The sequence below is a fragment of the Gallinula chloropus genome (genome assembly GCF_964237585.1).
Source record: "Gallinula chloropus genome assembly, chromosome: 5".
Classification (NCBI taxonomy): domain Eukaryota; kingdom Metazoa; phylum Chordata; class Aves; order Gruiformes; family Rallidae; genus Gallinula; species Gallinula chloropus.
In genome coordinates, this window is record NC_140090.1 from 33,112,406 (window position 1) to 33,184,019 (window position 71,614).

A 71,614-nucleotide genomic window follows, 5' to 3' on the forward strand; every position below is an offset into this window, starting at 1 on the left:
TAGGTGTGTTTACCCCCACTCATCTGCTGGTCTCTGAGCCAGAAGACTGGAAAACACACCACCACCACCACTGAGAAGCCATTAGCCCCTCCATCACCCACCACCAGGCCCCTTCCCACCTCCCTGACCAACAACAGGACAACAAGGAGGAGCTGGGAGGTGTTTCATCTTCATCACAAGGGTTACTGCAGCAGCATCCAAAATAGAGACATGTTTGAATCAGTGAGACCATTCCCCCTGTCCCCCCCTCCAAAAAAAAAAGCTCTATCAAAAGAAAATAAAGGCAGAAACGTTCCACAGCTGGGGAACCCTGACAGCTTTAGAGTCAGCTTCTCTCTCACACAACCAGCTCCAGCGCAGCGCAGGGTGCAGGCAGGGAGGGGTGGAGTGCAGGGAGCCGTGGATCTGGCAGGGGTGGGCAGGGGCACGAGTGTACACACATTGTGTGTGTGTCACACCGCTTTTGCAATCCGCTTGCAGTCACAACTCTCCACTGTCAGCGTAACACTGACTCAACCGTCCCCAGTTATAAACAAAGCTAGCAAGAGACTCCTTCCCAGGAAAGGAAAATGCTTGGGGAGGGGGGGGGGTTGGTTCCCTGAGCCTACATGGGCTCCAAAAGCATGTCAGGCAGTAATTAATCACTGCAGGGTATTTACTGGTATGTAATTATGTGCAGTGAAAGGTCTGGAGATACAGTTTGCTATCAATCACCACTGTATATCAGTCACATAGACCGGGTCATCTCATAACCTGGCTGCCAGTTATTTTAAATGTTGATGTTTCAGGTAAAATCTGAACCCTCAGAGATTTAATTCCCAGTGTTTCAAGTGTTTCATGTCACATTCCTGTCCCAAACACTTCCAGCAAGATCCTTCCCTGACCACCTGTGCAGGAGACAGATTCACGAAGTTTCAGAACCTTACTCAGTGAAATGAGATGTCTTTATGGGTGGGTGCAGGGAGGGGGGTGGTGGTGTTTTCTCTCTGGGCTGCATGGATGTTTTTGGGCACATGTTCCCTCAGGCACAAGGATTTTACATGGCTTTGCAGCATCCATCCCACATATGCCATGCAGCAGCCAGGATGTGGCCTGCTTACCTTCCCTTCAGAGCAGTGCCAGACCATCCACATGACTTATTGCCACTCATGGCAATTTTATCAGGAGCTCAGGGGTATTCAGTGGTTTTTCAAAAGCTCCACATCCTTGGGGTAACTTTGCACACCATGGAGCTCCACCTCCCTTCTCCAGTCAGAAGGAAAGGAGAACTCGCAGCTCCACTGCAGATGAAAAGCAGCCAGTATGCAGAACTCAACTACAACCACCTTAAAGAGTAACTTGTGAGTTTTATGCTGGTTTCAGGGGTTTGCAACAACTCAGGATTCCCCCCCACTCCTTAAATCCCAGGGTTTAAAGGAGCCCCATCTTCCTGCACATTCTTGGTGCGGTCACAGCCCTGTTTTCCAGAAAAATGAACTTCCCAGCTCTCCTGGGCACACCCCCCCATCTGCACCCACGTACTGAGCAGAGGTGCAAGTCCCTTCTGGTCCCTGGCACAACGAATGTGTCCTTGGAGTTGTCCTTTTAGACCACAGGGGAGATTTTAACTCTCTCTGGGAAACTTTAACTTGTTTAACTGCTGGAAGTGGGTTTTGTCCCATTTGATGGTCATTTATGCAGAAGTTACACACAAAGCCTTCCTGACGTCGCACATGAGTAAGGCAAGGGAGGTCATCTGGGGAAAACAGAGGATGGCTGTGGTGAGCGAGCCCCAGGAGCCTGAGATTTTCCACCCACGAATCAAACAGCAAGTCACTGGCAGAGATAAAACCCAGCTCTCCAAAAAGGTTTGATCTTGTCCCTTTCCTGAAGCACCCTGCTCCAGAGAGAGGCAAGCCTGTGACGGTAATAAGTAATTATAACCACTGTCCTGAGCGTGGGATGGACAGCCAGGAAAATCCCAAAGTGCCACGTTAATACTTCAAAGGTCACACACATCACATGCTCTCCTTCTCCTTTCTGAAGGAAAAAAGGAGTCCAAGCCCTCAGATGGATTTAAAAACCACTGAGTGTGGGAGGCTGGTTGGAAGCCCATGTTCAAAAGAGGATCTGGTAAGATCTCAGGCAACCTATGGACACTGACTGATCATTCACAGCATCTGGGACATCACACACAGAGGCTGGAGGCAAAGCATTCTTCCTTCTTCTCGAGCTCTCTGGTTTTAACTGGTCCCTGAAGCTCTCTCCTGAGTACTTGGATTTCTGTTTTCTTGGATTTGTTTTGTGGTACTTTCACTGCTGCTATTCTGGGGAGGGGGGAGGAGTGTAATGAAAGTGAAGAAGAAGGAAAGGTTTCATTTTACCTTCTTTCCCACCTTTGCGGTGGGGTGTTAGGGAGTGGTGTGGGCTCTGCCACCCCACCATGCCTCCACCAGCAGACCTTAATTAGACCTCCAACAACCACATCACTCTCTCATCTGGGAGAATTAGCTCCCAGCGAAGTACAACTCCCAGAGACAACACAGAGATGAGCTTCATCCCCTAGCCCATCAGTCACCGCCTCTGGGATTGTCGGAGGGAAGGGGAAGCGGGGATGGGGTAACTGATTCATCCTTGGCTCAGCTTCAGCCTGAGCCCTTGCTGATCCCTCCTTGGAACGTGCCTCAGTTCACGGAGCTGGACAGCAAGACGCTGGGGGGGGGTGTGGGATAATCCCTGCTCCACATGGGATGCGGGAATCAATGCTGCAGGGGATGCACAGCAGCTCCGTGCATCCCCAGGGGAAGAGAGGAGGCAACCAGCTGGAAGTGGCCTCAACCCCAAGGGAGCTGGGTTTGGTCCACCTCCGAAGTGTCTTTTTCCTACTGGAGAGGAGATGGGGGTGTGAGCTGTGGGTGAAGGGCACATGTCAGAAGGGTGGCTCGTTCACCCTGCCCTGTTGGGTAGGGTGGGAGAAGGATCCCACCCAGGTTAGAGCAGCCAACATGTGTTGACAAGCAGGACCGCTCTCAGGAGTTTGGGATATTCTCCAAGCCCCTGTTGTGTGAGCAGCCCTAGCTGTGCTTGATACGGCGTCATGTCCACGCTCAGCATTGCTGTGCCTGCTTAGATCCTGCACAGGGGCTGGAAAGGGAAAGCAAACACCTGACGGGACTGATAACACATAGATTCCTGTCCTGGTGCTGGGGCTTGGCCTCTCCCTAACCCCATCACACAAGCCAGCCCCAGGGAAGGAGGGAGTCAGGTTTTCAGGGAAAGCTGGGCAGAGCTGGACAGGAGGAGCAGCATGTCCCCAGGGCAGGGACAGACCTGCTGTTGCTTTCTCTGCCCTGTGGAGGACTACCTCAGAGGCAGACCATCCTGCCCAGAGACCCACATCCTCCCTGAGCCAGCCAGGACAAGTGCTCAGGGCAGGGACAGTGTAGGGCTGGGTGCCAGCATGGATAGGTATGGCCGAGGTACCCCACTGGTCGCATCCTCATTTGGAGGGGCCCAGGGCAGGAGAAAGCCCTTCCCAGTGACCGGTGCCCCCACAAAGGAATGCGAGCTATGCAGGGACCAGAGGTCACTGCAATCAGGCGCAGAGAAGGGCGGCTGCAGAAGGAAAAGATAAACCCAATAAATCAAGCTGTGTGAAGAGGAGGAGGGCACAAGTGCGCAGAGCTGCCGGAGGATGGTACAAGGCAGCTCCCCCCCTACCCCCAGGCAGAGGGGATGGAGGGGAGGTCTAACCTGGGCCACAGACTGGCCTGGAGCTGGGGGTTGCAGAGCACTGGAAGAGGCATCCCAGGGGCAGTATCCACAGAGGGACACATGCTAGGGGCACCTGGGAGCCTGGCCAGGGTGAAGGGAGCGAAAAATCCCCATGGTGAGGAAAGTCACCTGGTTTTGTATAAAAAATATTAAACAAAAAATCGGGGGGAGCGGGGAGGGGAGAGGCAGCACCAGGGCAAATATCAGATGGGAAATAGCAGAATGCTGGTTTGCTCTCAGTTTTGTTCTATTTTATATTACTCCCATAATGGAGACAGCAGTCTGCAGAAGGCACAAAAGTCTTCTTGGAGAAAGTTACAAATGGCTGTGAAGCACTTTCAAACCCATCATGGGGTTTTTTCTGGTTTTCCTGCTTAGACAGGACATCTCCCTCAGGCTCGAGCCCTGCTGTGCAAACATTCATACCTGCCACTCCAGCTCTGTAAGCTACACTACCCAACAGTGGCTCAGGGGAGATGGATGGTCATCTTGATGACTTAGCTGGTGACCTGGTCCCCATTCTCAGGCTCTCCAGGTCAACACAGGTATAGAGATGTGTGTTTCAGACACAGAACTAGCCAGGTAGCTAGACTTGCTTGCTCAGAGCGCAGAATAATCTCCTGGTGAAAAGAAATCTGAGCTGGTCCACATCCATTCTGTGCAAGCAGAAGAGCTATATTAAACCCAGGTCATATGCTCTGGATGGTCAGAGCTGGTGCACCCTTGAAGAGAGGATATCAATATCAACTGAGAGCCCAGGTCTGGTGCAAACACAGAAACAAAACGTTAGTCTGCTCATCCGTGGAGAAGCAGATGGGAAATGTGACCCTTGGTGCCTCCAAAAATAAAGGGGGAGCTGTGTAGTCTCCTGGCTTTTAGCTTGGTTTCTTTAAGATGCAAGGCTTGCGCAATGAGGACCTCACAGCTCCCCAGCCAGTCCACCATCCTGGTCCTGAGACAGTTTTTGAACCCTTTGGCCAGTCTCCCCCAGATCTGGCAGAGGAGCTGAAGTCTCGCTGGCACGAAGCGCCTACGAGCCTTGCGAAAATAGGTGACTCGCTCGAGGAGAAAGAAAGACACTATAAATATCCCGAGTGAAGGAAGAATTCATCACTCACTCAGCTCTTACACATCAGAGAAAGCTGTTATAAAAACCCCTGCCACAAAGGACGGCCCAAGCATGAATCACTGCTTACAAGATATAAAAGAATCCAACCACAGTGGCAGGATCCAGAAGGACCCAGACATCCTTAGTGCCTCTGCTCCAGACCACGTACTGGTGCTCCCTGCCTGGCCTGTGGCCATGGGGTGGGCATCTTGTTCTTTTGGGAAAGATCTCCTGGGGGCAGAGGGCCATCTGTTTGAAAAGAGATAACATGTCCCTTTGAAGATGCTGCCTGCAAAGGGCTTCTGCTTCTAAAAAAATGCTTTGCTCTGGTTTTGTGATAATTCAGCAGGCTAAAGGAAACCCTCACACCACTTTTCAGTGAATACAGTGGAATCAAGAGAGATGGTTTGGGGCAGAAGCAGCAATTTGATGGAAAGGAGAAAAGGGGCAGCTAAAAGTTAAAGTTTCAAGGCTGTGGGGATGAAACTATCTGCCAGGGTCATGGTGAGGGATGGATACTGAATACCAACATACCATAGATGCCCAGAATAACCTAAGTTGTCTAGATAACCCCCAGTCTGGAGTATAGCACACCCATCCATCACTGAACTGGAGCCATGAAGCCTGCTATAACCCACCTCAAATCTTCACATACCATAGCAGCAACTCTGTATTACAAATCCTGGTTGCCCAATGCATGGTGAAGGTCTCTGGGTCTGCCAGAGGGCAATGTACAGGAGTGTGATGTGGTCAGAGACTGTTGACTCTGATTTGTGCTGGCAGGTTCTGCTGAAGCAACCAAGTCCAACCTGAAGGCAGTGGCAGCAAGCTTTTGGTGGGTAGAGTTGAAACAGATTCAGACCAGCGTCACACAGGCAGGGGTGCCAAGGATTGACAGTGACCAAGTTGTTAGTGGGTCACCAGGGCTGTGCAAGGCCACGAAGAATCATCTACAGCATTGCAAAGTCTCCAGTTCCTATGGTCATGAGAGAGACGCCCACTGAGCCTGTGGGACACTGCTCTCTGAAAGGTATGAGGTCAGGCACAGGCTGTGAAGGGGGGGATGGGGGTGGGTCTTGATGCATTTGTTCCACTTGATGAGCTCACATCTTGGCAGGACAAACCTGCAGACGACAGGAAGCTTAGTGGTTTCTTTTTCAATCTCTCCTCATCCATGTGTGAAGCAACGGCTGGTCTTTTGTTTGAGGTAGAAGCTTAGCAAGGGCTTTTCTGAGCCTGGTTTTCAGCTCCTCATTTTCTTATCTGTCCTCTGGCTTCCCCGAAGTCCTGTGAGTGCGGTAGCCACGTCATCTCTAAAGTATGAGCCCTCATTCACCAACAGGTCAAACCATTCCCCAGCATAATCTTGGTAGCTAACGGTTAAAGCCAAAACCAAAGCCCCACATCTCCCCTCCCCAGGAATTCCCGAGGGTGAGCAGCCCTGGAAGAGGAGGGCAGTTCAGCTAACATGACAGGGGAGATGGATGGAAAGGGCGAAGTGGATCAGAAGCCTATCTGCTTATTGTGGGCTCTTTGCTGTCTCTCAGAGGCATTTATTGAAGCAAGCAGATCACACCATACAGCAGGCACCCACAGGAGGCTACAGAAACCAGCAAGCTCCTTCTCAGTCATCACTCCTCCCAAAAGCAATGCTTTCCAGCGCTGGAAGACTAAATTGGACTTCCCTCTTAAGTCACCTTGAAGACATGCTAAGCATAAGCCGTTCCCAGGTTGGCATTTTAGAGGCATTTTCCAGTTTCATCCTGCACCATTCTTCAGATGGAGTACTTGAATCCCTGAGAGCCTCTGTCTCTGAAACCCCTGGGAGATCCCAGCAGTCCTACCCCACCAGGAACGATCAGCAGTACTGGGGTGTCGTGCCCTGCACGATACGCACATTGGCTTGATGCTTTGAGAGACACTTGCCTTGCTAACAGCAGGCCACAGCATCTAGCCACAGCATCTAGTCACAGCATCTAGCTTCCTCTCCTAGATTAGTCGTTCTTCCTAAATTTCCTTCTTTTGTGTAGGGATTCCTTCTGCTTCCTGCTACAGGCTTAATTTTCTCTACACTACAAGCATTTGGAAGTATTTGTACTTTCAGAGAGACCAGCTCATCTGTTCGGCTATTTTTATTCCTCCTGCTGTAGCATCTTGAGAATTGTTTCTCCAGAATAATCTCTTGAGGTCAGGAAGGGAAAGAAATCATCTCAGATACAGTCGAATGGATTGAAGGCAATTTCCTGCACAACAGGACCCCATAATCATGCTGGAGTCTTTCATATTGATACTTCAGTTAGAAGGAAAGGCAAATCAGAGGCATGCTGCTTAAGCAGTGCCTTCAGCATCACATCAGATGTTCACATCAGGTCTGGGTACCGAAGGTGCTGGTCCACTGGGGGAGTTGTCAGAGGGCTCAGTCTGTTGTGCTACCAAGGACTCAAGGGTCTTGGTTTCTTTCCAAGACTACTGAGCCTCAACTGAACACCCCCCAGAAATTGCTCTCGCTGTCAGCACGCGCAGGTCTGGCACCTGGAAATGTGGAGAGATCGAGCCTCTGCAAACATGGATTTGTTTGGAAAAGGATAATAAAAATATTTCCGGGCTCAGCTCATTTTTCATGACTGCATCAGCATCTGGGGAGTCAGGTTCCCTCTTGCTGCTTCCTTGAAGACAGCGTGGCCGTGCTGTAGCTAACCCAGCCTTGCCCACCAGCACGGTATGTGTGGAGCGTCCTTTGTGCACGGCTGCTCTGCGTGCAGGCACATGCAGAGGCTGGCTGGGAAAACATGGCTGTGCCATTTAGGAAATACTGCTCCAAGTCAGCAACTGGCTGCTTCTGACAAAGCTGTGCAAGGCAGACCAAGCTTTGCCAGCTACTTTATTCTACCCTGGCTCCTACCGCTGGTCCCAGCAAGCCCGACGTCTCAGCTGTGTCAGCCATCCTCCAGCTTAGGCTTCCCGTGGGTGCCACAAAGATCAGCCTACACCTGGTGGATAATTGCAGAGGGTGCAAGTCTGAACTAGAGCATCCTTCTGAATTCCTGCTGTGGATACTTGTAACTCCAAGCTGTGTTGTGCAAAATTCAAAAAACAAAAAAAAAACCCAACACATTCTCTTCATTAGATCAAACCTAAAGCACCCCACATTTATTCCTGAGGGAGAACATTCCCTTTCATCTTGAATAGCACATCTGGAGCAGCTGCTCTGCAGATGAGACACAGATGAAACATGCAGAAAAGATGTGGAGTTTCTCTGGACCAGAACAGCATTTTCAGAGTGTCATTGAAGATCATTTGTGGGATGCATCTAAAGGTCTGAGTGTGCCTTAAACACCTCAAGCTTTCAAAATGTTGTATTTTCTCCCATAGATGGTGGTTCTGGGGCCTCTGGGAGATGGCATATTCTAAGCTTCTTTAAACACCATGAGGTTTAAAAGGCAGTCTTTTGTCCGCAGATGCGTGAACTCTCTGATGCTGCTGGTTCAGGTGAATACTTCCACCACTGAACACTCAGCCACCATGTAGCCTATTCTCCTCAATTTGTCAGTGCTGCTGTTGTTGCCAGAGGTGGTGGCATGTTGCTCTCCTCCTGCAGCTTCTTCTTGGACCACGTCCTCAGTTCCCAGTGAGTAACTGCTCCCCTGTCAACTCTGAGGGCATCATTGCCTCTTCTGACTCTCCCTCTTTGTACACATGGCATACCACAGTCAGGTCAGAACTTGTACCAGCCTCAGTTTTGCTTCTGGCAGTGAAGCGAGCAGCTGTCATCTCCCTTTGCTTCACAACACGGTGGTGCAAAACTCCATGGGATGGCTGCACTGTAAGAAGAACTGGGAGCCACCTTGGCCCCAGGCATGGCCAGGGACAGTAGATGGTTGTAGGTGCTTCCTTTCAGCCCTGGTAAAGCTGTGTTCTTACAATCTTTAAGTCTTAGGCCCTCAAAACCCAATGGTTTGGCTACTCCTGGCTCTGTGCTGGACTCCCTGGACTGGAGCTGAAGGATATCACCCCCAGGGACAACCCTGCTTAAATGCCCAAGTAAATGTCAGCATGGGCATGAGGCTGTTTCCGATGATGTAGTAAAGGCTTTTGACCACAGCCATCTGGACCTTTGTTGTCTTTTAATAGCATGTCACCAACGGTTGTCTAAAACGTCTTGGTGCCCACCATCTAGAGACCCAACCAGCTTCCCTAGGGCCCTTTCCCTCACGTTGTCACCGTGAGTGGCTCACAATGAATATCTTCCTCCCATCAGGTTCATTACCTCCCTTTGGGCTCGCCCCCAAACCTTCTGGAGCCACAGCGAGGTTCAGCTCCAGGCTCTCACACGTGCACCACCGTGTATTTCGTTAGCATGGTAAACCTGACGAACGGTCTGGCTGTGGATATCTGTTAATCCTCCTCTGGCCTCTTCCCTATCAAGGCATCATCTAAACTATCACACAGCCCTGCTGTTGACTTTGCTAGCCTTTGATCATTTATTCACAGGCTGGACGGGCTCTCTCCATTATGAATTACAGGCCTCTAATTGGATTGAGAGCCGAGCCTGCACCCTCCCCTGTAATTTAGCTTTAATTAATGCCCATTTATTATTAACTGTTATCAGCTGGGCTTAGGCTTAATGTCAGCTGGTTATTATCCAGAGACCAGCACAGATTGTTTTCATCTCCTTTATTACCCATTTCAATAATTTCCCCCCCCTCCCCTGTTGACAGATGCACACAAACCCACACGTCAGCATAAAGGGTCGCTGTCAAGGAACAATGGGTCTTTGAAAGGAAAGTCTCCCCACATCTCTAGGTCAGTACCCAAGCCAGCATGGACAAAGCTCAATGTCCCTACAGGAGACAGAGTTTACCTTTTTTGTTTTGGTGTGGGATTTTTGTTTTTTTTTTTTTTATTTTTAATAATTTATTTCCTTTTTCTGAGGCACAAAATCTGTAATTAAGAGTGGCAATCGGCCAGGCAGCTATTTTGAAAGAATTGGGGCATTTTCATGTTCTTTTATATTTTCAATTTTTCTCATTTCTGGATTTAAGAAAAAAAAGAAGAGAAAATGAAACCTTTCCTTCCTCTTCACTTTCATCACACCCTTCCCCCCTCCCCAGAATAGCAGCAGTGAAAGTACCAAAAACAAACCCAAGAAAACAGAAATCCAAGTACTCAGGAGAGAGCTTCAGGGACCAGTTAAAACCAGAGAGCTCGAGAAGAAGGAAGAATGCTTTGCCTCAGGCCTGTGTTCATTTTCCATTCTGCAAAACCACTCCACCACGTGTACTGAGAGTCCTCCAGCAAAGCCAGAGGCTTTGAAGCCAGTGCAACCGTGCATCAAACTATTTCTCCTGCCCTTCTTTGACCTCCCCTGCAAATGGAGCATGTTGAAAGTTTTCCTTTCAGATCCACAGGAATGATGATGGCTCTGAAAGGACCCTGAGATGATGCCAAAGTGTCCATGGCTGCCACTGCACGAACTGCTTTCACCTCCCCTCAAGCCTGACTCCTGGCTGCGCCCATCAGATACTTGGAGGCTCACCAAGAGCCTCCCCCCCTTCTGGTTTTGTGCTTGGCTTGGTCTTTATGCACTAAAGAGAAACACACTGTCCTTCAACTCCATTGCTACAGCCAGGCTGCAGACAGGACATGTCCTTGGTCCCGACTCCCAGAGGTGGATTATATGCAACAGAATTGGAGATAATACATTTGCTACTACACCCTCAGGAGGACAGAAGATCTGGGCTGAAGCATCTGGAAAGCAGTTCAACAGGATCAGCTCCTCCCTGCTGGGGATCTGACCCACTGCTGCCACCAGCTATTCTCTACAGACAATGTTTTTGATAAAAGAAGTCAATCCCAGGCTTTACAAGAAGGCAGTGTTTAAAGGAGAAGCAAGAGCCCACTTTGATGGCCAGTGCTTAGCAGGCAGTGAGCTTTCATCTTCTACATGCTGTCCTTCCCCAAGGCACTGCTCTGGCCAACTTGGCCAAGAATATGAAGTGTGCAGGGGACTGATAAGTCGCAGTGCATCAGGGCTCCTGGTGGCTGAGGTGCTGGTCTATGGCTCCAAAACACAAGCAAATCCCTCTACTATGTACAATGACACTTTGAGAGGAAAAGAGATGGTGGCAAAGGTGAGAAGAAGGAGGGAGACATGGGAAGGCCCATTTCTCTCTTGCCTGGGTTGAAAACCTCTTTGAGAAAGGTCAGGAACTGGTCAGAGGAACAGAAACATCCCCAGGGAGAGATGCAACATCTGACTTCCACGTCAAAGAACAGTGACAACTCCTTTGGTCTGACTATTTTCCCCATCCTCAGGGAATATTTCAGTTTAGTATTTCTCGATAATTGGTGTGAAATTGGCAATTCTGACCCCATCTAGTACTTTCTCCTCATTGCTTTGATCTGGGTCAGCTTGCAGATCTGTCTTGCCGTGAAGCTCTCAGACTGCAAAGTTGGTTTCTGGTTTTGATGAGTAAAGAAATCAACACTTCAAAACTGTAGGACTTCATCTTTCAGCCACTTCCCATTTAAATCCACTGCAACAGTCAGCAAATTCCCACAATTTCTGATGCTGAAGTGATCTTCCTTCTGAATGTCCTGCAAGCTCCCATCTTGAGGCCAGAGGAGTTTGTTCACGCACTGCAGACACTGGCAAGGGGTGAACAGCTGGTTGGGGCTGGGGGAAAGCTAGTTACTGCCTCAAGATGCCATGTCCCTTCTGCAAGCCTGCTCTCTGCCTGTCTGCAGACCCCTAAGAAGCTGCACACAGGAGACACAGACCTCTTTTGAAGGAGCATGGTTGCACCACTGCAGCATAACCTGCACAGACTAGTATTTCTTTGTTGTCTTCCCCAGACCCTTGGAATGTGAGCCCAAAAACTCTTCCTGAGTCCAGAGATGTGCAATCAGCAGGCTTGCTGAGGGATTGTTGGATCCAAGCCCATGGGGTCTGAGATGATGGGTTTTGTCAACCAAGACCATGGGTCAGGTATTTTTCAGGAACACAGGGGATATGGCAGCAAGAATTATTCAAGCCTTGACTCTGGATCAAGATTTCAGTCCATGCAGACAGGTGCCAGGGAGTCCTAGAATCTTTAAGGTTGGAAAAGATGTCTAAGATCATCAAGTCCAGCCATCAAAAGAAGTGCAGCCACTGGCTGTGGTCACTGGACTGTAAGGTATCCTGCACAGGGACCCTCAGAAACCTTATCCTCTATTCAATGTGCAGCTTCACAGTTAAATTGCATTAAACCTCTGTGTGGTTAATCCTTAGGAAGGATTAACATAGCTGTGATTCAAAGGGGGGTAAGCTGCATCAAATTGGCACCAGTAATTCTGAGCAAGACCAGGCAGGCACAGGTAGAAGTCACAAGGCAGAGCTTACATAGGAAGCATGTCATGATGACAGGGGACATCCTGGGCATGCGCTGCTACCTCCTGGCAAAAGGAAAGGAGGAAGAAGTTTTAGGTGAGAGTGGTAAATAATCTCATCCCCGCTGCAGCGTAAGAGATGCCCTGAGTGTATCATCCATCCATCCATCCATCCATCCATCCATCCATCCATCCATCCATCCATCCATCCGCTCTTCCCTGCAAAGACTTCATTTGGTTTAATTAATCTGCAAGTCAGTTCAGATTTGCTTTCCTGAAGATGTCTGCTTACAGCAGCCCTCAAGGAACTTAAAACCAACTGAAACTGGTTTCGGTTGCATTATCAGCTCCCTCAGGCTCGGCAGAAAAAGGGGAAGTGTGTCAACAAAGCACTTTAAAAGATGGTTCCCTAACTTGCTCTTTACCCAGGCTTTCAGCACCATCAACTTAAATATGAAAATAATAATCCTACCCCAGGAAGAAACAGGTAGTAGAGGAGGAGCCTGGTCCATTTGTCAGGAGAGTGATGGGTTGAGGAGAGTGTCCCTGGATGTGCACATCCCCAGCCAGCAGGTCCCTGCAGCTCCTCAACATGGAGCTGGCGAACAAGCAAGGTGGAGCCATGTCCCAGGCTGCTGCTGTCCCTGGGAGGAGAGATGAGACAGAGATTTATCTGTGCACTGAAGCTGAGCTAGTAAAGAGTTACAAGGTGTACACCTGCACAGCGGTTTCTCTCCGGCAAGGTCCCCGGCAGGAGATGCCCAGGTGACCTTGCTGTTCAATGTGCTGTGACCAGCACGCTGTTACAGCAGGATTTAATAGCAGGCTCCTGCAGAGCCCTGCAAAGAAGCATCTCTCTGCATCCCTCTGAGTCAGCCACTTCCCCCACGGATAGGCAATCTATGCAGAGAGCGCATCACAGGCAAAGAAGCAACCAGGAGGAGCGGCACGGGAGCATCACTTGGTGTTGGTCTGGTCAATGGGTCACTGTGGCATCGAAGAAGGGATCACATTCACCCTCTGCGTGAGCAACAGGCAGCGACTGCACGGTGCCATGCTGATTTTCCAAACCAGTGCCTTGCTCCAGCCTCTGCATGGGATCACACGGTGGAAAACAGCAATATTGGATGCTGCTAGTCCTGATACAGCCAATAACGTGGCCTGGCTGATGGTCCACCATGGTTTCATCCACTGCAGCCACACAGACAGCTTGGGCTACCAAAGCCAGAGCTGACTGTGGCTGCGCTGGTTTATTTTGGGAGGTTTGGAAGGCTTTGGCTTTGCTTCTTAGTGGGCAGCGTGGGGGAGCAGGGTTTGGAAAGGGACAGTGCCCTGGCAAGGAAGGCTTTCCCAAGTATTTTCTAGTGCACTCTAATAAAAAAACCTGGTTGTTGTTCCTGTGAAATGTCCTTACAGCTGGAAAGAAAAATCAAGAGCAAAATAGAGTCTCTCCTCTGCTGCATCCCCCAAATTCCTCTAGGGTAGGAGCAGTGCCTGCTGCGATTTCTTGCTCTCCCAGGCATGAATTCACTAGTTTTCCAGTTACTTCTAAGCCAGACTCTGACAATAAGCTCTGTGTGGCCTCATGCGTGACCCAGAAACAAACAGCAGAGCAAGGTTCAGATCACAGCTTTTAAATCCTGGCTTCCCTCCTGCCACCAGCCCTTGTCACCAGCTGATAACCAGAACCAAAGGGCTTGACACGGTGCTGTCTTCCAGCGCCACGGACTGATAGCCTGTCCCGCAGGAAACAGATGGCCAAGGTGGATCTGGGCATCACCTCAGTTCCTTTAAAGCACACCTGGCTCCCGCATCCTGGCATGAACAGACACGTCCTGACAGTTCTCCTGCAAAGTGGGAACTTGGCAGCAGCTTTCTCCAGCCCTTCTTTCCCAGTTAGGTGATGGAAAAGAGGGAGCTGTGCTTTGCATTTGCTGCTCCCGTGTGCAATGAGCTGGTGCTGCTGGTGCAAGTGCAGGGCTGGAGCCCTGGGGACTCAGCATGGGTGGGAAAACGATTGTGGAGAGCTGGAAATGTGCCTCAGGGTGCTGCCTTGCTGTCTGCAAAACCTCCCGCAGTCCTCGGGAAACAGCATGCCTCAGGCATGATTTCTCACACTGCTGGGGAGGGAAAAAGCATGTACCTACGGCAGTTCGGGTCAGAGGAGGGTCTGTTGGAGTGCCACAGTGCCTGGCTTAAGGGAAGCTCCTTGCTGGGCGAGCTCCCAGCCCCTGCCAGGAGCAGCAGGCAGTGAGACGGCTCGGCGCATGGCACGGTGCCCATCTCAGAGCAGAGAAACTGTCCAGCGTGGCGCCTCCTCCAACAAGCTCTAGCCAAAATTAACATCGAAGGCTGGAGCCTGCCCTGGTAAGCCAGGGCATGCCTGTAACACTGATAGGTGCCAGCCAGCCACAGGAACAGGTACCAATGCTGTACAGCCCACAGCGTGGCATCTCCTGGTGCCACAGTGTGGCCGGGGGCTGGTGGGTGGCTGGGATAAACCCAATGCCAAGTCCTTCAGGCTGGGGAAGGGAAGGGTTGGGGGCATCCCCCTGTGAGGCTGTAACTCATGCTAGACTGTTGTCCTCACTTCATTTGCTAGTTAATTGCTTCTGGCCACCAGCGGTAGGAGCGGAAAGCATCGATCAGCACGGGGCCGTGCGGCTGGGAGAGCTCCCAGCCCTCTGCCAACAGCGGTTTTTCTCTTTCTCATCACTCCCAGCCCTTCCCAGAGCCTTCCTCCCCACACTTTCCAAGGGGGTCACACAGCAGAGGTGGGTGAAAACCCAAGAAAAGCAACACATGAAAACCAAACCCCAGCTGTTCTGATATGCCAAGCCAGCTCAAAGATCCAACCTCAAAACCTTTCGGCTCACTCTTCTGGCAAGGCAGGTGTTGCTTTATATTCTGCTCCCTCCACCTCCCTGCTCATGCCCTAGCGTGGGGAGAGCTCCTGAAATAGCTGCTTCCAGCCACTTTATTTTGGACGCAAATCATTGGTATTCTGCAAGAAGAGCTCTCACTTGGAGACCTATCCCGCCGGACCCGTTCCAGCTGATTTCCTCACAGACCTGAAGCCCTTCCTATAAAAAAATTCAGCTGCAAACCCGAGCGATCAGCCAGGGTTTGCCTCCTTTCTTCTTTATCATTCCAAACCCATCCCCCTCCTCATTTCAGTTCCTTTTATTTCCCTTCCTTCACATCTGCATTACTGCAGAGTGCTGTTAATAAGATTTATGGCTAAATATTACCTGGCATACAGGTAATTTAGTATGCACTTGCTGGTCCGGTTTGAAAAGCAAACAGCTTCTCTCCCCACTCTGCTTTTAGCTCAGCTGCCTTAATTGCCTGTGACATACCATGTGCAGGGTAAATATTTGGTCCCGGCTCTGAAACTTGAAGGCTCCCCTCCTGCTCTCTGCGTGCGGATCGGGATCTCAGGAGTGATGGGGGATGCCCTTTTCCATGCCAGGGTGAGCTGGGTCACTCCTGAGGACCAACAGAGAAGGGGAGGAAGGAGAAAGGGGAGCAATGGGACACTGCGGGGACAGGAATCACAGAACCGGACTAATTTGGTTTAGGAAGCCACTGGTCCAAGCCTTTGTTTCAGGGTAGGTCCAGCCAAAGCCAGTCACTCATGGCTGAGTCCAACTGTGGTTTGACGATCTCCAAGGATGAACTGAATTTGGGGGAAGATGCTGCTTCTCAAGCAGGATTTTCTTGGGTTTATTTAACTCCACAAAAGCAGGAGAGATTGAGAGCTCGTCCAGGAGAGAAGGCAGTCTATTAAAACTGAGACATGCTACGCCTCCAGCCAAGAAGGCGGAAGATGGGGGGGCTGGGGGGGTGGAAGACTTCTCCAAGAGTAATTATGCAGCTCAGTGATTGAGTGGGGGAGTCAGCCGAGGTTAAATCCACGCCATGAACCCTGCGGCAGCAGTGCTACCTCTACAGGCTCTCATCCTGAACAACGAGTGAGGGAAACTTGAGTTTTATCTACCCTAATGACCCGGCCAAAATACCCATCTTCAGTCAGCAGCGGGGTGGGGGTGGGGGAAATGCCATATTGCAATGGGCACAGGAAATGTGGCACCTGCCTTGCAAAGAAAGAGCCACTGGATGATGCCTGCAGATGCCTGCAGTCCTTCCCTCCAGCGCACACAGACCTTCCCATGGCAGCCCGCTGGGAAGCGGGAAGGTGCAAATGATACGCCAGGAGTGTTTCAAGGAGCTGAATGCCACCAGTTAGTCCGTGCCAGGAACATGCTCTAACAGCACTGGAGGTGCTTTCATGATCTGATCACCCACCGTTGCCCGCCTGGTGTGAGGAGCAAGCTTTAATCACTGCTATGTGTGTGCTTAATAAGTGAGAGAGCAGGACGCCACTGTGTAGCCGCTGTGTCCATGCTTTTCTGCCCGTGGGCCATGCCAAAGTGATCTCGCTTCAACAAGCTGCAGGTTACCCAGCTCCCCAAATGGGTGCTGATAACTCAGGGTGCATGGTGGAAGGAGAGGAGCCTTTCCTCTCCCCATGGCAACTTCTCTGTGAAACAAGGGAAGGACAAACCATGCCAAAGTGTTCGCTGAGAAACAGCCTGAATCTCTGATCGCTGGGCACAGCCCCGGTCTGCCCTGGGACAGGAGATTTATATCATCTGTCAACAAGACCTCCACACAACAAAAGCAAATTCAAGGGAACTCCACTTTGCATCTTGCGCCTTCCTCTTTTGCAGGCTGCTGTGTTTCCTGGAGGGTGAATCATAGAATCACCTGGGTTAGAAGAGACCCTTTAGATCATCGAGTCCAACCACAGCCTAACCCTGCCTAGTCCACCTCTAGATCATGTCCTTAAGGATTTCACCTACACGCCTTTTAAATACCTCCAGGGATGGTGATTCTACCACCTCCCTGGGCAGCCCTTCCAGTAAAGAAATACTTCCTGATATCTAAAGTCTTGTTGTGAAGTCTTGTTCCCACCACCACTGGCCAATCAGAGCCCTTTGCGTTCCTCTCTCACCCTTCCTATCAGTTGCAGACCTTGTGATTTTTATAGAGCACCTCAAACAGCAATGTCTTGGTCTTCTTCAGGCCCTTGGGTGAGAACGTACTGTGAGTTTTCTGCTCTGTACCAAATGGACCCCTTTGCATGGTGCTTGGGCCCTGAGCAGGTTTCCACAGAGCTAAATGGCAGCAAGCAGAGGATTATCCACCCCAAGAGCTCTCTGAAAGGCCCACAGATGAGGACCAGAGGAAGATGAAGGCCACATACAAGGGACAGCACTCCAGACAGCCCATCTGCAATGCAGTGTAATCAAGGAGTGACTCTGTGGCAGCCTGAACTCCTGATGAGCAGAGCAGTTTTCCCTTTAATGGAGGGCACTCCCTTGGAACAGCCACTTGGCACCAGATGAGTGAGGAATGAGATGGCTCTAATCCTGTAATTTAATTAGAGCTGCGTGGAGCTGTCTCACGAAAAGACCGTTTCCTGAGCAGGTTTCAGCGCCGGGCGTCTGGCTGCTCTCTGTGGGCTGGCAGCCTGGCCCCTCTCACTCCTGCTCTGCCCTGAAAAGGCAGTCCAGTGCTTTTCCAACCCTTCTCTGCCTTACTGCTCCTTCTCAGAGGTTTTAGCCAAAGGAGCATGGGCTGGGACCACCCTCCCCGCCCCGGAGCTGTACCCCCTCCTATTTGTGAACAAAGGGCTATCCAGTGCTGTCTGGTGGGGAGAGGGAGGGAAGAAGCTCTCCTGCAGAGACCTCATCCTGCAGAGACAGGAGGTGGCAGTGAGAACCTGAGCCCCAGGTAGCCCTCCATGCAAGAGAGGTTCCAGGTTTCCTTCCATTTTTCAGCTGAGCAAAACAGTTGACCAAGACAAGGATCGGCTGAAGAAGCAGGCTGTGGGTGACAAAGGGGTCCTGGCACTCTGATCTCACACCATCCCACAAGCAGGGGTGTCACTCCAGGTTTTCAGGATCTTCCCAGCTGCGTGGGGAAAACCCAACAGCCCCCTTGATTCTGAAATGAAGTAACTCCCATATACATTCCCATATAGGCCACAGGACAAGCTGGGGCAGTGAGGGGTGGGCATCACTTGAGAGAACAGCTCCTCTCCCACCTGGCCCCTGTGCTCAGCTTCCCCACTTTGTGGCTCGTGCATGTCCGTGATGGAGCAAGAGGAGCTGCGGATGAGGGACCAGTGGCCCAAGGGACCAGCCTGTAAGGGCAGGGATGCATAACTAATCCCTTCCTACCAAAAAGGAGAGCAGCCTGGGCTGGTGCCTCATCTCTGTCTCAGGGAACACATGCAGGCTAAGCCTGGCCTGAAATCCAAGTGGGATCTGCTCAGCATGAGGCTTTAGTCTGAGCCCTTCTGGCTTGACCTTGGACTATGACTCCCAGCAGCCTCAAAGCTCCCCTGGTGCAAACAAATTCCTGCACAGCAGCAAAAGCCCAGGCTAGCCAACAGCAACAGGCCTAATTAACAATAATTGGCTCCCCGCCACGTATCTCCCAGGCCCAAGCTTGCACCCGCCCCAGTAATTGCTGCCCCATTATGTTTTCCGGATGCTCCAAGGTGAAAGGGAGCTTTGTGCAGGAGCCCCAGGATGCAACAAGTTGGCAAGCAGTTGCTCCTGCACAAAGCCCTGATGCTGGGAGAAAGACAGGGCTGGGGCATCCCATTCTGTTCCTCCCAACCCCAAAGGAGAAAGGGGAGAAAGCAGGTCTGGCATCTCACTAAGTGTCCTGGCCAGTGTCCCTGTCATAAACTGCTGAGTGCTTATCCCAGGTCATACCCCATAGAAACATCCCCAGGAGATGTCCCTAGCCCAGAGGTATCACCAAACCATGGGAAGGAACTGCTGGCTGCATTAAATGCAGGTGCAATGAACCATCCCCTGACCTTGGCATGGAAATAGCCTTCCAGAACATCAGTGGTCCAGACTTTGTGGAGTCCTTGCTGCTGGAGATCCCCTTCCTGCCCCAGCCAGTCATCACCCCGAGTGTGAGGGAGGTCCTCTGCTAGCAGCTTCCTACAGCAGCTTCAGCTGAAGGAAGTTCCCCAGCACTGGGGAGTTTCCTAGCTCTTCTTCTAAGCTGCTGGAAAGCTGCACCAAGACCAAAGAGCTCGAACGATGTTGCTGGCTCCCTAACCTTTTTCTGGGGCTGTTGCAGGCTGAGAGCAGCTGGAGGGAGCATTTCTTTGTGTCTTCTTGGGGGATCCCACACACAGCACTGCCGTGGGTGGTTAAGCAGGGATTTCCCCACTACAGAGCCCACCCCTTCGCTCACAAACAGATCTGCAGCTGGGGGAGGAATCCGAGCAGCTCCAGCCTTCGATGTCTTCAGAGGAGGCAGACAACGGGCAGGAACAGAAGCTGAAGGCTGCAGGGAGTTGGAAAAAGCCTCAGCTTTAAGGACCACTCCTGGTTTGCAAACATAAAGAAGAAAGCTGGCTCATAAATCTGGGGCCACCACCGCTCTCCTGGCTCTCTCTTGACTGGCTCAGGTGTGGTGATGCTCTGGCTATACCTGACCCATCCTGCTTCCCACAACCCAGCCCTGCCCCAGCCTGTCCCCACTGCCCCAGGCAGGAGAAAACCAGTAGCAGACACAGCCAGCCTCTGCTGCTCCAGGACAAAGCCTACGAAGGAGTTACTGTTGTGTCACCTCCTTTATTTCCTCGGTCCTCCTGAAGTTCAGACCGCCGTGGTTTATAGTGCACTTCCTACTGCTTTCCCCAAAGGAATACTCTTCTCCCTTTCCAAAACATTTAATCAAAGGCTGAAGTATAGTGTTTCATAACCCAGAGAGGAGAAAATTGCCCTGATTTAGCTGAGGGTCTCAGCCATGGTGAATGAATTCAGCACCCTGATCTAAGCAGGTCCATCGGCAGGAAATCAGCTCAAGAAGTTTATGCTCCCACAGCTGGTCCCCAAGGGACTTCTGGCTAAGAAGAGACTCTGATGATGACCAGTTGCTCGAGCCAAACCCAGACCTTGCTGAGTTGGTCTGCAAAGCACCAGGCAGGGTTTGTGCCACCAGTTTCTTTTTTTTTTCCCAGAGAACTTGCATGTGCAGTTAAACCCAGCAGAAGCAGATGGGCAGGAAGTTCCCTGCTCCAAAATCCCCACATTTGCCCTGCAAGTAACTTTCGTTCCCACATACATCTTCTCTCTCCAGCATCACACATGTCACAGTGCTTCTGGCTTTCCTAGAAGACCCACTCCACTCTGCAAACCCCTCCACCACCGCTGCTGTGTATCATAGGTGTTGCTGCACAACTGGCTGCCTTCAGCTATAGCCTCTGAAACTGAGATTTATTCCTCTGCTCTGCTTCAGACTTTGCATGAATCACAAGTGGTTCAGGCACTTTGAAACTGAGGGGTATTGGGTCTTGAAACAGCATAAAAGGCTGAGGGTCACCTTTTTGGGCTCTTTGTGGACCTCGATGCTCACTTCAGAGTATTGTCCCCTGATGGTAACAGGGATGTGGATCCAGGGGGTGCCAGGGAGGTTCACCCTGAAGGCCAGCAATTGCTCCAGTAGGCTGCAGAAGGCGTGAGGTGGACCTGAGCTCACAGTCATTCAGCCTCCGTGCCCCAGGAGGGAAACTGCTGCAAGCAAGCCATGCCTCTTGAGCCTGCAGCACCTAATTATAAGGGAAGTTGAGGAGAAAGAGGAAAACAAAACACACACACACACACACAAAACTCAACCCACCGGGAAAACAAAAGACATTTTTGAGCAATGAGTGGTTTACTACAACTGCATTTCCATCAAGCCTCCAAAAAGTTTGGAACATCCCACTCCCATGTCATTTTATATAGTTTCTGGAGCTAAACAACTGCTTTGGGGAGGGATACAGCACTACCTTCCTCCAGCAGGAAACCGAACCACCAAATTTCTTCTTTCCTTTTCTGCAGGAGGGACAGTCTAGTGGTTGCTGGCAGGGACAAGGAGGTATTTACAGGGAGCACACATCTGGAAAGCCCTTCCAGTCCAAGGGAGAAGCCAGACCTGCAGGCTGGCAGGGATGCCTGCCAGGAAGGGAAATCACAAGCTGGTGAGATGCAGCAGGGGAACTGCAAAGAGAAAATGAGAGATCAAAGGAGGGTTAGGAGGGAGGAGGAAAACTTGCAGCTACGGATGGATGAGCAAAATGTGAATGCTGCAGGAGAAAAATGGAGGCAGTGAAGGGAGCGTGTCAGAACCAAGTAAATCAGGCAGCGACACGGTGATTACCCCGGCTTTCCCCGTGGAAAGGGGTTTACATCGGAGGATTTTCTTCTGGCAGAAATCAGGAAGAGGACAAAGGATTCATCTGGGCCCTGTGCCTGCAGTCAGTGCTCCTAACCAGTGCTCCCAGCACACAGGGACAAGAGGGGTCACTGGGTGATGAGGGGTCCAGCTCTCTGACATGCCTCAGCTTCCCTGCAGGAAGCTCTCTACCCCCGCAAGGTGGGGAGATAAGGGCAGTCAGCCTGCTCACATCATCAGGTGCCAGGTGGAAAAACAGTAAGAAACATCTGAAAGTTTTTAGAAGAGACATCCAAAACTTGTCTGAAGGATTTTACTGGGGGGTTGTGAAGAGATTTTAGCCTTCAGGAGCATGCCGACTAGATATCCACCATCCTCCTCCACCGTGTCTGACCTCAGGACAGGCAGTGGCTGGGTCTGCTTATTCAGGATGGCTAAAGCAGACAGCCTAGGGTCTGATCTGGCTTTTCCCAGCCCAGGATTGCACCCATACCATGCTCTTCTCCTTTTTGGCAGTCCATCATATCCCAAATTAAGGGCAGTCGCACCCACATAAAAATTCTTATACCAGTATGATGTTCTGATACAGGCAAGTTTATGGTTTTATCTAGAGTGTAGTTGTCCCACCCTGTGAAGTTACACTGCATTGCTTCACTGAGACACTGGGAAGATGAAACATTACATCAACATCTCACCTAGAGATAGCCCTAAATAGAGGTGCCTGGTGGCAGCCCTCTCATCACCGGGCACAAGGAAAAAGGGACCTTGAATTTCAACATTCCCCTTGTGCTAAAATGCTGTGAGGAGCTGAAAATGCTTTTCACTGGATGATGCTGACACTGGGAAAGAGGCCAGGGGATGCATCAGATCTGCAGGGAGAACCTGCAGAATTCAGCTCCTTCCCTACTGAATCTGCACTTCATAAGAAATGACAGTGCTGGGCCAGCTACTTCATGTTATAAGGAAACAAGCTTTGGCTTAAAGACAAATTTTTATGGTAAATAAAACCCTGGATGTTTGTCCATTGACAAAAAACATCTAGGAAAAGCTTTTTGTGACTGATGGAGCCACTGACCATAGACAGGAAGAATTAAGGAAAATAGCGGCCAATATACACTGAGCTTGAATACCAGCTTGGGTCTGATGTGCCTACCACAGACATGAACACTGGCTGTGTGACAGACCCTCAAAGTGAAGCAGTGGTGGCTGCTTTTCAGACTGTGCACACACATAACACTTGGGAAGTGAAGCTTATCATAGAATCACAGGCTGGTCTGGGTTGGAAGGGACCCCAAGGATCACAGAGCTCCAATCCCCCTGCCACAGGCAGACCCACCAACCTCCAGGCCTGGAGCTACACAAGCCTGCCCAGGACCCCATCCAACCTGGCCTTGAACACCTCCAGGGATGGAGCATCCACCACCTCTCTGGGCAGCCAGTTCCAGCACTTTATGAAAGATTGGGCTCAGTGGCAATTGGCCTGAGCTGCTCCTCAGCTACCAAGGTCTGTGATAAAACTGTCAAGTGACTTCTTGTGGGCTACTGGAGGGTCAAAGCATGAGAAAGGCTTTTGAGCACCGGATTTCCTCAGCTCTTGCCTCCCTAGAATCAGAGGATCATTGAATCACAGAATCTTTCAGGTTGGAAAAGACCTCTAAGGTCATCAAGTCCAACCTCCTGTCCAACACCATCGTGTCAACTAATGCAAGTCCTGGAGTGCTACGTCTACACATTTTTTGAACGCCTCCAGAGATGGTGACTCCACTACCTCTCTGAGCAGAATGGTACAATGTCTGACTGCTCTTTCAGAGAAGAAATTTTCCCAGATATCCAATGTAAACCTCCCCTGACCCAACTTGTGACCGTTTCCTCTTGTCCTATTGCTAGCTACTGGGGAGAAGGGACCAACCCCCACGTCACTACACCCTCTTCCAGGTAATCACAGAGAGAGATCAGGTCTCCCCTGAGCCTACTCTCCTCCAGGCTGAACAACACCCTGAGCCATGTCTTACTTCTACCAAGCCAGCCACGACTGGAGGGTGCTGCCCACAGCTGTAGAGTAACCTCTCCTTACCACTTAGGGCTGGACTTGTCTCTCTGAGGAACTCAAGAGTGGCAGAGAGGGCAATGCTGCTCTAAAGCATTCCCTCTGCATGCACAAGGACCAAGAGAGCCTGGGTATGGCTGGCCCAGGCAGCGTGCACTGAAGGAGGCAGGTCAGGATCAGCCTGCTAATAGCCAGCAAGCTCCTACTTGAGAGTCTGCTTCAAAAAAGGATGCCAGGAAGAGCTTGCGTCAGACTAAGCTAGAAACGTCTACACGCGTGACTGAAGGATGAGGCTCCTGGCTTGTGACAGGAGGCCAAGTGACTCAGTTGTGGTGGGTAGGGGCAACATGAGAGGAGGGGATGTGGTTAGGGAACAGGGCATGAGTCACCAAGGAAGCACATATGTTGGTAATAGGTGGATAAACTCAAGGCAGAGACATAAGGTCTGCGAGGAGGAAGGTCAAGGTGCCAAAACCTGGACACAGCAAGCCCAAGGGCTAGTGCAACGGAGAGCTGTAAGAGCCTGGCACAGGCTTTTCCAGCTCTGCAGCTCAGCAGTGGTTGCACGATTCTTTGCTTGCAACAGACAAGGTGTGACCATGGTGCTGTCCACGTTCTTGTGTGTCAGGTACTGCATTTTCAGCAGTCACCTGAGGTTGGAGCCAGCCTTGTTTGCAGAGATCAGTCTCATTAGCTGTTATAGTTCTGCAACCTCACATCACCATGAGAGATAGACGCTCCTCTCCCATCCCACATGGCACAAGCTCTACATGCTCCTCTTTGGAGGCTCAATTTCCTACAGGCACTCTCCTGGACAAGAGGTGGGAGCATGACTAAGGTGTGGGGCAATAAAAGCTGACTTGACATCTGCTACTGCGTACTTTCATCCATTGCCCTCAAAAGCTCAACTGAGGTTGAAGTGGCTTCAAACATTCTGAGATTCCACCAAATAAAACGATGGTAAGGGAAGATTCAGCAGAGTTCATTGGTCAGCGATGAAAGCCCCAGGAGAGAAGTGGCATCAGAGAAAACACACAGATGATTCACCCTTCACCCTGCTAAGCACACTGAATATTCTACCTCCTCCTAAACCCACCTCTCCTACCGATGCTGACTGTCTCCCAGCTCCCCTCAGCACCCTCTGCCCATGTCTAAAATCTCCCTGAACCCCCAAACCTGCCCTCCACAGGAGCACGGCCAGCTTCAGCCTGCCCATTCAGCTGGATCTGCCTTCCTTTTCTGCCTCCCCAGCAAATAATTCGAGGCACGGGCTCATCGACTCAGCCCGCCTGAAACCCGAGAGGATCACTGCTGACTAACACGAGATGCGTCATGGTCACAAGCCTGCTTCTTTGCATCCATCACTGCTGTGCCACTTCCCCTTCGCTGGGGAAATGGAAGAGAAGTGGCGTCAATGTGGCACAGAAGGGCAGGGCCAGCCTGATTCCTCCAAAACCCTGCGGTCTCATTCAGGCCATGGTGCTGCCCACAGCTCTGCCATGTGCTGGACCCATTGGTATCACAGAATCACAGAATTGTAGGGGTTGGAAGGGACCTCAAGAGATCGTCAAGTCCAACCCCTCTGCCAAAGCAGCTCCCTAGGACAGGTCACACAAGGAGGCATCCAGATGGGGCTGGAATATCTCCAGAGAAGGAGACTACACACTCTCTGGGCAGCCTGTCCCAGGGCTCCCTCACCGTCACCAGGAAGAAGTTCTTCTGCAGATTGGTGTGGAACTCCCTGTGCTCCAACTTGCAGCCATTGCCCCTTGACCTGTCCCCACAGACCATTGAAAAGAGGCTGGCCATTTCCCCTTGTATCCCACACTTGAGATATTTATAAACATTAATAAGATCCCCTCTCAGTCTTCTTTTCTCAAGGCTGAACATCCACAGTTCTTTCAGCCTTTCCTCATAGGGGAGATGCTCCAGGCCTTTAACCATCTCTGTAACCTCCGCCAGACTCTCTCCAGGAGATCCCTCTCTTTTTTATACAAGGGAGCCCAGAACTGGACACAATATTCTTGGTGGGGCCTGACCAGGGCAGAGAAGAGGGAGAGGATCACCTCCTGTGACCTGCTGGCCACGTTCCTCCTGATGCCCCCCAGGATCCCATTGGCCTTGTTGGACCCTGGGGCACACTGTTGGCTCATGGCCAACCTGTCACCCACCAGGACCCCCAGGTCCTTCTCTGCAGAGCTCCTCTCTAGCAGGTCACCCCAGCCTGTACTGATTCCAGCAGTTATTCCTCTCCAGGTGCAAGACTCTACACTTGCTTTTGTTGAATTTCATCTGGTTTCTCCCTGCACAGCTCTCCAGCCTGTCCATCCTAGATGTCAGCGCAGTGTCCTGCGTGTCAGCCACTCCTCCCAAAACTTGCTGAGAAAGGGCTCAGGGCGCTGCAGCACACTGGATGTGCTGGCCAATGCTCACGCTGACAGGGACAGGAGTCCTCCTGCGAAAGAATGAGGCAGGCAGTGGGCAGGGATGTAGATGGAGATCGTCTTTGGGACAGAAACTGGAGAAGATGGGCAAAATTCCCGAGCCCAGGGAAGGCACAAAACACCTGCCCAAGCTCAGCTGGGGATGCACAGGAATACCAGTTAGCTCCTCTGCATGTTGATGTCGCTTTACAATAAGCCCCATTTTATTTCTGAATAATGAGGTGGTGTGGTTTGACCCCAGCTGGTAACGAAGCACCAAGCAGCGTCTCGCTCACCCCTCCCAGCTGAAGTGGATGGGGATGGGGATGAGGATGGAAAAAAACCTTGTGGGTTGAGATAAGGAGTTAAATAGGGTAAGGAATGAAGAGAATAGTAATAGTAATAGAATTAAAGTCATGCACAAATGCAATTGCTCACCAAATGCAGTAGGAAAAAAACCAACCTGATGTCCAGTCTGTTTCCAAGCAGCGATCCCACCTCCTGAACAGCTTCCCCAGTTATATCCAGGGCGTGACATCTTAAGGTAGGGAATATCCCTTTGGTCAGTCAGGGTCAGCTGTCCTGGATGTGCTCTCCCAGCTTCTTGCAAACCTGGCTGAGAAGGTGAGAAGTTTTTGATTAAGTGTAGACACTACAAGTACCCAGCTACAATTAAACACATCAGTGTGTTATTAACATTATTCTCATACTAAATCCAAAACACAGCAGCTGCTAGAAATAAGATGAATGCTATCTGTGGATGCCAGGTCTTGAAGACATGAACATGAGATGTCATGAAACTATTGTTTCATGTCCTGTTGACAGTACAGGGCAGATTATATCCCTGTTTTCCATGTCTTCCCTCAACAGAGGGACAGAGCAATCAACACATGGCTTAGAGCAGCGCACCATTTCGCCACATACCTAAAAAAGCTTCTCCTGCCCCTAGCCCTCCTGGAACCATAGCAGTGAACCCCTCCCAGCTCTGCCTGTGCAGGCATCACCCCTCATTTGGCTTCAGACAGCATTTGGCATCAGCACCAGCCAGGAATCCCAAGGGCTTTTTGCAAAATAACCTCCCACTGCTTTCCCCTCTCCTAGAGCTTGGAGGTCACTAGGATTTCACAGAATCATAGAATCACAGAATGGTTTGGGTTGGAAGGGACCTTAGAGATCATCAAGTCCCAACTCCTGTGCCATGGGCAGGGACACCTCTCACTAGATCAGGCTGCTCAAGGCCCCATCCAACCTGGCCTCAAACACGTCCAGGGAGGGGGTATCCACTACCTCCCTGAGCAACCTGTTCCAATGTCTCACCACCCTCACGGTGAAGAATTTCTTCCTAACATCCAATCTGAATCTACACTCTTCTGATTTAAAACCATTCCCCCTCATCCTGTCACTCCAGGCCCTTCTAAAAAGTCCCTACCCAGCTCTCCTATGGCCCCTTCAGGGACTGGATTTCACCATTATGTTGTCTACATTACTTAGAGGTGATTTTCAGCCACATAGATCCAGGTACATCCTGCTTTCTGAGTGTGAGTAGAGAGGTTCAGGACAAATAGGGTTTGGGAGAGACTCTGGTACTGCTCAGGCACAGCGACCATGCAGCCAGCCAGGGCCATTGCTCCAAGACACATCACTTGTCCACTTGAGGTTGTGATGCTCCCACCATCCATCACTCACCCCAAACAAATGCCTGCTTGGCACATTCCTGACACCTCCGTTCACTTCAGGAAAAGGAGTCTTAATTACTCTGAAGAATAATCGCATTACGCGGTACACACCGGGGGTGAATTACTTTATATCAAGCCTGGATTTGCCAACATGTGCTGTAAATTAATATTTGATTATGTTAACAACCCCACTTGATAAAGGAGATTTACGCTACTGCCTTTGAACTGAATACAATATCTGGTGCCTGCATGTTGGAAGAAATAGATGCTCCCTCCACCCACCCAGGATTTCACTTTGTGGGCCCTCAGCAAGGGTTGGCTTAGTTTTACCAGGAAAAACCTTCTATTAGCTAGTGGAAGCCCATACTGGTTTCACAAATACATCAAGGATGCCTCTCCTTTCCAGTCTTAACCGTGGTTGCTGCAGGTGAGATATGGGGCCTAAACCCAAAGAGTTCTGAAGATGCACCGAAGAGTAGTGCCGAAGGATGTGTTGTTCCAGGGCAATGCAACTTGCCTCCCTGAAGAGCCAAGATATGCTCTGCACATTCTGCTAGCTCCAAAGAGCTCTTTCCTTTGTTACACAAAGTCATCTGGGCATGCGGAGTGAGCCCTCTACCAGGGCATATCCTGGACTGAGTTCAGGAGATCCCATGGGACAGAGGGACCCAAGAAGCTGCAAGTACACCATTCCCAAGCAGGCACCCTGCTGAGAGTGCACTTCTTACCCTGCTCCTCTCCAAATGTAAAGAGCACTTCTGCTGAGCAGCCCCATGCCTAAACCTCCTACGGAGAGCAATTTAACCAGAGCAGGGATGGTAGGACATTAGAGCCCGAAAGCGCTTACGTCTGGCACCAGAAGCATTCACATTAAGTTATGTGAGTTAATTACTCCAGTATTGCACTAATCCACAAAAGCCATGTAGGTTCATTGCCTTGCCTAGATAGTCTTGATGGTGCTCCTGTGTGGCAAGCTGGGAAGGCGGCTAACTGAGGGTTTACAGGTTTAGGGAGGCTGAAAATGGAGCCAGCTAAGATGGTTAGAGGAGATATTGGTGCATGCAGACAAGTGCCCACACGCAGGCATGGATGTCACACTGGTAAAGTGAAACCATCAGGATGCAATCTTCTCTTTCTTGCCAGTCTTCAGTCTGTTTTAGGCACGCCTTTACACCAAGATGGGGATTTCTCTGGGTGGGAAGAGCTGAACAGAACTTCCACAGCAACATTAATGTCCTCACTGGGAGGACAGGAATGACTGCTGAGTTCCCAGCCCAGGCTGGCTCCGTACCCAGCCCATGCTCATTTGTCCTGTGGCACAGTGTCTGAACAAGGGGGGGTGAGATGAGGGGCAGAACTGTGCCCACACTCAGTTTTCTGCTTCCACAATCCCACTGTTTCCCATCCCCTTGTAGGGCCTGTTCCTCCACACCACTTCTACTGGAAGTTTGCTCTTCCCAAGCTACCACCAGAGCACAGGATGAGGGCTAATCAAAGCCTCATATGGACGCAGCATTATTTCCTTCTCTGCTATATACATGTCTTAGGATTGCACTAGGGACATCCACCTCTGCCTAGAGTCATCCTGAAATTAGTTAATACTCCCTTCCTCTTCCTCTGGTAATTCACATGGATGAGAGCCTAGCAAACAGGAGAAGCTTTATCACTAGATCCAAACACGTTACCTGAGTTGCAGGATCTTGAGCTGCTTCTTCTAACAGTCCCCAAGGTCACTCCATCCTTCCTGTGTGACATTCAGATCCACTTCCATGCTGGCAATGCTCTCAACTGTCTCATCCGCAGAAGTGATCCATACACTCCTCTGTGTGTGCCCAGCTCATTAAGAAAGTTATTAATGAAGACAGGTTCCAAAACAAGTCCCCGAGCAGCACTGATCGCTTCTGAACACATCCTGTTGACTCTCTCTCATCCTGTCTCCTTCCCACTTGAAATTCCTGTAGTGATGATCAGGCTGGCTAGCTTCATTAGAAAGAAGGCAAAAAAATAATCACGTATCAATAAAAGGTGAGGAGTTACTTTGGCTTCATCTGTTGAAGCTTGCAATATCGCTTAGGTGTTTGGCGGAGCTGTTTGTACAAGCTCAAAACATTGTCCTGGCTTACCTTGTCTAAAATTGGTCCTTCCATCTATGAAGTCCTGCCTGGAGGTCAGATACAAGCAGCTCGGTCTCAAACAGGACATCTGTCCATGCCTTAGACTGTGGAGGTGGGTGGGAGCACCTCTGTGTAGACGGATGCATAGGAGTCAGAGATGCTTCTAAGCATGAGGAAGAAAATTCTACATTAATGAGCTCTTTGCTTGCAAAAGATGAACATGCAGCTGGGTCTATAAAGGGAAAGGAAATTAATGGGTCCCACTGCTTTGGCACAAATGCCCAGTGACGCATTCTTCTGTGAAGAACGTCTCTGGCAAGAGCAAATGTCACCTAGTCTAAATTAGGACAGGTCCAAAACTCAGCTAAAAATGTGAAATGTGAAAACTAAACCAAGTCTGGCTCAGGATAGTGATATTGGTGATAAGCGCTGACATGGATTACCCTTTCCAGAAAAACTGCCCTGCCTTGCAAGGACAGAGAGTCATGTGTTGCAGTGAGCGAACAAGCAGGACCTTGACTGCCTGGAAGTCATCAGCACCAATGATTTGCACAGAACAAGAATCCTTCACCCCAAACTTCAGCTTAAGAGTTCACATCAGCCTCCCATAGACTGCAGACAGCTGCTAGACTTGCTGGTTGTCCCTCTGCCCGACCATGCGATCAGACACTGCAGCCATCCCTTGGAAAGCGGGGAGGGAGAGAAGCATGACTGCACATTGCAGGAGGCAAATACAGTACTTCTGCAGTCCTGCTAAAGGATAATATCCCAGGACTGAGTCACAGGAAATGGATGTTGTCACACCACTGTCACCCCAACAGCACCTCTGTATGTTGGAGGGGTCACTACTGGGTCCTTCCATAGCTCTTTGCTTCTTTATCTCTTGCTGCTCTTTACTGATTGTTCATGACTCTCAGCAGGAACTTCTGCTAGACCAAGAGGTGCTAACTGAGCAATGCAGGGGGCAAAAGAGAGATGATGACCCTTTACAAATGCAAGTGCCACTTTGCATGATCCTTCTGGGATGTATATGATTCCTGTGCTCCACAGAAGGCAACGCAGATGAAGGACCGATAGCACTTCCTGCCTTGCACATCCCACAGACTAACAGCACACGCACATCCTACTGCTGTGATTCAGCTACACTCTGTAACCTGTGAAGGTGCAATAACTTGGTTGGCTTCCAAGCTCTGCCTAACTGTGCCTTGATGTCAGACAACACTGGAAATAATTTCTGGAGACAGGGAAGGAGCTGCCCTAGGCAAACTCTGGTGCAGTAAATGCCTGGTGAAACCACATGAGAGTCAGAAGCCAAATCAATTAGAAGTCAAGAGTTGATGTCTTAGCTTGATGGGACATTCTACCAACCTGCACTAGGAAAAGACTGTGTCTTCTTAGGATGTGATGCAGAAGAGTCAGGATGGAGGACAGGACCCCAAAAGTCAGTATCATCTGAGGTGCCTCAGAGACAAAGCAGCTTCTTCTGCTTTGCACAAGGGTTTCAAAGATGAACAGAGATCATTCAAGCAGTACAGCAATGCCCAGACCAGGATGTTTCCCTCTACCCCTCTGTACATTTTCTACAGGTAGCAGCAAGATCCAGGAAGGCAACTCCAGTGGTGGCTTGCGAGCCTTTCCCCAGGGCTTGATCCAAAGGGGCCATGCGAATTCAGAACACAGAGACCACAGAGACTGCCTATTACAAAGCAGGCGTCTGGTCTGGCACAGACTTTTGCAGATGTTGAAACACACACGCCCTCCCTGATCCCTTCCAGTGCGCAACTCCAGCATGGAAGGAAATCTACAGGCTTGGCATCTTTGGCTGCCAAAGGCCCATCCCCGTTCATAGGTGTGCTGCAGGAGCACGTGTGTGAACTCAGGGGAGGCATGGCAGCAAGCCTGGCAGCTCTGAACCATGCCAGGCCAACTTTTCCTATGGATTGGCATGAAAAATGGTATCCACAAAGTGCTTGGGATTCTGATCTCTGGGCTAAGGTTCTGCCTGGGGTTCTGGAAGCAGGGTTGCAGTGGCTTTGCTGCCCGTGCTTTGCTGTGTTCCCAGTTGACTCCACAGCCCCAGGAGGTTGGACAGGTTCCCCTCTCACGATGGGAATGCTGAATGGGAGATTTGCTGGGTCTCTTCCCAAGCATGGGGAGTGTGGTGGGACTCCCCGACCTGAATTCATATGGTTGGTCTGCAAGCGAAGAACTGGAGACCTTGGGACCCAGTCCCAGCAAGTCTGTGGCAAAGGGACAGCTGACAGTGGGGAGGATGCAGCCTCACATGGTGGACCTGCACTCACTCTGAGCCTGTTGCAAAACTACAAAGTTGTGTTTGCTCATCTGGAGACTCTTTGGTTGCAGCTTGGGCTTACATAAAGCCTTGGGCTTGCAGGAGCCTGGGGATGGTGGATACCAGAGGCACCTGCAAGCGAAGCCCGAGCTGTTCCCCTTGGGAGGCACTGAGACCTGGCAGCGGGACTCCCACGCAGCTGACAGCAGCAGTGAGGAACCCAGGCCAAGCTGCCACAACCTGCGCTGCCGCTATCAGTACCCGCCACAAACCCACAGCATCTCACAGCGCTGCTCTGACCTCCCATGATGCTGGGTTTTTTCCCCCTGTTTCCAGAAAAGCTGTTGCTATGGTGACAAAAATGGTTTGCATTTTTAAATGTTACCTCAAGGGCATCTATTAGAAGGGATGACGACTAGGGGAACAGAGGGACACAACGCAGCGTGATGGGTCCAGCGCCGGACGAGCAGCTTTGGAGCAAGCCTGGGTGTCCATTCATTTAATGCTGGAGTGCCAGTGCCTCCTCTTCACGGTCCCTCAGCAGAGATGGCTGCTTGTGCTTATATCACAGCACAGAAGATCCAGAGAGGAAAACTCTGTTGCTGGCAGCTTGTCACAGTCAGGGGAAAAAAAACCCCACCACACAGTCACACAGAAAAAAAGAAAAAATGAAAGATTTTTTTTTTCTCCAGAAGGTACTAAAATTGAATCCTCTGTTCTCGTTTAAATGGACAAGGACATTCAGGCAGCATTTGCCAAGTTTCCTTCCCAAAAGAGACTTGGAGAAAGTCCTCTGAAGGGTAATTAACTGGCTAACAGACAGGAAACAGGGATAAAAATAAGTGGAATATTTCCGCCTTGGAAGATTATCTGTGTGATCTATTCTCGTGACTGCACAGCTCATTACAGAGCTACTCACAAGGCAGCCACTCAAGCGGGTGTTCGGGCACCTGGACAAGGGAGAACTCCTAGTTCCACCTTGTCATCTGCTGGGAAGGGACTCATCTGAGCTGCTTCTTGGATGGTGACTTGGAGGAGTCACTTGGTCCCTGTCACCACCTCTGTCTCAGTTTCCAGGTCCTACCGGCAGACCGAGAGCAGCACGCACGTGACGGCAGGTGGAAACCTCCCAGTGAAAGGGGAACAAAGTCACCTGGGGACACCTGAAATGATCTGGGATGGGGTTTTCCAGATCAAACCTTGCTGCTCCTTACCCAGAAGGAAAGGAAATGAAACCACAGCCATGGGCTTCCAGAGTTTGAGTTCTCAAGGAGGTTTTGATGTCTCTGTGCCTGAAGTAGGGGAAGATCCAGTTGACACAAGGTGCATGGCTAGAGGCTACAAAGAAAGGCAACGTGGAGTTTGAACCAGCAAAGTGCAGCTGGGGAAGAGCAGCAATTTCTTCATTGGGCATCGTGAATATTACCAGCATACCTGTGGAGCACAGGCACCAGCATGCACTTATCACAACACCCAGTGAAACTGTGGGCCCAGCCTTTGGCTTGGCAATATCTGCTCCCATCCCAAGGAGCCGCATAGGAATTGTGTTATGGGTTCTTAATGACAGATGGCTGAGTGGGGCTGGGGGCAGGAGGGTGGTGGTGGTGGGGTTCCTCCACCTTGCCAGCTGTTCTGGGGAGAAAGGGCTGTGGGTGATTGCATCCAATCTTCCATCCTGAAAGGCCAAATTCTGTTGTCTTTGTGTGACAGAGATGGCAGCAAAGATCTCCCTACATGAACGGCAGAAAGGGTGAGGGAAGATGCATCGTCAGAGGACTCAACTCAATGGAATTCATGCTCCAGTGGGACAAGCTGCTCAGAGGGGTGCTGAACCCCCAACCCTGTGTAGGCAAGAGCTGGGGCTCTGTGTCCTACTTGCGGCTCAGAGAGATGCTGCACTTAAGTGCCTCTGCCGTTTCAAGGCAAAACTTGCTTGGTTGCTGCTTGGATGGTGGCTGCAGTGGTGCTGGGACCACCATCCCAGAAACTGATGCTGCTTTTACGCACAGAGCACTCAGAGGGCCTAGAGAGCTTCCCCACTCTAGGCCCTCTAGAACCGAGACTCGACTTCAGGAAGAAGTCCTCACCTTCACTGCATGCCACTGGCAGGGCTAAGCCACTGCATCCCCCCTTGCTAGGCTGGTTTCAACCCCTCTTCCTCCTCCCTGGACCCAGTGTCTGCCCGCATTAAAACTGCCAGGAGCCAGGGCTCAGGGAGAAAGCAGCAGCCCCTGACACCCGTGAGATCACAGTGCTGAACCCAAAGGTTGGCCCTTCTGCCTTCTCTGGGGCGGGCTGGTCCCTGCAGCCACCTGGCTCCTCTCTGATTGGCACACCAGCCCTGTGCTGCATCCCAGCCTGCAGTGACGGAGCCAACAAAAGTGGGTTACACGCTCCTGGGAAACACGCAGCTATCTTCCATCACCTGCTCTTTTTTCCACCATATACCAGCAAGAGAATTTACTGGTTATGCTTGCTGGTGTCTGCCAAGAGTCCTACCAGAGGTGGTTGATCCACTACAATGAAGGACATAGACACTGTGATACCTCCTGCTTTGGCTGCCAAGTCACCCACTGCAGCTCTCCCGCTGCTTTAACCAAATGCCGTTAACAACCATTTAAAAGTGGAAGAAACCTACCTAATCCCGCAAATTTAGATCCAGTTAGGTCTGCCCGAAGTTCAAGTGCTCCTCTGTGACTATCATAGGCACTTGGTCAGCAGCACGGAATGCCACCGAGTCCTTTGACAGGACCATAACAGTTCACGTACACAGGGTATGGTTTCAGAGAGTCTCCACACCAGCTCAGCTTGAGCCAAGAGCCAGCAAACCCAGGAAAAGATGCCAGAAAAAAAATATATATCCACCCTGGCCATAGGATTGGAGCTGCTTAGGATAAGGAGAAATCAGCTCAAGTGGTCAGAGGTGCATGAGAAACATCCCCAGCAAGCCCAAGGCAATACTCATCTGCAGAGGGCCAGACATCAAGGTAGAGGGAAGAGCATATATATATATATCATATATCTCTTTCCTTATATATTATATATCCAGTGGGAGTAACCTAAAGTAAAAAGCCCATCCAGAAGGGCCAAGCAAAGCCCAACCCATTTCCAGCATGCTCCCAGCCCGAGGTAATCATATTGGCAGACAACCAAACGTCTGCCAGTGTTCAGAGCATTGCTGGGCATCACGGAGACCCCAGTGGGGGTCAGATGTGGGGCAGGCAGAGCCAATCACTCCCAGCAGCATTGGGCAGCCAACACCGTGCTGGATGGGCACATGGGTGAGCTACACCATAATCAACCTGTGCATGAGGAAGTGGTTCTCAGCTGAGCACGGGGCACAGGAAATGTACCTGTTCCTTATGCTGTGGGAACTAAAAAAAAACAATTAGCGGCGCAAATATCAGTTTGAAGGCTGCTAGGTCATTGTTGGTTGGGTTTTGGTTTTCCCTCCATCCATCACAGCATCTGGTAAGTTGTTTCTTGAAAGTCTTTCTTCAAGAAGAAAGACCTGAGCCTGAAGCTGGGATCTCAGGCAGTCCTTGCCCACAGATAATCATCGCTCTTGTCACTCACAGTCAGGGATGCTGTTGTCTGCCTGGGTGCAGTCTTTGCCGTCCCACTGACACGTGGCAGTGAGCTCCTGTGCTTCTCCTCTTCCCAAAGCCTGCTTCTGCTTGCCAGCCTGTGCAGTGAGAGGGGATGCTCCACCTCAGAGACATTCAGAAACCTTTGCACCAGAGGGAAAAGACAGACTTTGGTGGTAGAAGAGCTATGTGCTTTGGAAGCACGTGTGAGCACGATGCACGGGGATCCTTGATGTGGAGATGATGTAATGGGAAAAGCTCTGCAGGTGTCAATCCTGCCTTCAGAACTGCAGCAGTGCACAGGCACCTAGCAGAGGATGGTGGAGATGATGGGCAGTGGTGATGCCAGTGGTGAGACCCTGGCCAGGCTAGAAAAGGTGTCAGCTGAACCTACTATAGTGGAAAAAGATAGCCCTGGCACCATAGTCTGCTTGAAGAGACCGCAAAGTGCACTTGCTGGGTGAGTTTTGAGGATGGGAAGCTGGAGAGATGGGCTTCTGTGCAGTTTCTGCACACAGCCTGGAGCCCGAGCCATGGAGCAGGATGGGCACAAGGAATGAAGAAGTACTGAAATGCTGCCAGTGAGCCACGAGAAAAGCACAGCCTGGAGGACAAATATGATGTTAGCAGGGCTTTTATACAGTGTGCAATTAAGAAATGCATCCTGGAGTGATCTATGAGATCCCTAACCCCACCGAATTGTGCCAGCACAGGGGAAGAGGCTGTGGTGGGATCTCTCTGGGAACTGCTGGTGGCCTTCACCACCCTGTCAGGGCTGTCAAGCCCTGTGCTCACATAAAACATGGTGATTTGTACAGGCACCAGGAATGGCATGTTTTGGAGTGAGAAGAGGGCAGGGGACCAGAGACAAGCTTTTAACTACTGCAGCATGTGTGTAGTGATTGAGATGGTGATGTATCTTTCAGCAGCTCTAGCAACCGTGGATTGGAGTTGCGATCCCACCAGCCACATGCATTCAAGCAGTGTGAACGTCCCCAAAAGATGTGTGGCTTGTTGGAAGGGTTTTTTTGGGCTTGTTTTTCTGTTTTTTTTTTTAATTATTCAGTTTGTTACCTTCTGTCTTCTGGTCTTCCTGGTTTCACAGCTTCCTTCTTGACCAGCAAGGTTGGTTGCAAGACCGTTTTTTTCAAACAGCCCCTTTTGAAAAGACTAAAGCAGATATTCTCATGCAATTTTATGATTTCAGAGCTGAGGTTTTAAGAAAAAACAGGCAGACAATGAGCTAATGGATTGTTAGCGATGCTGGGGTTTGGTTCTGGAAGGGGCCTGGTATGGGGGAGAAGAAATCTGCCTCTGCCAGTGAAATCTCAGTTGCTACAAATATGCAAATTCCATCATTCAGCCCCAAAAATTCCCAGCCTGAAAACACGCATGTTACTTGCTGCCCTGCTGCAAAGCTCCGCATCTTCCCTCCTCCCACCCACCGGCTGTCTCTCTGATACATCTCCCAGTGTTTCTTCTGAGCCTGCTGCAGCAAAGGATGCTCTTCCTCCAAAAGAGCTTTCCCCAAACATTATCCCCCTCCCCGCTTTCTGCTAAGAAACAGTCTCTGAGGATCAAGCACTTATGAAAGCTGCTGTTTCCCCAACTTCTTCCTCTCCAGGCTCTTATTTTTGCTCAGCCACTGTGTGAGGATCCTTGTGTTCTCCATCTGCAGGGAGAGATATACTCCAGCAAACTTTCATGACCACATCAGGTTTCCACCGGTGGTGGTAACCCTGTGCCAGAGGAGGTGCAAGGGTTAAGACAGGCTAACTAAAAGCAATGGATTTAATAAAGAGAGCAGAAAAGCCTACTGTTTTCTTTCCTGCCCTTGCTGGAAAGTTTTTGCCTACTCTCCTCCAGACTTGTACCAAAAACCTTGCAGGAAATAAAACATTTCAATTCTCTTTTTACTGGCTATGATGTTTTCTAACAGGTCAAAACACTGACCAGGAGCAACCACCTATTCTTCTCCCCCAACGTCTGTCATGGCAGGGTTTTACCAACCGTTCCTGACAAAGTTTTCTTCCCCTTCCTCTCTGATCCACCTCAGGATCTCCAACATTAGAAACAACCTGCACTTTTGCTACTGGCCTCCTCCCAGATGTTGTTGAGGCAGAGCGAAGCACTGGATAAAATCCATGGGGAATTCCTGCATTTCCTTGTGGTTCATATTCCCAGGAGTCTGTTCTTCCCATACTTGCAGGAAAAGAACTGGAAAGCTCATTTGAAAGTGATGGGGATGGCTCACTCCTTGCGTGCTTCCTCCTCTGCGGAAGTGGCCATATGGCAGTGCTTAGCTCCACTTACCGTGCTGGAATTATCTTTCCTTCTGGCTTTCTTCTCCCAGCCTGTCTGACTGTGCAATGGCCACCAAGCTGCCAGCTGCCTGCCTGGCAAGGGCTGTCCCGCTCCCCAAGTACTGCAGCTCCACCTCTCACCTCCGGTCTTACTCATCTTACTGCTCTCTGCACTAACGCATCAATAGTTGGGTGTCCCTGAGGATCCTTCACCCAGAACCGAACAAATCAGGCTGCAGCACCCTTGGCTTGCAAGTTCTGCAACACCCTTTTTCTGACTGCTGTAAGGTGTCAGACGTAGAATCATAAAGGTTGGAAAAGGCCTCCAAGATCATCTAGTCCAACCACCCCCCTACCACCTGTATTACTCACTAACCCATGTCTCTGAGTACCTCATCCAGCCTTTCCTTGAACAGCCTGAGGGACAGTGACTCCACCATTTCCCTAGGCAACCCATTCTAATGCCCCACCACACTTTTGGAGAAGAAATTTCTCCCCATTTCTAACCTGAAAGGTGCTGGGCAAGGAGTCCAGGCAGCTCAAACATCTTGAGTGTGTGCTGAAGAACTGCTGGGCATCAACCAGAGCTTGGCCCCTCACTGCTAACGGGCTGGGCAGAGGGCTTGAGGTGATGGTGGCTCTGAGGACATGTGCCACACGGTGACCATCACCAGAAAGCTCAGAAGCATTGTACAGGGCTGCTGCTCCTTTCCAACACCTTGAATTTAGGGAAGGGCTAACTCTGTGCACCCTTCCACAGAGCCATCAGGTGGGCAGGCGTGTTGCTGAGGGTACCCTCCAAGCCCCCGGCCACCCCCACGAGCTCTTCTGTACAGCAGCATTTTGTGCCAGTTGCTTCTCACCCCTCTCAGACCCCATGGTGCTTAACGGTACTTTTCCTCCGCACCACTCGGGGCGGGAGCTTTGGGAGTTATTTTTCCCCTCTGTCCGTCTGGCGTCTACTCTGCAAACCGAGTGACGTCGCAGGTAGAGAAAGCCAAAACAAAAAGCCAACCAACCTGACAGCAAGTTTAAGGGGAACATCAAGGCCTGTGGCTTCCACACCGTGATGCACCGTGCCTGACGTTCACAGCCCAACTCGAACCGAACCGCGCCAGCACCGCCACAAAGGCTTCCTGTGGACAGAAATGACGACTTGTGAAAACCACCCTTCTCAGAGCATGAAATGCTCTTTTAAAGACAAGTCGGTGCTAGATGGGAGGTTTCGGTGCTCAGGGCTCACCATGTGTGCCAGGACCTGGCAGACCTCCCCTGCTGAGCGCTCCACATCCTGGCACCACGGTGACATTCCCACACAGCCCTGGACAGCCCAACTTGGTGGGGGTGGTGGGGGCTGAATGCCACTCTCCAGTCTGCACTGGGAGGACATCAAAGTGACCATGGGGTGTCTGGCAGGCCCAGCTAGCAGCCGGTCAGCGAGGAGCTGCTCATCTTGTTTTGGTCACTTTGTGAAGCCAGGCGTGATGAGAGGAGAGCTGGTGGAGGACTGGCTTTGGCACCTACCCCTCTTGCTGCCTCCCTGGCAGAGCCATGCAAAGAGTGGATAGATCCAACAGAGTTATGTTCACAGACTTCAGTAGCTGGAAACCCCAGGGAAGGAGAGAGCCCAACCTGCTCTGAAAGTAAATGCAAAGCCAGAAAACGCTGAGGGAAGCCTGGCTGGTGTTAAATCACAGCAGCAGGTATCTGCCTTATGATCTTGTCCACAACAGTGTTGACTATAAAATCCATGTATCTGTTTCCCTATCAAAGAGAAGAAATCTGGGAAGCTATTCAGCATTACAATCCAAGCAGAGGAGGTTGCAGACCCTTCTGCTGTGCTGGGTGGGCTAGCAGGGGAGAGCTGTGTTCACTATAAATACGGATTTTACATGGCTGAGTTAAAAGAGTAATAAGGTTTTATTTAAAAAACCCAACATGTTTGGTATGAAATTCAATATTGTTGCATGGTGAGGGTCATTTCATTGAGGGAAAGAAGACCAAGCATGAGTTTATCTGCATCTCAGATCACAAGTTAATCCTGGTCCACTCTTGTAGGTTACCCAGCCCTCAATTACTGGGCTGCACGAGCCTGATGAGACCGGAGTTCACAGATTCACAAAATCATAGGGGTTGGAAGGGACCTCAAGAGTTTGAGTCCATACCCCCTGCCAAAGCAGCTCCCTAGGACAGGTCACACAGGTAGGCATCCAGATGGGTCTTGAATATCTCCAGAGAAGGAGACTCCACACCCCCCTGGGCAGCCTGTCCCAGGGCTCCCTCACCCTTACTGGGAAGAAGTTCTTCCCCAGATTGGTGCGGAACTTCCTGTGCTCCAACTTGCAGCCATTGCCCCTTGTCCTGTCCCCACAGACACTGAGAAGAGCCTGGCCATTTCCCCATGTGTCCCACCCTTCAGCTATTTATAACCATTGATCAGATCCCCTCTCAGTCTTTTTTCTCCAGGCTGAACAGCTCCAGGTCACTCAGCCTTTCCTCACAGGAGAGATGCTCTAGGCCTTTAATTATCTTTGTGGCCCTTTGCTCAGCTCTGCCAAGCAGCTGTGTCAGCCCAGGCTCTGCCTCAGCATTTGATGCATCCCTCCGCTTCCGTGCCAGCAGCTGAAAGCAGAGCAAGTGGCCTCGGTTCCCATGCTGCTAACACAACTGGGGTGATAGCTTGAACTGACCCAGTGCTCTCCAGGCAGCTCCAGCATAGTAAACTCCGCTTTTGCTGGGTTTTGCTTGGACAGTTGAGTTATCATGCTGAAGCTCCTGCCCCAGACTTGCAGAAGGATCACATCTGGGCAACAGGGTTAGGGAAAGGAGAAGCTAGTGCTGTGGGGATGCCACTGCCTGAAAAGGCGATGTTACAGTCACGCTGTGCAGAACTCCTTCCAAACCCCGACAGCGCGCAGCATGCCATGGGATCACAGACAATGCAAAAAGTGCACCCATTAATTTGACTTGCTCTGCAAAAAGTTTTATTTTTAGTGCTTGTGAGCGGTGCCAGATTGGCAGCATTATAAATAGAAGCCTTCTATTTATCCCACAGTCTAGGTACCACAGCGCTAAGTCAGTTTTACGACCTCAATAAATCCAGATTAGGTGCTCTCAGGGATGTGTCACCGCAGAAATAACATTTCCTCTTTGCATTCATATGCGTGGCTAGGGGGATGGATTATGCCAAGCAGGGGGTGCTGCCCTCATAAGCCAGCCTGATGCTTTCTGATCTGTTTTGATGCGATACAGGCTGACATTCATTCGAACAAGATGGTAGATCCCAGCTTCAGATCTCCTATCTAAAAGGTGATTACATACCTTGTGTTTTGGGTTCAAAAGCCAGCGGTGACACCGGCAGATGAGGGTCTGCCTCGATGCCCAGGACAGGGAGCATCGTGCTCTGTCCCTGAAGCAATGGCCAGCCGCTGCTCTGCGCAGGGTTCAGCTGGCTGATGAAATTGCAGCATCCTTGCTGCATGGTGATAAAACAGCAGGGCTAGGAGTAAGAAGAGCTTGCTGGTCTGCAGAGGTGGGAAAAAAAGGAGACAGCAGGACAGAGTGAGTCCTGTTTGGTAGGATACCTCACAGCCTATTGCTAGAATGTGGGTTTTCTACCAAGTCAGCAACTATTAAAATGCTCAAATAATTCTTCTCCCCTTAAAATAAAAATAAAAAGAGAAAACTTTCCCCTCTCTAATTCCCTTTTATTTCTTTGGTCCTTTCACTTCACTCCATCGGTGGCATTAGGTCCAGTCCCAGCATGACAAGTGTTTTCTAGCAGTCATGCACACCTCTGAGAAGGCTGTGCTGATCCTGGTGATGGGGGATGCTGAACACCTCCTGCAAGGACAAGCATTTCAGGGTGCCCGCTCCACAAAGTGCCACCCACACGTTCCTTTGAGCCTGTGTCCTCCTGCAATAAACACGTGTGGCGTGCCCTGCTCTTGTGCTAAGCTCTCCTCTGCTGCTCACCGCCCGCAACCAGGGAAGGGTGAGGGGGAGAGGGTCGGCAGCCTTTGGTTATCCTGAAATCCCCAGTTTCCCCACCTGGGAACTGGGCTATTGGGCTGCTCTGGTCTCTGCTGGGAGCTGAGACAGTAAATACGCTGGGAAGCTGAAAGCAGCAAAGAGCACATAAATTCCAGCGGCTGTACGTTTCTGATCCTTTCATTCTCAGTGAGATTTTTATAGCTTCCCAAGCTGGAAGCCTGATGGGATACAAGCTGTTTGGCTCAGATGCAACATTTTGTCTGGTCAGCTGCCTGGCAGGAGGAGGTAGGGAACTGGTTTTGGGAGGCAGTGCACTGCCTGCCTGCCCCAGCTCTGCAGCAACCACCTGCTTCAGCCACTGCCAAGAGCTCGCTTCTCCTCCTCACTTGGCCTAGAAAAGCACCTGGAGGTCATGCCTGTGGAAAAGGGGTGCTTCAAACTTACCAGAGCCCACCAGAAGTATTGAAAGATGCCTGATCTGCTCATGTCTGTGTCTGGGACCACCACGGGAGAAGGTCTGGATGGTTTGGTACTGGGCTTTATGCGCGTGGGAATGGCAGCAAAATGCTAAATAAGAAAGGGTTTGAGAAGGAGGGAATAAAACATAATAGAAAACCCCAGAGAGAAAAGGTACTTGTGCATAGCAAGATGAGAAAAAGGCAAACCCAGCCTCGGTGTGTTATTTGCTAGACATTGCTGTCTGAGTTGAGAGTCACAAGCCTGAGCGCCGAAGCCACCACGGAGTCATCACGGAGTTACAATCCCAGCCCACGCTGCCAAACGGGGATTTGGGTGAACTGGGTGGCACTGCGTGACTCGTGTGCTGCTCTGGGATGAGGATTTATCATGGCTGCTGAAAGGCACACAGGCACTGGAGCTCCCTGGCTGATGACAAACCCATTTCATGGCAGCTCTTGAGGCTTCAAAATGAGATCCTGCTGCCTGAAATGAAAACAGCATCCTTCAGATGTTTTTTAAAAATGGATTTTGTTGAAATGTCTGTTTTTGGGATTAAATTCCAAAGCCTCTTCAGGACAGGAGGGATACTGCACTGCACAAGGCACTCGTCAGGATGTGTCTCTGCTCCCTTGGAGGTGTGGGTGTAATTTGCCACCCCCCTAAGCTTGAATACCCCAAGCTCAGCAAGAACAGCCCTGTGGGTCCACTGCCACCAAGCCAGAGAGACATGACAGGGTTTGACATGATGCTCCTGCATGCTTCTAACTGGGGAAGAAGCAGAATAAAGGGTTGAACTGGCCCAAATAAAGCTATTAAGGATTTGGCAGGAGTCTCGGGTGTCCTGCAGCTTACTGGTATGCCCATCTGGTCCGTCATCACTGTCTTCCCTTCCATCCCAAAGCCACCTCCCACGGATGTGCTGGTGCCTGCCAAGATGACAGCTCGTGCCTTGAGCATCCCAGCTCTGGCCTCCTCTGCCTGCAGACGGCTCTCCTCCTGTTGTCTCCTGACATGAACAGCCTCTCTCCGGACAACGAGAAGGGAGTCTTGTTCATTTTCCATGGCTGCTGTGCTCTCCTGGACAGCGGGAAGCTCCAGTTCCTGACAGCGAGCAGCAGACACCCATGCTGGGAAGGTCTGGACCACATTTTGCCCATCCAAGGACAAGCCAGGTGCTCCCTCTGATTCCTACTACCCCCAGCACAAAGCGGGGCTCCCCGATTCGCACTGGGGTGCTCCAGAGGAGGAGCAAACAGGTTGGAGACCCGACAGCTATTATTTTCCTTTTTATTTAATAATTAAAGTGGAAGACATCTTCTGGGAAGCCTGTTTTTCTCTCTCACCAAATGAAGTTACAATATTACAATATGCCTAAAGATTTACGCCATACCACTGCCCGCAGTACCAGAGCCTGGATGGAATCAGGAGTGGATGCAAGGCCTTGCTGAAGGAATCAAGACATATATTCACCATCTACATGTGACACTAAACCAAGCCGCACATAGAAAGGCAGCTGTTTCCTTTCAGCAGTGCATGGCATGAAGCTAGAACTTCCCTTCCCAGGTCAATACCCTTGAGTTCGGGCTCCCTACTCCACAGGTCCTTCATCGCTGGGAGCTGAGGACTGGCAGTCTGGAGGAATGAAGCACACAACCTCCAGCTCCCACAACAAAATGTCTTCATGCTTTCGTTTTCATTGCAGAACAAAGCTTAAGGGAAAGGAGCTCTTGTGCCTCTTTCAAAAGGGAAGTGGGGACAGGGACTGGGAACACTGTGGTTTTGAAGATGATATAGTGTTGGCAGGTCTTAGGGTGCAGCAGTTGCCTCCCCCCGGTGAAGACATGCAATGCACTTAGCCCCACACGGTGCTCCAGAGGTGGTCACTGTTTTGGATTAAAGAATTTCCTTACAAAACGCTGCACAGTTAAGGGCTGGCTGAGGTTTGAGGGATGTCCCACAGGTCTCTAGGAACACTGTACAGAATCACAGAATCACTTAGCTTGGAAGAGACCTTTAAGATCATCAAGCCCACCCACAGCCTAACCCTGCCTAGTCCACCTCTAGACCATGTCCCCAAGCATCTACACCCTTTTAAAATACCTCCAGGGATGGTGACTCCACCACCTCCCTGGGCAGCCTGTTCCAGTACTTGACCTCCCTTTCAGTAAAGAAATTCTTTCTGATATCTAACCTAAATCTCCCCTGGGCAACTTACAACCATTTCCTCTCATCTGATTGCTTATTACCCGAGAGAAGAGACTGACCTGACATCTCTGCAACCGCCTTGGTAGTAGCTGTAGAGAACGATAAGGTCTCCCTCAGTCTCCTTTTCTTAAGGCTAAAAAGCCCCAGCTCCCTCAGCTGCTCCTCACAGGACTTGTGCTCCAGACCCTTCACCAGCTTCATTGCCCTTCTCTGGACACGCTCCAGCATCTCAACATCCTTCAAGCAGAGTGAGGGGCCAAGTAGTGGACACAAAACCATTTAATCCATTTATTGCATTGGGCAGCAGAAAGATCACAGAATCACAGACTTGTAGGGGCTGAAAGGGACCTCCAGAGATCGCGTCCATACCCCCTGCCAAAACAGGCTCCCTAGGACAGGTCACACAGGGAGGTGTCCAGATGGGGCTGGAATATCTCCAGAGAAGGAGACTCCACACCCCCCTGGGCAGCCTGTCCCAGGGCTCCCTCACCCTCACCAGGAAGAAGTTCTTTGGTGCGGAACTCCCTGTGCTCCAACTTGCAGCCATTGCCCCTTGTCCTGTCCCCACAGACTCTGAGAAGAGGCTGACCATTTCCCTTGTGTCCCACACTTGAGGTATTTGATGCTCCCTCTCCAGACCCGTGCTTCCTGCACAACAGTGTGGGACATCCCCTCACCCCACAGAGCCCAGGAAACCCCTCGGATGAGCCCCCAGGACTGTCCTCGCCTGTGCTGAGGCAAATCCTCTGATCCATGAGATGCAACGTGGCAGCAGCGAGTTCAGAGCTAAAGGAACATGGGATCCATCTTCTGCTTCATGATACCTGAAGATGGGCTCAAGTCATACATCATAGTCATCTCCAAAGTGGGAGTATGGGAGCTTCTGTGGAAGCAAAGTGCCCCACAGCCTCTTGCCTCAGCAGCATCCTCGCTGTGCCCTGTGCCCTCGCGAGGCTCGCTGTGCCCTGCTGAAGGGCAGCCCCTCAAGCAGAGCATAGCCCTGACCCCCGGATGGGATTTCTGCTGCTAAGGGGCACACTCACTCAACCCCACACAGACAGTAGAGCTAGAAACATCTGCTGGGAACGGCACCCTCAGGGTGTTGTGTCCTACAGCCAGCACTGAGCACCTTCAAATCCCCCCACCCCACAAAAAAAAAAGCCAGTGCAAGGCTTTGTGCTCTGCCTCAGGCCACGTACAGCATCTCAAATGGTGGTGGTCTCAGTGCCACACAGCAGCCACGGACATGCCACGGGTGCTCAGGGGTGGGGTACAGCACCAGGCTGCTCAGGCACCCTTCTGCCCTCTGAACCACAAATCTGGGGCTTCAGTGGGGCCAAGCTTGTATGCTTTGTGTCACCCCCCCCATCCTTTGGCAGGTCTCCATCGAGAGCAGCGGTTTAGTGTAACTAAACTGGAGCTACCCCGAGAACACTCAGTTTATGTATTTCTAGATCATTAAGCCTTCTCCTAGCGACGGTGTGTAAGAGGCATGATGACGTTTCATTCCTCCCCCCGACCCCCCCGCCTTCCTTGCTGTTTGGCTCTTGAAAATTAAAAGATAAGCTTTGTAAATCTCACAGAGAAGAGGGAACTGTCACTTCAGCTTTAGAAGAAAAGCCAGCAAAGAAACTAAATTCTTCTTTTGGCAGAGAAGGAAAAAAAATAAACCCCATTATTAAAGGCTTAGAGACAAAGGCTCTCAACACAATTAAAGGCAAACCTAAGCCTTTGAAAGCAGAGGGCATGACACCGGGATACACACAAGAGGTAGAGATGAAAGCCTCCATTGTAGCACTGTTGAAAAAGTAAAAGAAAAAATAAAAGAAAAAGTTTCAATGGATGCATTTGCCTAAACCAAACTAGATGAGAAGCTTTCTGGAGAAGGGATGGAGTCTTCCCATGTGTTTGCACAATGCTGAGAGCCCCTGGGCTCAGTCTTAATTAGGATCCTGGGGCGTTGCTAGAATAACTTGGGGAGTGAGGGTCACAACATTCATTAATTGGAAAGAAAACAGGGCTCCAATATTTTCTGTGGGAAATTCCCCACCTGGGAAACCCAATCTTTCTTTCCAGCCTGTTGAGCTGAAGCAAAAAAACAGTCTAAAATGTTTTGACTGGGAGCTGTCAAGGCATTTGTTTGGTGGGAGAGCTTGCAGAGGATGTGGTGCTGCACTCCAGGCACGCAGGTGGCTTTCAGCCCAGCAGTGGTCCGAAGGTGTGGCAACCTCCAGAAAGAACTGAGCTGACTAGTCCTGGCTCTCACTGCCATTTGTCAAGGTCTGTGCTGGTGAGGGACCACCACCCTTCAGTAAAATCCCAGCTCTGCTATCTACCTTCTGCCATGACCATAGAAGGTAGAAGCTAGCTTTTTCTTCTAGCTGCTTCTTTTTTGAACCCAAAGCCAGGTGGGGTTTGACCCTAGGTGACTGCACCATGCTGGGACAGTGATAGCTTCTGCTATCTAAAGATCTGTTTCTTCTTGGAGAGGCTCAGAGGTCTTTGTAGAAGAGTAGCTCCATCTTTTCTGCTGATCAGCAAGCATCTTGCTTCTAGAGGGGGATGCTCCTACACAAGTAGCAGTCATTCTTCCCTGCTTGGTGTGTCAACATGGGCTGCTGATGGTTTTATTAAAGCTGGTGTTAATCAGGAAGGGCAAAAGATACTTTACACTAAAAGGCAGCATGATTATTGTGAGGTTAGAGGTGGAAACCCAAGGATGGTGCCTGAGGTCAGCTGAGAACACAAGTTGTTGCTTGTGTAGGGGCTGTGCTGGCATCTTCTCCCCTCCCGGGAAGGAAGGTCTATGATTACCTCTCTCCAGAGATGCTGCTGGGATAGGTGATCCTGGTTTTGGGTGACTTGGATTGCTTTTAAACAGGATAGAAGGTCAAGAGAAGGCAGGAGCTGCACCAGGCATGCTTACCTCTTGCCCACAGCCATAGGACATCCCTTGCAATGGTGGTGAGACCTGGGAGAGCTGCACAGGGCTGTTGTTGAAAGGGTGCCACCTCTCCAAGCCCAAGCTGAGAGGTCAGTCCTTCCTCTCAGTCTGGCAGCCACTCTGAAGAACCCTGGGGGTTTATCCATTAATGCCAATTTATAGTGCAATCACTGATGAAAGCAGCTACCTGTTTGCCAGGAAAAAGGCAGCTCCTTCCATGTCCACCATCGAGTGGCTTCCTGCTGAGAGTGCCTGCATTTCTCAGACACAAACTGGGTGACTAATAGCCGAAGGATTATCTTCATCCTTTTTCCCCCCAGCCTAAGATTTCCTGCTCACCTTTGTCTATGGCACACCTGAGCCTTCTTTTTTTAAGGTTACTTGTCCATTGTGAACAACCAAACCACTAAACTAGGCATCCTCTGCTATCCAGCCACAGATGCAAAAGCAGATAAGAGACAGCCTAATTCACAGTCCTCCATTCTGAAAATAAAAGCAGGGCCCATGGATGGTTTTAGCTTCCTTTTTTAAAAATGTATTTATGTTTTCCATTGGCTGGTTTTGTCACCAAGGCGACGGAATTCCTACACTTGCCGAAACATAAATCCATGCTCCTGTGCCAATGGCCAGCACAACATCATTACATAAGCTACACGCTGTGCTTGTGAGCTATGGCTTTGCTCACTGCATGTGCGATCTGCCGCGTGGCCGTGCCCACCAACGGGGTAAACAACGTCCTTCAAGGTCTGCTCTAAGCCCAAGTCCCTCCTGGCATCACGGCTGGGAGTTGCCCTGAACCCAGAGTTTCTCACCCTGTGGTTTTTACACCCATAGGAAGGTCAGCATGAAATGCACCGTTGTGTTATGGAAAGGAACATCAATTCTGGCGTGCTTCTGCGATGGCAGCTGAGGCACAGGTTCAGGAAGCAATGGTGTAACCAGGCTACTCGGGGTCCTGTCCAGCAGTAGCTCTCTGTATGCACCAATCCTGCTCCCCCCCAGACTTTTTTTCCCCTCAACACCACTCCTAAGAGTGAGATTGGTTTTGAAAGTGCTCAATGGGAGCACCGTTTGATAGTGCTAATGGGAATTCTGTGCCTGGGATGCCTTTCAGAGCCCCCCAGGACACAGATTGTCTCATGTTGCTTGTGTGAGACACCTGTCATGCTGGCCTCCATAGCAACCCACAGAAGTGAATAACTGATAAATGTGAGGCAGAGCTCCTGTTTATCTCAGTGGGATGATGGGATGGACCGGTCAAGGCAACCTCCACCACTGGCTACTCAACTAGGCTGGGCAATGCAGCAGATACCGGAGTCAACAGCTGTGGGTTGAAGAAGCCATCGGTGCTTTTGCAGCTGTGAAATCTCAAGGCGAGGCAAAGCCTGTGTCAGGGCACTTATATAAATGGTTACCTAATGCTGTGTCTTCCCGTATCTGCATCGGAGGAGACCGATAGGCGGAAAAGTCGACTCTGGTAACACGGTGTGGAAGATGCGTCGGGAGAGATTTGCAATCCTGAATGCTGAAGGCTTTGGAGGTGAAGGTGCTGCCTTCTCCCAGCCCCTACAAACTGAACCAGAGGAGCACTGGTGAGGAAGCCAGGCAGCGAGATGTCATGCTATTCAGCAGCGGACCCAATCCCCCCGACCTGGCCCGTATGCCCCAGGGTGTCTCTATATTTGACCCACTAACCTTTCAAAATACAGTCTAAACACATCTGGTCTTCAGGGCTGATTTTTTGCCTCATCCCCCATACTGTCCTTTGCGGGAATCAGCAACAAAACTGTTTCTTGAAGCAACAGCTGCTTTACAAGATCTTCTTTTCAAGCCAGCTTCTCAACAGATACACCCCTCCCCTCTTCTCCCCCACCCGCCTCAATTTTAGCTGTGTTACTGCTCCATCTGGTCCCCTGCGCCTGGAGGAATGCCAGTACCTCCTAGGACAAAAAAAAAAAAAAAAGACAGAAAGTTCTCTCTCTGCAGTTCGGGATCACTGGGATAACGTGAGCAGGCAGCAGCAGCACCTGCATTCATCTCCAGTTCCTACACTGGACCACCCCAGGCTGAGCTCTTTCCACATCGCATTGGAGCATCTCTGTTTGCCCTGTGGACCAGTCAGAGGTACAGGGGGGCTGACAGCCACAGCAAAGGTAGAAGCTATGTAGGTAGTGGCATATGGAAAACCCATTCTGCTGGCATTTTAACCTGTTTGCTCTCTGGAGGCATTCCTTTCTTTCCACTCTTCTCCCCTCCATTCCCCTCCTTAAAAAAAAAGAAATACAGAGGCTTCTAAAGATGCTGATGAAGGTAGGGGAAGTTCTGCAGCATTTGTCCCTAATCCATCTGGTGTTTCCACTCCTAAATCAGGCAGCAAGTGAGCAGAGGTGTCCCTTCCAGCTCAGTTTGTGCTGCTGGCTCTGTGCTCTGGATGTGACCCCTTCTCTGCACCAGCTCTGTCTTCCTGCTCCAGCCTGCTCCTCATCCTGGCCAAATGCAGCAGCTTTTATTTATTTATTATTTTTGGAGGAGTTGGGAGAAGAGACTCTGGCTACACATTTTCCGGTCCTGAGGTCTTTCTTAGAGAACCTCTTGGAGCCTTGCTAGGGGAGGATCAGCAAGAGTTAGGAGCTGAAAGCCCAGAGCTGTCACACCAGCCATACATCCTGGAAAACATCAGGAAGCCTGGTCCAGGACCAAGTAAAGGCTCTCCAGTACTTCACATTGTCCCTGACCATGTGAGGAAAAGTGCCTTTGTTTTAAGGACAATAGATTGCCTGCCTTCAGGGATCCTTTCTTGCTTCTGTTACAGCCCAGGAACTAAGACAAGGAATTGAGGAAAGCAAAGACAAGAAACGCCAGGAAAGGGTGGGCTTTGTCAGGGCAGCAAGGGACGCATGAGGTCCTGGCAAAGGGCTTTTCCCTGTCCATACTGGCGAGCTATTCCTCTGATACACACGGGTCCAGCCATGGCAGAGACCTATAGCCTTGGCACCCACCCTTCAGGAGGGAGGGTTTTGCTTGCTCACAGGATCCATGAGACCCGTATGGGACAGGGGTGCAAAATACCTCCTGGGGAACTGCAGGCATGAGCAAGCTCAGCTTGTTTCTTCTCTGCATGCTGCTGTGTCCGCTGCTCCCACGTCATCGTCCGGCTGCTGTCCTTAGCTGCCTAACCCGAGGAGGCAGCAGAGACACTCACACTGACAGGCGTCCTCCTGAGACCGTGGCCGTGCCTGCAAGGGAAGTGTCCATGCAGCGGCTGAGCGCTTCCGAGCTTGGGGAAGGCAAGGGCTCTCTCCAGGCAGCTGAGGCGGCCTCTGTCACACCGCCTTCCCCAGGACAACCTGCCTGGCATGTAAGTGATTTCCTCCTTGAGATCAGGAAGGTCTCAGGATCATCCAAAAGCAGAGGAGTGAGCTGAGGTACTTCCTAAGACCAGCAGAGCTGGGAAAGGATTATCTTGTGCTTCAAAATGCAGAGTGATGGCAAGTTACTCCTTCCTTTAAAACCAATAACCTCCAACCCTGCCCCACTCTGCACACACAGTTTTAGGTTCAGTTTAAAGGAATCCTGTACGAAGCTCCCAAATCATGGTCGTCAGTGGGGTCTCAGACCCCCTGACCCCTTCCACCCAGGAGCAGAGTCACAAAGCTCTGGGTCTTTAATCTACACGTGAGTTTGCATTGAAATAAATTCACCTGGCTGTGGTCTCCCCGGCTCTGGACAGACACAGAACCTGGCTGCAGAAGGCATTTCAAAACCTTTCCCCTATTAGGAAAGATAAAAACCCAGAAAAAAGCCCATCCTTTTTTCTTTCACTTTCCCCCTCTTACAGAGATATTCAGTCCAGTTTTGTAGAGTGAGGGTGAGAAATCCTGATAGAGAGATGACAGTGAAGAAGACACGGCCTGGGAGGGACCTAGCAGGCTCCTTGCTCCCCATCAGCTCCGCACTGTGGACTCTCCCCAGACCCCTGTCCTTCCCTCCACTCCGCTGCACATACACGAGATGCCTCTTTCTTGGGAGCTGCATAACAAAACAGTGGAACTTTTTTCCTGAAAAAAACCTTTGTTGAGTTTTTGGTTTGTTGCCTGAACTGAGCTGTATAGGAAAGGCAGCCTGGCCACAGGGAAGGTTTTAGTACAGGCACTTCAGAGAGAGATTTCTGATCTGCTGTCAGTCTTGCTACAAGGGGCAAATGAACAAAATCCTGACGTAACAAAACAGTGAGGCTGATCTATCTCCTTTTTGAAGCATCTCAGGAAACAGGAATGGAGGAGCTTAGGCAGACGGAGTATAAATAGTTGGCTGAAGCATGATGTAGAGAGATGAATGGTTATCTTGACAAAATCAATCTGTGCGGTAAGAAGATCTGGAGCTCCAGATGCTGCATTTGTGCTCTGATCTCAATGGCCAGACCCACAGGAATGAAAAGGCTTGTTCGAACTTCGATGAGCAATTAACAGCCCTCTGAACCACTGCTAATTGCTGTCAGGGAGTCAATGGAAATGAATAAGGGGCTTGGAAACCTTAGTTATGTTGCCTTTCTCCAAGAGAGAGGAAAAGCATCCTCCTAAGACCAGTTTAACTGAGTTCAAGGCCCACGTTCTGCACGCTCAGCCACGCTGCCATAGCCTGGAGCTCCCTCCTGCCCAGCATGTCATTGGGACTGAGCTGTTTTCCAAGTGCCGATCTTCTTCCCCTAAGTTTTGACTCAGACCGTTGTGTTTCTTCAATATCCATATTTCTTCACCATCTTAACAGCTGCTCTACCCGCTTTTGGGTGCGTTTTGTCTCAGACATCTCTGCTGATGGAAAGGTTTTGGGAAGACTGGTGTGTCTCCAGCAGACTCACCTCTGTCCGGGTGCCCTCACCCGAGTGAGCTGCTGTTTTAGTGAGACTACAGGCTTACCATGGACCTGGGTGTATCAGGGTGCTGACTGGCATCCCCCATCCCTGAGGAGCTGCAACGAACCCAGTCAGGGCTCCTGTTGGCTCTGCAGCTCCTCTGGACTTCAAAAAGCATTAAAGCAAGCAGTGTGAGCAGTGTGCAGGCGTATTCCCATGGCCAGCCCTCACTGGGTGGGTCACACCTGAATTGCGCTCGTGGCAGCTCCTGACAGCCAGGCTCAGGTCTCAGTCTGGTCCTTGACAATACCACCCCTTAGCCTGTTACATCCCGTGTATTGCATGAGCCATTAAAGCAAGTTCCTGCTGCTCCCACCCCACCCCAAAGCATACGCTCACCTGAATGGAAATTTCACCTTCATGCCATCCACAGCCAGCAGCCACACAAACCACCGGTGGAAATGCAGCCTCAAATCTTGCACGTCATGACACATCAACCAGCCATTCACTGCTCAGGCTGGAGTCCTTCCCGCTGAATGACACTTCTCGCAAAGCACGATGCCTCGATGGACCAGCTGGGATCTATTGGACAGAAAAGCAATATGTTGGGAAAAAAAAAAGGCTGATGAGGTGGTGCAGAGATGGACCCCAGCCTGCAGAGTGGGGACGTAATCCTTCATTGTTGTAGGACCCTGGTAATTGCATCTGGATTGCACTGAGTTGGTGGCCATTCCCAGAAAAGCTGACAAACCAGAGCAAGCTGATTAACAACACGCAACTGGGCTCTGGAGGGATTGATTTATGTGGAGGGATGCGTGGAGTTCAATAAGGCTTGCTGAGCCAAGTGATGATTAAAGGAGAGCGCGGTCTGGAAATACCTGCGGGCTAAAAATGCGATGACCCAGTTGTTGTGGGGCTGCCCAGAGGTCAACCTGAGAGCCTGGGGATAATGAAATACGCCATGTTTTGGGGGATGCCTGCACCAGGCTCAGCCTCGAGGAGGAGTGAACATGCATGCAGCAGCAGTGCTCATAGGACAGAGCGTGACCCAAGGGGCAAAGACGCCTTGTCCAGTCCCAGAGGGGCTGCAGAGCTGCATGAAGCCTCTCAGGAGGGAGAACTGCCTGTCCTGTAGGACACCAAGGAGATGGAGAAGAGCAACTCCATGATGGACCACAAGCTTGGGGCTCTCCTGGCTTTTCATCCTTGTGTGGTGTTCCCTTGAGCAGTCAGCTGGCGGTAGATCGGTGCTGCCCGCTCCAAGCCCTTAGCATCACTCCCACCGTGCAGGGCTCCCTCTCCCCAGCAACCGATTCAATTTGCAGAGTGATTCAGCAACATATTGATTTAACCATCTGCAGAGAAATGACCTCTTCTCCAGGCCACACTTTTTTAGTGGAGGGCTTCACTCTTCTGCATTAATATTTTAATAGATTTACTGTGTAGTCACTTCACCCCAGCAGCAGAGGTGGGGAGAAGAGGGCAGGGATGGGGAGAGGCAGGAGGGGGCTTTCTGCATGGATGTTTTCCAAAAAAAGCGTTGCCCTTTTTCCCCCCCACCCCGTACACAGGGACCCAAGCCAGGAGCTAAGCTCTCACACGTCATCGCTGCCTTGGAGGAATCCATGATGATTTACCTTGGCTGAGAGCAGGCATCCTGAACTGGAAATATTTAGTCACCACGCAGCTACCGTGACAGTTAATGCGATCTCATGCTGCAAGGGATCATCCACATCCCAAACCCAAGCATCCTGTGCTGTTCTCTGCATCAGAAACAGATTGCTTTTCGCTTTCAGACCCTGTGACAGAGCTCCCCTGTGCCTCCTGCTGATCTCTACCCAGGACGGTACAAGCAGGGGAGCAGTTACTGCCAGTGGGGCACCATGTGAGATGTCAGCCCAAACTCCCAGCTTCTCTATGTAACACCTCATAGACCATTACACTGAATCACTCCTCTGAGGTGTCCATTAAAAAAAAGGGTTTTTTTTTCTAGACTGTTCCTCCTTGAGCTCCCACAGGCCTCCTCTCCCCACAGCATCAAGCAGCCTCCATCTCCCCTGCACACTGGAAGGGACCCCAAGCTGCTTCACTTTCCCCCCCTCTTCTCCAGGTTGAAAACCCCCAACTCTCTCTGCCTGTGTTCGTAGGAGAGGTGCTCCAGCCCTCTGATCATCTTCATGGCCCTCCTCTGGACCCGTTCCAACAGTTCCACATCCGTCTTATGTTGGGGACTCCAGAACTGGACGCAGTACTTCAGGTGGGGTCCCAGGAGAGCAGAGTAGAGGGGCAGAATCACCTCCCTTGACCCACAATTCCAGCTTTTCACCCAAAGCTGGTCTGTGTGCCAAGCATCACCCCAGCTCACCTTGAAGACTGAGAACAAGGCAGTGGGCACAGAAGAACCCCATCTGTAGTTCACTCCCCCAAGCAAACTTCAAGGCTTTTAGGAGAACTTTAATAACAAAGAAACCCAAAGCCAAACCTGCAGCGAGAAGCACAAATAACACCAGAGTAACACAGACATGTTTGAGCACCGGCATTTTTACTGCCACATTCAAGGCTGGTGCTGAAGAACCTATCCCACCCATCAGGTGCAGGTAAAACACACTTCCACCACACCACACAACCAGGGAGCCTGTGTTGGCTCATGAATTTCTAGGAAACAGTCAAAACAGCGAAACGCCGTGTTGAAAATGGGCAGGGGAGCTTCAGAGGGTTCCTTTAAAGCCAGCCAGCAGCCCTGTGAGATGCAGGAGCTACTGAGTTTGCCCTTAGGCTTCAGTGACTGAGTCATTTTCTTTTTCTCTCTCAGTATAAATGTCATTCTTCAGTGACTTTACCTTTGAATGTAGTTTCCCTTTCTCTCATAGCTGGAAGATGAAACGGCAGGCACTGTTAAAAGCCAGGTTTTTAGTACAGAGGGAGGGTAGTTGTTTCCCTGTGGTGGGTGGGTGTCCTTATTATGGTGTTTCTCTCCTGTGCTTGAGGCTGGCAGGGGGTCTTCTCTGCTACTTAGGCTGCCTCAGCTAAAACCAGGAGGAAGGCGGGAGGATCCTCTGGATTGGGCCTGCAGAGCAGATGGCTCCAACTCTCCATGAAAGCGCTGTCAGTATATAAACACAAGTTACTCCCTGCCCATGAGTTCCTGTTTTCAAGCAGGGAATGATAGAAATATGCTTTTTACCCAAAGATCTCAAAGTGAGCCTAGACCCTAGAGAAGAAATCAGGCAGGAAAGTGAACAGAGCCACAGCAGCACAAGACCAATGACAGATCCTGCGTCCCGAGTCCTACACAGGGACTCAAAACCCACCTGAATTCCTCTCACTAGGACTGGCAACTCTTGGAAATTCCCTGCTCAGGCTGGAGCAACTTCCATCTAAGGCCTTTTAGGGGGTGGGCTCATACAGAGGAAGCTGTTGAACACTAAATTCTTACTGGTGAAATCATGTTTACTGCTGAGAACGAATCTCTCCAAGACACAGCAATGGATGCAGAGATTGGTTACATGTCAGAGGAGTCCCTGGGGGCAGGTGGCCAGTCTCTCACTTGTGAAAGAGAAGCACAGCACAAGCTAGTTGCAGGATGTCACCTCTGGCCTGTGATAAAAGGTGGGGGCCCTGTAACTAAAGAGGACTCTAGAAATGCTGCAGGAATGGGTCCAGGAGATTTCTTGCTGGTGAGCATCACTGAAGAGCTCTCTTAGGTGTCCCATGCTGCTGGGTGAGTGCATCCCCAGCAGGGAGGTGGGAGAAAATGGGTTGAAACAATGAGAAAATTAAATTCCCTTCTCCATTTGAGAGAGAAACACATCCCTTCCCACATCCTCAGCACCTGCAAGCAGGGCATCACCGCTGCAGAGAAAGCCATCCTCCTGCAGCAAGGAGAAAGGGAACCCTTAGCTCTAGGAACTGCTGGGCATCTAATTGCACACAATGTGCTCGCTGCTTTGATGCACGAGCCCGAGGAAGCGGAGCAGCTGTGCCCTGCGTGTCGTGTGGCCGGCACTGGGAAGTTATCAAGCACCACGAGGGCTGCAGGCAGGAACTGAGCTGCCTTTGGCTGAGGATGAAGGCACCTTTTTGCTTTGGATGATGACAGCTGGACACAGCTCACATTCCCAGCTACTGCCCTGGTCTTTCAGTCATCTCCAGGCTCAGGCAGAGTCTGACCTGTTCTTCAGCAGCACTATCTCCTCCTCCCCGCGTGCCAAGAGGAGATTCTCATATTGACTCCCCAGTCTTCCAGGGCTGTAAACTGGGTTTTCAGGGACATCACCTCCATAGGCAGTTGTACTCCCAGATCTCCAACTGGGACACCCTGTCCCTTCTCAGGGAGGACAATCACGAACCCATCACACCTGTTACACACACCTGTTGTGCACCTAGCATCACAACCATGGCTTCTCTACAGCCCTGTGGGAAGATGCAGTAAATGCTCTTGCTGCTTGTCTCTGAGCAAACTCTACTCCCCCCAGCACCTATCAGACGGGAGAGAATGATATTAAGTTTTGTGAGAGGGGACATTCCTCTCTCCCCATTTCAGAATCTGCCCAGAGGTGGGGGAGTGCGGGACAGAAATCAACCAAAAATCAATTTGCCAAGCTTCCCATTTTGCTCAAAAAGTCATTTTCTTTAACTGCCACAAGGTCTCAAGTGCACACAACTTCTCTGCTAATGTCAACCCCCTGTGATTTCATACACACAGAGGAGCAGAAGCAGGCACACTCAGCTGCAGGCACATGATAAGTTGGGCAGGAAGCCTCTCCAAGACCCTCCCAGGGTTCTTTTCACCCATCACATCACCTGGTCTCTAGGCTGGGTTCATAAAGCAATGCTGAGAAGATGCTCTGGGACAAGTGGCAGCAGAAAGCAGGTTGTGGCACCAAGTGTCACCTTCTCCCTGTGTTCCTGTGCTGCACACAGGTCACCTGGAGAGAGATCCAACCCATAATGTCCTCGGGGACCCCTTCTGACCAGCTTTTTTCCCTCTTCCTGAGGTTTAAGGAGCAGACCTTCTCGCAGCACCAAGCAGAGGCAAGAGGAGATGCTCAGGGGCCCGGAGTTACTGTGGGGAGGTGAGAAGATCTCATGGTTCAGGCACCAGAAAGGCTGTATGCTCAAGACCCTGAACCTGTCTGACTTCATGCGCAGTGGATCTCTGGAGATAAAAGCACCTGTTAGTACCTGAGCTGAGCTGAGCCTCCATCCTCTCTGCGTGCGGACTGAAGGGCACCACACGTGCAGCTGTGGCCTTCTTATCAGAGAGCAAAAGTGTCTGGTGTTTCATGCTTGCTTTCAACACCAAAAGGGGGCTGAAGTGAAGGTGGCAGCAGCTGTGCTTTAGTCCCACTGAGATACCTCTAATTTCAATGCCATCTCTCCTTGTCCTGAGGAGCCCCATGGACCTGCAGACATGCTGCACTCCACCAACTCCCATGGGATGGACTGCAAAGGCTTCCTGCCAACATGGAGCCCTGAAGGGATGCTGCAAGTCCACAGGAAAGCTGTACAACAGAAGAAACAATAAGAGCACCAGATTCCCAAAGCCTGTTGCAAAGTTCCTGTTAACTTGTTCTCCTTAGGTAACTCCAGCAAAGCTGGGAACTCGGAGGGGAATAGGTCAGAGCCTGCAATTCTCCTGCAGCACTGTGGTGTGCAGTTCCCCCAATATATGTATCTGGGGAAACATACCCTGCGTCTTCTAGGGGGCTGGGATGATAAAGGAGTAAGAGAGCGAATTGGTGGGGAAATGTGCAGGTTAAGGGGATGAAAAGAGAAAGCGTTTCTGGAAGTGCAGCTCTAGGTACCTTGGGGCTGGCTCAACCCTTTAGTCCACTCCAGAGAGAACTCCTTGTTATTGAGGAGCACGTTTGGCATATTTGGTTGCATTTCAGAGCAGGCTGCAAATACCCAGATGCACTGGTGGCTGCATTTCAGAACCAGTGTCACACTCCCACCCTTGGTAAGGGCTTCTCCTAGTTATTAGCAGAGGTCGGGTATGCACCCTGTAAGGTGACCCATACCCTTTTCAGCTCACAGCCTAACCTTGGGTACCTTGGGGTACATTCAGTATGTGTTGCTGACCACACTTACAGCTCCGGCCAGTTCTTGGGTTTAACCCCAGGTCTCACTGGCTTGTTATTTATAGGCAGCTGCCCTGACTTTTCATGTAGAGCATCAAAGATTTATGGCTCTGAAGGTCAACGAGACCTTTTCAGCTCTAAAGAGTGTAGGAAACGCCCACCTTTTATAGGGTAGGAGGCATCAAACCCTCAACCTCAATCAATATCTCCTGAACTTCCATATGCAGCAGCCTGGGACACAGTGGAGGAGCTGAATAGTGAGAGAACCTAAGATTACTGGAGAAGGACATGGGGAAGTTCCTGCTGCCAGGCAAACAAATTAGATGGGGGTGTGTAGCCAGAGGCCACGCACACACGCAAACAAACATATTTGAGGGCGTGCAGAGAAAGTAGGGCTCAGCAGAGCTGCTTTGTGGCACGTTTTCCTCACCTTTGCCTTTCCTGCTGAACAAGAGCCTGTAGCCTTCAAGCTGTGGGCAGCAAAGCAGGGAAGAGCTCCTGCAGAGCTGCACGAGAAAGGGGATGGTTTCTTCTGTGACACATAGAAGGTGGGATGGTCCCAGACCTAGCCTGGTGTGAATGGTAAGCGCAGGGTGGCATTCCTGGGTGAGGAACGGATTACAGCTCTGAATGCACACAGATGCTTTTGGCAAGACTAGTCCCATAGTAATAAAGGGCTGGGAGGGGGCAGGGAAAAGATATGGAGCTATGGATAACTTCAACTGCAGCCAGGCTGTCTTTGAAACACAACAGTCATGGCTAAGCATGCCTAAGCATGGTGGACACCTCCAAAAGTCTTATTTGGCCTGGCTTTTGCAAGAAGCTTTAGTTACAGCCCAGGCTTCAGAGCAGTTTTCAGTGGGGTGGAGAAAGTCCCTTGGTAACCCCCAGAGTAATTACAATGTTCAGCTTACCCAGCTTGCTTCTTAAAGGCCGAGGAAATTGCTATGGGCGATAAATAGAAAAGGGTGGTCTGGCTGCCTGATCACCAGTGCACAGTCCATCATTTCAAACTGGCAAGGAGACACTAATCTGCCTTTCTTTTCTTAGCACTGGAAGACATGAACACATTTGAAGCGGTTTTGCTTAAAAAACCCACACTGAACATAGCCCACTTTTCTCCAATACAAGTTTTCTTGGCTTTGATGTGTCCCTGACAAGTTGCTTCCAAGCTGCTGCTCCAGGCTGCGAGGACAGTGGTCCCCTATCTCAAGAAGAAAAAGAGATGTCTAGGTCTGAGCTTTCCTTGGACTGCCTAAAATTCACACCTACACGTGCAGGAACATCCAAGCTACACCTGCGCATGCCTCAGCACAAGAGGGCTGACCAGAAAGCTTTACAGCTCCAGCTGTCTGTAGGTTCCAGATCTGCTGACCACGACCCACCAGCATGTAGCTCATTGCAGAGGTAGCTCTCAGGGCACCTGTATTTTACAAAGGATGTGAAGGGCCAAGCGAGTTTCTCAAGTTCCTTTGGTTTCCAGAAGCATACCCTACCTGTAACATCAGACTGGTTCCTTGGGGAGAACTAGGACGGGCTAGATGGGGGGTTTCCCCAGCCACAAAGTGCTCCTGTTCTCTCCATCTCATGTCCCTGGGTTCCCAAGCAGGAAGATGTGGAAGCTGAGGAGCTCACATGTAGTTTACCAGCATTTCAGGCTGTGTCACCAAGACAAATGAACCTACAGCAGGTCAGAAGCCCCTGTCATGTCTCCAGGAAATCCTTTCAGGTTCCAGTAATACCTCCAGGATGCAAATGCATCTTCTGCTTTTCTCAGGAGGAGCCACCTGTTTCCTCTTCAGACAGCAACTCCCTAGTGCCAATGGGGGTGGCCTGGGGCAATGTGCTTGGCTGCAGAAGGATTATATACAGGTGTCCACCCATCTGAAAGCAGCAGAGCAGCTACACAACTACTGAGAAGGCTGTGTTGCTTGGCATGGGAGAAATAAAAGGGATTCATGAAGCCTTTGGCAGCACAAAGAAAGCACCAACAGATGCCAAGTCTAAATAGAGGACCACGAGGCTTCAACTTTTATTCTAAAACACCCCTCACCTTTCAGTGGGACAGCAAGGCTAGTGAAACGCTTCGGTAGGGAAGTGACATGTTGAAACAGTTCTACTGTTCCCCTTCAACGTTGTTTTCTCAAAGTTACTTGTTTCAGCAGGACACAGACCTGAAGGTCGCTCTTGGTGACCACCAGCCCCTCTGTGGTATTATTGCAGAAGCAACCTCCCTTCTGTCTGTGGGCACCAGGTGAAGATGACAACCACTTCCTTAATTTACCTGATGTATATTCTCCCTCTCCTTTGCTCCTGACGTCCTTCTTTCTGTTCGCCCAGTTCCCCCATCCTTCTCATTCGTGCTGGAGCTCATGAAGATGGGATATAAGTGAGCAGCACTTCTTTACGGCTCAGTGTAAAAATTTAAGCGATATGATTTAATATCAGAACATCGATACATTTCATCTTACTTGAGAACTTCAAACCAGTAAGCACCTAGCCAATCCCACTGGGACACCAGTAAGAGATCAAAAGAGACCACCCCAATTACCAAGTTATGAGAATGCTCGGTTGGGGGTTGGAACTCTATGATCCTTGGGGTCCCTTCCAACCCATACCATTCTATGATTCTATGATTCTATGAATGCCAGGGAACATGCTCTAGTCCAGGCTGGTTTCAGATATTTTGAAAGCAAGTCCATGCAGAGACACTGGTCTAGCTCACGGCCTCCCAAAAGGCAGCCTGTGTTACCACTCTACCTGGTTTTAAAAATCAGCCTAGCTCAACTGACTTTAAGCTAGACAAAGAATCTCACAAAATTAAATGCCTTTTAGTGAAAAATATGACCCTGTTACTCTTCATCTGAGGGTTTTGCCATCCCAGCGTGCCTCAAGTGATCCAGACGTGCCAGAGTCAGTTCAGGTGTTGCTCCAACTTCTCAGAACCGCTTGCTAGTGCTCAGGTAAGAGTTCGCTTACCGGGCTCGCTCTCGGTAGGAGCAGGCTCCATTAGACCATGCATCACCCCAGAGAGGACACGATTCCCCCAGACCAGACCTCATCATTAATCTCAGCCAGCACAGAGAGAAAAAGAACTGTGTGGGGGAAGCACAGCTCCGTCTCATTAGCGAGAGCCGCACTTGAGCACAGCAGTGACACTGCTGTTAGTGCTTAAGGCTTGCGAGCAACTTTTCCGTCCCCTCAGCTGACTCCCTGGACTTGCAGGAGGGAAGGCCTCCTCTGGAGCCAAGCTGGCGAGATGCTCTCTGGTGCGTTAAGCATTTAACAGCCTCTTGTTTATTTATTGCACTTAAACGCGATCTGGGGGGGAGGACCTGGCCCATTTACTCTTACTGTGTTTGCTCTCTGCTGGTCTGCTGACTGTGGCACGGGCACAACCCTGCCTTCGTTAAGATTAAGACACGGGATGCAAACACAAAGCTCATTTTGTTTGAAGCTGCTGAAGCAGAAACGGAATAGAGGTTCCCTGGTGTTCCACGCTGGGCAGCTACACTGGGGAGGTCCTTGCTGTTAATGTCTGTTTTCACAGCAGGACTGAAGAGGGATTTACGCTTGGCCAAGGGATACCCAGGAGGCAGAGTCAGCCCATGTTTAGTCCCATGGGCAGTCATTCAGCAAGGAGGGGACTTTACACTGAAGGACAAGGAGAGATGCTGTTGAGCAGAGCAGTGATATCTCTGAGCTGGTGATCAGCCCCTTCTCACAGATAACCAGTGACAGGATGAGAGGAAATGTCTGCAAGTGCCGCCGGGGAGGTTCAGGTTAGAAATGAGGAGAAGTTTCTTCTCTGAAGGAGTGATTGGGCATTGGAACGGGTTGCCCAGGGAGGTGGTGGAGTCGCTGTCCCCTCAGGGTGTTCAAGGAAAGGCTGGGTGAGGTACTCAGGGACACGGATGAGTGAGTGATACAGATGGTAGGGGGACGGTTGGACTAGATGATCTTGGAGGTCTTTTCCAACCTCAGTGATTCTGTGATCTCAGGGACCTCACAACAGTGCTCTAAATTTGGGTCCAGCAGACCCAAGTGATATGGGGTATGATGCTGGGGTCATGTGCAGAGAGGACTAACGCCGGAGCCCTTCACTATCACAGCATCTGACATGGCTAGGCTGTGTGGTCCAGCACACGAGACCAGCCCTGTGTTTGCTGTCAGCATGAGAGATACTAAGCTCTCAATTAGCTGCATCTTCAATTAAGATGTGCGTATCTTTCTCTAACTTCAAATACTGCATTTTAGAGCATGCTGCTTGATGGGTGTAGCCTGCAGTGTCCTGTGATAAAGCATACAGTAAACCCGATGCAAGGAGGAGTATTGCTCACTAGAATTGTGCCTAGATTAACAAGACTTGGAGTGATCCCACTCACTGAAGCTGTTCTCCTTGTCCATAGAAAGTAAGCCGGGGGTGGACTTCAAAGCTACAGACTCTATAGCAGAGGGTAGGGAAAGATAGGTGGCTACACACATTTGCACAATTCCAAAGTGTATCATCTTCTGCAGCACGGGTGTATGCAGGAAAAGACAGCACCTCAGCACTCGAGACAGGCAATGTGAGGGTCCCCTCATTACTTTGGTGCAGACACATTGTTGTTATATCTGGTAAAGGAAAAGTCCCTAAAGCTGCAGAGCTTCACACATTAGTGTCTGTAGCATAAAGACCTTCCACCCAAATCATCTCCATCTGCCTTTCCAAGGAACAGCACTGATGTTTTCAGATCTCAGAGGGCTTTGAGAACAGCAGTCTTAAGTCTTGGTTGGAAAGGACCTTTCGGATATTCAAGTCCGATCATCACCTAACCTGCCAAAACCACCACTAACCCATGTCCCTGAGCACCTCATCTACCCACCTTTTAACTCCCTTCAGGGATGGTGGCTCCACCGCCTCCCTAGGCAGCCCGTTCCAGTGCTTGACAATCCTCTCTGGGAAGAAATTTTTCCTAACATCCAATCTAAACATGCCCTAGTGCAGCTTGAGGCCATTTCCTCTTGTCCTGTAACTTGTCACCAGGGGGAAGAGGTCAGCCTCCACCTTTCTACAACCTCCCTTCAGGTAGTTGTAGTGAGTGATTAGGTCTCCCCTAAGCCTCCTCTTTTCCAGGCCCGGTTCCCTCAGACACTCTTCATACCATTTGTCTTCCAGTCCCCTCACCAGCTTTGTTGCCCTTCTCTGGACATGCTCCACACAGTCTTAAAACACTGCTTTAGCCTTCAAACAGTCATGCCAGGCTGCACAAAGGAGTAGAAGCCCCCAGAGACTGACCTTCTTCAGGAAACAGGACAAGGGAAGAACTAGAAAAGCAACCATCCATACTCAGGGCAACCCAAAACCAAGGCAGGAGCTGCAGCCTCATCACTTCCTGGGACAAGTGACAGTGGCAGTGAGGGATGCTAGTGTAAATCCTCCCTGGGTAGCAGATGCCATATCCAGCTCTCCCACCAGCAAGGTCAGGAGGTCCACTTACAGGTGTTCACTACTTCCTCCCAGTTCTCCCTATCAGCTCTGACACTTGTGTTCATCTACCTTTTCTCTAAAGAGCCACCACCCAGACATACCACCTTGTCTTTCAGATGCTGAGATTCAGATCTACATAAGCCAACTCAAACTCTACCTTGACATATCTCCCAGTCCTTGATGACATAAAGCACATGTAGAACCCCAGTCTTACAGTGTAGTTGTACAGACACCTCCACACACACTGAAACATCATGTAAAGATCACCATTCAAAACAAAACTCCAGAAAGAAGAAGTGAGAGGTCTGCAGTAACAAGGTCTCATACTTCCTACCTAAACTCCACACCAAGAGAGGATTTTTCTGGAAGAGCCAAGCCTTTACTGGATGGTAAAACCTGAAGAACACTTTTCTACCTGGAAAATCAATTACCTCTGAAAAAAGCTTCAGCACTCCCATTGTTAAGAGGCTGTCGCTATGATCATATTAAATAGGACATCCTGACTCGCTGCACCCTGCTGAAGGTAGGGACGTCAAATCATTACTGAATTCATTTCTGAAGCTTTTCAGGAGCTGGAAATGTCACAGCAAGAGTCTGGACAATTGTGATGGTGGTGGTCTTGCAGGAAAATCAGGGCAACTGGCAATAAAATCCCTACACTTGAGTAAAGGAAGCGCTGGCTTTATTTTAAGACACTAGATCACTGCAATCTGTCGATACTCTTCTGTCCCTGTGCATTCTGCTTCCACACTGCTCAGCCTTAAAACCCACTCATCTCCTTAATTCCTCTTGACTTACAACACAGAAATAAAACTCCTGGTACCTTAAGGCTGCCCTGTCTACAGTCAAGAGTTCACATTTGCTATAGCTGGCTATAAAAATAGCCTTTTTTTTTTCCCCCACTGGATAAACAATTCAGCTGTCAGATGGTAGACATGATGATCAAAGATGAATACTATTTTTTGCACTCACAAGCTTTTAAAACCTGGCCTCTAGTTTAGGATCCTGAATTAGTGTTAACTCCAGTGATGACTGGGGAATTGCAAACACTTTATGGACTCTGGTGAACTTACACTGCACACTCTTTATTCACGCCCCTTGGCAAAGTGCTGCCTGAAACCCCTCAAAAAGTACATTTAACTTACCCCAAATGCTTCCAAATGAACAAAACCAGGGCAGATTTCAAGTGGAAGGGGAATCACCTTCGGTTCTGTCTGGAAGATTTTGACTCCAGTAGTCAACAAGTCAAGTAGTCAACAGCTTGCTGGCCAAACCTGGACCCTGGGCAAGGAGAGCATTGGTGAGGTTCAAATGCCATGGCTGTAGGATCAACTTCCCATGAAAGGCTCCCCACCAGGTTCTCCTTGGAAGGAAGGTGCCTCCATGCTCTCTCGGAGCTGTGGCTGTCTTCTCAGAGGGTGCATGTGGTCCCAAGGACATGGAGAAGTTTAGTTCAACAGAGGGTGCTTCTGCTGTAAAAGAAGACCACACCATCCTATGGGCAAATTGTCATAAATGCAATTTGAGTGCCTTTGTATTGAAATGTGATCAGTCCTTAAGGAAAACCACTGATCTGTGTAATTAGAGGGAGCAGACACATGCATCCATGGCTGATGGCAAGCTGAACACACAGGAATTCTTGCTCCTTCCTGCAATAATCACAGCACAGCTACCACGCTGGCAAAGAATTTCTATACACAAAAGGCAAGTTCTTAACACCAATTAAATTTAGGATTAGATTTCCACCCCCTCTATTTTTCCTCTCTTCAGGATCTCTTGAGGTTTCAAAGGCACCTTTCACATCACACCAGGATGTTTTCTCATTACAGGGAGCAAGCTTATCAAACAAGCACTGCTTAATTCCACACTTCAGCCCATAAGCAGTGACCCAGATTTCTGGTCTCTCTTAGGAGAAGTGGCCCATGAGTATTTCAGGCAGGATAACACGACAGGAAGCCTGCCAGAACAAGGATGTGGCAGAAGCATGAGTCTGAAGGAGCTCAGGAGCTTGGTCTTCATGTTGGTCACAGCCAGGTCATAGGAATACAGGTGGGCTCATTCACTTAACCCCCAAGATCAAACAGGAGATCATCCCTACAACACGCGAGACATCCCTTCCTCAGAGGCAGCTGGAAGCTCACACGTGGTTTATGAGGACTGCAGTAAAAGTGTGTGGTAACCAGCAGACTGTTTGAAATGGGCTGGGAATGGCATCAATCAACTCTGTCTGGCTAAGCCCCCTTGGAGGCAAATTTCCAGGTTGACAGTCTTAGCAGGAGAAGGTGGAGCATGAAATAAACCACTGAGAAGTTATAAAGAAACCCTGGGAGATGAGGACATCCACAGGCAGCCAAGTGGTGCAGTCATGCTGGGTTATAAGGGCTTCATCATAAATCCCAATTTGTTTTCCAAACATGTTTCCTCTGTGCTGCATCACGTTAACAAAGCCAGGCTATTGGCTGTCAAATGATAACTGACATCTCCTGCTCCCAGAGAGGATTGGAGCTGCACAGAGATTAAACAGCACATAATGGATGCTCCTACCTGTTGCCAAGAGGGTATTGAAAACCGGGTTATATCTCATGGGCTGGGTACACTAAGCACACAGCTGGATGGCCCTTGCTGAAGGTACCTTCATGCCTGCTGTAGAGAATCTTGGTTGACTTGCCTAACAGTCCCAAAAGGCAGGCTACTGACTCAGCATCTTTTGTTTGCCAACGAAGAGCTTCTGTCCCAACCAGCTCAACTCAACTCTCCTCTGCTTCTGCTTTCAAAAATAGATTAATGAAGGACGACACAGTATACGTGTAGCTTTCTGGGGGCCATGTTGCAGTAACAAAGAAACCGGATGCATTGAAGAGACTGAATGTCAGAAACCCTCAAGATAGCCCCAAAAACATAGCCATGCTCATGCTCAACTGGTCTATTGTCACCTACCTCAGCTCAGAAACTGAGGTATAACACATCAAGATGTCCTTGTGTGCAGAGGAGAAGCTCCACGACCCAGAGTGGTTAATTTTTTCCCCTGACAGGTAGACCTGGCTCTTGCTTGCACACACAGAGATTGTGTGGAAAGAAGATCGCTGTCTGGAAGTGGATTGCAATCATAAAGACTTGATAGGTCTTGAAGCACTTTGCAAAGTAACAAGATGGGTTCTTCCCACCCCAGTTGCTAACACACCAGCTGAGCCAATAAAAGCCTGTGTCTGTTTTATCAGAGGATAAAATGCTACAAGGAACTGGACACATGAAAACGTATCCAAGGAGACCCCATGGGAAGGATGGGACTCCTTTTCTCAGAGCAAAGACATTTTTCTCTCAAACAAATACAAGAGCACAGGGATGCATGGCCATCCACAATCCTGCTGTGGGCCCTGGGCATGGGAACTGCCTGCTTCACACAGGGTTTGGCACAGGGCCACAAGAAGATGCTTAAGATGTGACTGAGCCAAAGAGAAAGGGCTCTCTGGAAACACAACTCTTACATCCTGCGACTTGTAATTGCCAATGCAAATGCATCACTTAGATGTATGTGCAAGGAGAGCTGCAGGCCTCTTCCTGCTGATGTCTCTCATTTTCAGGTTGATGCCTGGTTCTCCCCCCTGTATCTCAGCAAGCCCACAGAAAAACTGCTACACAGAAAAACTCCCTAACCCATGGAAGAGTGTAAGACTAGGAAGAGAAACAGCAGATCTGGAGGCTTTCTGGGGGAAGAGCTAATAGTTCTGAACTGGTAGATCACAATGTTCAGCTAATGGCAAGCAGATCCCCACCATGTCTCATAAGGCACAAACAACCCATAACAGTGAATACAGCCACCAGTAAAACCTCTCCACACATCCCTCCGATCCCCCAGCTGCAACAAAGCACATAAACTACTGCTACAGGCACCTCACCCTCTCTGCATACCAAGTTTCAAGGTCCATGTGACCTCTTTTCACTCCACGTTGACTGGAGCATCCCAGCCCTGCTCACCTGGACCAGGTGCTGCCACCAACCTTCAGTTTTACTGCACAACCAAGCATCTCACCTCTGTCAGGATGAGTGCTGATGGGATGTTTTGAACCATGTTTCCTCTCTAAGTACCAGACACGACTTATTTTGGATCTATGTCATCATAACAAACCCCAGAGAGCACAAAAATATTTACTATGGTCACAACATACATGATCTTCACCCTAGATAAATCCCTCTCTCCTATTTGGTCCAGCATGGTGTCTCTGCAGGTCCAGTACTACCAATGTACACACACACACAGACATCCAGGCTTTGCAAACATGTTTGCAGCTGCTCACCATTTCTCTGGAGCAGAGAAACGTGGGTGGGGAGGGATTGCTTCATCGCTGGTTATATCCAGAAAGTGCAGAAATTGCATCTGGCCATGCAAGATGGGAGTCAAGAGCCACGGTCACAGGAGGAGACACTTCTCCAAGGTCTGCTGCTGGAGACAAGCCACTACAGTGCAGCTGAAGTGCATGTTGCATTCTCTCTCCACTCCTGCACACAGAGCAGGTCAGGGTTTAGGGAGGGCTTAGTCCAGTGGTAGAAGGTACTGGTGTCACCTGTGCTGCATTTGTTCCTGGAGGGACACTCTCCTGCAAGGCATCATTTTGAGTAAGGCCCCCAACAAGCAGGGAACAGCAGCAGGAGTCTGCCAGCATCACAGGAGAGGAGAGCAAAGTAGGGGTGAATCACAGCTCATCATTGTCCCTGTCTGCTCCAGGACATTGCTATAAATATGGATTTCAGGAGGCAATGCAAGGACCATGAGGCCTTCCAGCATGTGCCACTCTAGTGTCCAAGAACATTTGAGCACTCACTCGGTGGGGTGTCTCCCAACACTCAGGGAAGTGCCAAGCAAGCTGTTCCACACAAGGATACAGACCTGTGGGGTTTCTCCTGTTGCCTTTTCTACTTAAGAAATTCAGAAGTACTTAAAAGAAAAAAAAAAAGAACTATTAATCACAAGAAGAAATATTGATCTGCCAGGTTTCTGCTTTCCACTCCCTTTTGGGAAACTGGAGGGACTGGGCTGTGTCCCTCTGGACCTTCCTATGGGGCTGCTAACAGCATGCAAACCACCTCCCAAGGCACCACACCCTGTGCCCAAGTGACACCTGAGGGTTTCCCAGCTCCTTGAGTGCTATTTTGGCAGAGGTGGCACTGCCATTCTGCACGATGCTGCCAACCAGCTTTGTCCGGTGTATTCGCACAGAATTAAAAGCAAACTCGTTTTGCCCAGGCGGGATGGTGCCCACGGTAAACACAGAATCACAGAGTGACAAGGTTCGAAAAGACCTTTAAGATCATCAAACCCAACCATTCCTGTCCTGTGCTGACCCATATCCCTGAGCACCTCATCTCCCCATCTGTTAAACACACCCAGGGGTGGGGACTCAGCCTCTCCCTGGGCAGCCTGTGCCAGACCCTGACAACTCCTTTGGTGAAGAACTTTTACCTCACATCTAATCTGACTCTGCTCTGGCGCAGCTTGAGCCCATTTCCCCTTGTCCTATCACCTGTCACTTGGGTGAAGAGACCCTCGCCCACCTCTCTGCATGTTGCAGTTTGTGAGGCTGTGCTGCCCAGATGGTTTCTTTAAGCAGCAGTGACAGTTTTCTGCCAGCCTAAACTATAAACAACGAGCAATTCAAGGCCAAAGTCACGGCCCGAGAGACAGTCACAGCACCTCTGAGAATCACTTACAGGAGAAAACAACCCAGAAGCAGCTGCATTTTACCACTGGAGAAGGGAGTGAGAAGATGTAATGATCTGTGCAGACACCAAGGTCAGGAAAGGGTGGGGGAGGAGGCGGCCCAGGTGCCAGAGAGAAAGATGCCCTTGCAGCCCGTGGAGAAACCCATGGAAAAGGCCAAGACCCCACCTGCAGCCCGTGGAGGGGCTCCACGCTGGATGGAGCAGGTGGAGACATAGAGAAGACGCTGTGACCCTACGTTGGAACAAACCCCTGCCAGCACTTGCAGCCCATGGAGAGAAACAGAGACATAGAGATGAATGAGAGAGAGATTTGCACCGGAACAGGTTTGCTGGGGGAGGCTGGTGACCCCACAGAGGACTGGGACTGAGAGACATCGTGATTTATGACTGCCCACCATAGCAGTGACCCATGCCAGGGCAGCTGGTGAATAGATAAAGACCTGGGGAAAGGATTCATGTTGGAGAAGTTCATGGAGGACTGTCTCCTGTGGGTGAGACCCCACAGTGCAGCAGAGGGAGGGTGTGGAATGAATACCCTCCTCCCCCGCCCCCCGGCTGAGAAGGAATCCAACTTGCAAGGGACTGAGCGAAGCCCCCATCTCCCAGTCCCTGCCCCCTGCACTGCTATCGGGGGGAAGAGGGGAGTGAAATCATGACTGGAGTGAAGTCTGCTAAGAAGAGAGTGAGGGGGAGGTTAGAGGTGTTTTAAGATCTGGAAAAGGAAAACAGCTCGTGAAGAAGTAACCAAGAACCCCATTTTTTCCCAGTCCCTGCCCCCCTGTGCTGTGAGCGGGGGGAAGAAGGGAGCAAGATCATGGCTAAAGGGAAGTCTGCTTAGAATGGAGGGGTGTTTAGTTCCCTAAACACTCGAGGACCGCGATGTCCTCCCATGTACACATGTACCAGAGGGGATAATTCATCCTAACACGTAGTGTCTGATGCTCCCGGCTCTCACCCTGTATTTGGACACCTGAGCTCTCAGAGCAGCGGGCAGGCCCGGCTGCTTCTGCCCTGACACAGTGGCTGGAGGCAGGCAAGAGTGGGGACCCTGACTGTAACAGATTGTGTCAGCCCAGACTGGCCAAACACACTCAGATCTGTCAGCACAGCTAAAGCCAGGATCTAAAGAAATCAAATCCAGAACGTCCACGGCGAATCAGATCTGGGCCCTGCAGCGAAACAGATGTACGGAGACTGGTGCAAGGACAGGCAAGGCACATCAAAGCTTCAAACAGCTTTTTTTTCCCCTCTACTTTAACAATCCCAGCCAGCTGCCTGATGCCACATGCATCCGCCCTGAGGCACGGGCAGTGAAATCCACCTCCTGAGAGCCAGCGGGCACACGCTTGCACAGCACAAGCCTCTCCATCCCACAGCCTCGCTCCTTGTACACTTGCTCAGGAGGCAATGTGCTGTTCCTTTTGACGATCAGGCCAAATTTTGGGGGACGGGATGGGAAACTGGAGCATCACGACCGCTCATGCAAAACCCTCCTCTTGGCACTGCTTCCCCAAGGGACCAGATACTCCAGGTATGGCATCCATCCGTCAGCAGAGCACACCTCACACCTGGCAGCAGGTATATGTAAGATCACAGAGGTGTTCTCAGAGATGCTCATGCTTTTTGGCATTAGCCTGTAGGACACCCTTACTAGGGTGGGCTTGCCCCTTGTATCAGTTACAAGAGGGAAACTCCTCAGCAACAGCAATTGCCTGTTTCAGTCTGAAAGTAGTAGTACCCATGTACCAACAAGCCTTGCAGCCCTCCTCCTAGGAGAGCTGCTGACATATCCCTGCCACTTCAAATCCCTGGAAAGGCACAGATACTGCTTTCTGACACTTCACAGCTAATTTTGTAGGAAAGCAGGATTTCCCCATGGAAAGGACTACGCAGAAGGGGAGCAGGGACCAGGAACTGGAGGACTGGCCTCTTTGTAACTATTGGAGCCCCAGAGCATTTA

At 50.4% G+C, this 71,614-nt stretch overlaps 1 long non-coding RNA gene across 1 annotated transcript; it reads right to left on the reverse strand.

The window, feature by feature from the left end:
- Positions 1-37,264: 37,264 nt before the first annotated feature.
- Positions 37,265-41,336, reverse strand: LOC311192292. The gene is made up of 3 exons (XR_014617330.1): positions 41,252-41,336; positions 38,950-39,066; positions 37,265-37,299 (listed from the first exon to the last, which is right to left on the reverse strand). It is a non-coding gene; the product is annotated as an uncharacterized lncRNA (long non-coding RNA).
- Between the last annotated feature and the right edge of the window lie 30,278 nt (positions 41,337-71,614).